Raw genomic sequence first — 71,241 nt, forward strand, 5'->3', positions numbered from 1 at the left:
AATACCATACTAAAAAGGTTTCATCATCGTTAGTTTGGTTGATGATACTACTAAATTTACCATTTAACTCAACATGTTTAGTTTGTTGTTATTGTGTGTAACACTTTGCCATATTTTTTGTTCCAATTTCTATTATACATTTTATGATGATGTTGTTTTTCAAATAATTTAATTTTCCACATCTTATTTGATTTAGTTTTGTTACTTAGTTTGTTAGTGTGGTTAACTTGTGAAATGCATTATGTGTTTGTTATTTTTAATTTTAATTTTATATAGTTTGTCATATATTTTTTTTATATACTTTAATTTGGTTTGGTCTATAATTTTTTTAAGCTCAACATCCATTTCAAATAAAGCCCATGGTGCATACAATCTTAATGGAACCAAAGAATGTTTAAGCCCACAGTACGTGGATATTGGAATTTTCAATTGGAAGCAGTCTACTTATACACACCTTGCAAATGGTATTAGATATCAAGTAACCACTAACCGTTGAAAAAAATTAAAACCTTGAAAACAGTATTAGATATGAAGTAACCATTGAAAAAAGAAATTGCACTTTCTCATGTGTATGAGCATGTCAATTAATCACAAATGCGATCTCATCTAATTTATATCTAACCCTATTCATCAATTTGATGAAAGTGAAAGAGAAAGGCCTGAATGCCAAATTCATCCTTTAGCCGGGTCACACAGATACTCTTCATGTTCTCTAAGTTCTCTTAGTCGAGTTACTGCTTAGTCAACTGAGAGCCACCCAAGAGATCTGCATTGTAACAGAACCACCCAAGGATCATCTCACAACTCATCAGACGTTGAGTAATATGCTCAAATGAAAAAGAAGCGATAGAGAAAGAAATTTCATTCCGCAAAAAAAGAAAAGGAATTGTTACCATATCAAGTGTACTTCTAAAACTCTAAAGCAAGCTGTTTCAATCGATGTTTTTGAAGCTATATATATAAAGGTCTAGAATTGTACACTATTCTTCGGGCTGATCCTTGGTGATTGTAGAGGAAAAGAAGACCATATATTTTACTTACTGATGATTGAAACTATCCAATAACATATTATCTACTACAATCCCTCAAAGATACTTAACCAATAACCTGCCAACATTAAAATAATAATGAAGGAAGAAGAGAAACCTTAGAGACATGAATAGTTTCTGCTCCTAACCAAACAAATGGAAATAAGTCAATTTGAAATTTAAAAACCTGATGGTGTTATCACTCCTCAATCAAATCCAGTGTGGAGTTGGCGTGTTCTACCTCGTCTTTTGCGCGAGTATCTTGCTAATTAATTAATGTATGAGTTTCCTAATAGGAATTTTGTAAAGACATAACCACACATGCCAATGATGACATTGACGACTTTGACGACTTTGAACTACCAAGGGATCGGATGCCATGGCAATGTGTTTCATTTGTCTATTTGAATCAAAAGTTGAATTGTCGCCTCAGTCTAGAAGCTACGTACATCAAGCAATCCTCCCGTCCACTTTGTTATGATATGTCTTTGCAATCCATTATTCATTTACTCAGTGGGGCACATGGGCACAAATGTAGGCAATGACAAAAGCATAGATTAAAAAAAAGGCATAAGGTGTAAACATGACTTGTCTTTAAAGAACCTCTACTGTAGTATATAGCTTTTATTAGCTATTATCTTCCTTATTCCATGTATCTTCCTTATTCTCGGTTGAGACCGGTTCCTATATAACCGGGTACAGAGATCAATTTATATACCACACACACATCTCGGAGCACACACACAGGTATCGAGGCACACACACACATCTCAGATTCGGATCAATGACGAGATAACACGGTTACAGAGATGATCTCTGTACCCGGTTGTAGAGTTCTCGAGTCCTTATCGGTTTAGTCCTTAATAGCTTCAAAAACACTTTGCATTGAGCTTGAGGTGTGATTGAACTCAAATTATGAGCTTGAGTCTTTCGTGTTGCACAGCCACAAACGTGCTTCAGATCAATATTCATATCAATCGATGTTAGAAGGGACCAGATAATGGATTCTAACTTCTTAAGACTGTTAATTCTAGTTTTTGCAACAGGAATCATTATCTCCATCATCATTCCATGTGGGTTCAGATAACAATAACTCAGCAATCAAGAAACACCAAAGTCTAAAACTCATTTGAAGTAAATTTCTTTCTTTTCATCCTCGGTCACTTTCTTAATACCCTAAATAGGAAATTGAAACCTCTGTCTCTACACACTCTCTTCATCATTACTAAACACATTTGGTATCAATCTTCCCAATAAGCCGCGAGTAACTAAAACAGATGAACATGGCATGTCTTTTGCGAGAGGCGAAACAATGGGTTCGTGTTGAACATGGTTTCATGTCTTTGGTGAATACTAACGAAAAGATCTACTTTAGTATTCCTTGAATTAGTTTAGAGTTTTGTTTGATTCTGTGAGCGCTAAGAAAATAGAGCCAAGAGATTGTGTTTATGAGATTGTGTTTCAGTAGTTTTGGAGAGTGTGGTGAATACGAACGAAAAAATCTACTTTAGTATTCCTTCTTTTTCGGAATTAGCTTTAGAGTTTTGGAAAAATTGGAGACTCTGTGAGCGCTAAGAAAATAGAGCCAAGAGGATAGAGCTATAATATATATCTAAGGATAAAAAATTAGGAAGCACGAGATGAGATGATTATAAATCCAATGACAAGGAGTAAGTTTTTGTTGCGTATTGACTTAAGCCAAGCCGAGAAAAAAAAATGAAAAGAGAGAAGGCAAGAGGAGGAAGAAGAAGATGGGGTATGGTGTGAAAATAATGTCTTTGGCTGGGTTTGGCTTGAGCTAAAAATCTAAAATTCCTAGTCCTCGGAAAGTACACGTGTGAAATACATAAAATTAGTCTCAACACAAATATCGACGTTATACGCATCTCAATGACTTATTAACAGTGGATGGACGTTATTATTTCGTGACAGACTGCCAGTACATATTTTTTAGGGTTTATAACCGAAACACAAAATTATTATTATTATTAAAAAAAAAAAAATGGAAGAAGAATCGCCACCGGCACCTCAATACCATTTGAGTAGCCTAGTGGTTCGTCCATCTGATAGCGGGGGTGGCTGTAGCGATTATGAACCTGGTGAGGTTCGACCAGATCCCCCTCCTTATTCTCGCTCTGACCGTTACAATGATTCCTCAGGTTCGGTTTTTACTCTTTTATATTAAAACATTTATGGGGTTTGTCTATTTAAATAAAAGTAAGGACTTTTTTTACTTATGATATATATTTTATGTTCTGGAATTTGTCCTTGTAGGCTACGGATGGATTTAATTATCAATTTGTTGGAATCAGATGTCCAAAATATAAATGAATATACTTTCAATGTAGCAATGCATTTTTCATCGTTTCAGAGATTTAAATGAGACTTCCCTGTTTTTTTCAATTTTCCTTTGGCTTCTACACCATTTTCGTTAAACTGGCAATTAAGAGAGCCATAACTATCAACATGGATCCTTGTCTACATTTACTTTGTTTACAATAATACAAGCCTACAGCACGTGTTAAGGGCCATTTTGCTTATTTCTCTTGCCATGCCAGTTGACGTCATATTTGTATTATTCTTCTTCTTACCAATCCTTTGGTCGGTGCCAAAGTGTTTTATCCGAGTTGTTGGTTTTTATTGTGTGTGTTCACTCCTCTAGAAACACCCCCTCTCCCTCTCCCTGTTTTGGATGCTACTAAGATATCTCCAAAGTCTTGGTTAATCTAATTGAAAATTTCGCAATTGTCTATAAAAATTGTTGATTGCTTTGTTTGGGAATCAGTTTCCCTAACAACGGGATCTTTTCGTCATAATATGTGCTTATATGTAGTTCTTTTGATGAGTTTCTGCTGGTTATCTTAGATGATGCTGTTTGTTTGATGACTTTTGGCCTATGCTGTTGCATGCTGAGTATACAGGCTACCTCCTTGAACTAAGAAGATGCCAGATTGAGAATGTACTTTCTTGTTGTCTGTTACAGATTTTAAAGTTGCTTGGGGCACAAATCTGGCTATTCAGGAAAGATGGTGGTAATGTGAAAATTGCCGTTTAACGAAATGGTTTTGATTTTGGAGCTTAACAGGAAAGGGGTATACTGGAATCGTTAGTAAGGGTTTTGGTTCACAATTTATGAGCGTTTAGTGGCAGCAATACCTTGAAAGAAGTATGTAAATCTTTGGCTGACACAAGAATTACTGGTGGGTTTGGAATGCCGGGTACAGTTGGACTGTGGGGTTGGATTGGTAATCATGCTCAGCTCCATGTACCACCCCATGTGTATTTAGTTCTTTCAAAGAGATATGTCTAGGTTTTGGAACAGCTCTATCGTTAAATGGATAGCATGGAAAAAGAAATTTCTTCAATGGCATTTAACTTGATGGGCTAGATTAGTTTACAGAATTATCTGAAAGTTTTAGGGTGTCATAGAGTTTCTTTACGTTCTTGAAGATATGGGATGTTTCATTGGTGGGTGAAGCTGATAGGGATGGTTTGAAGTTGATCTCGGCCAGCAACTCTTCAAGCTATTAATTTCAAGTTTTGCACCCCTATGTATGCGAATGTTGAATTTCTTGGCTTGAAGTTTTAGATGGTGAAATTGAGAACCGCGGTGGCAACCACTTATGTGGAGCTTGTTATCGGTTGGATTGCAGGGTTGTTTGCTATCACTCTATCAGTTTCTAATTTGATTTGTTAGTTTTTTGGCTATAATTTTTTTGTTCCGCTTGATGGTGGAAAAAGTAATAAACTCATCACGGGGGAGCCAATAAATGGGTTGTTGCAGAAGTATTCTAATTATATCACGGATTCCAGTTTAAGAAGACAGAGTGAGTCATAAATCTGTGAAGTTGTGAGATGCTAAAGTTATCGCCATCTCTTCTGGAACTTTTGTGGTTTACCATCGGTTTTGTATATGGTTCTTTAGAAATGTCATTGGCTGGTCGAGTGTTGGGCATCTTATCCCCTTTACACGAGTCTACATATTGAGAGATTATGCTAGTATCTGGTGCTAGAGATGCTTATATTGTTATTGCCAGCTCTTATGGAATTTTCGTGATATTATAGGTTTCTGGTTATTGTTGTTTTTTTAGCTTTGGGTAGTCATTTTTGGGCAGGAGATGCAAAAGGCGATGTCCATAATGTTGGCTTCATATTTCCATTAAGTTGTATATGTTGACCCTGTTAGTTTGTCTCTTGCATGAAGGAAGTTGTATAAACAAATGTGCGAAAAATGTTTTAAGCATTGGGTCCTCATTGGATTTTAGGTACTAGTATCTCATAGGGGATACCAAAGTAATGGAGTTTAAGATCCAACGACAAAGTTTGAGCGAAGGCTTACTTTATTTGGAAGCTTAGATTTGGACGAAGTGCAAAGATTTGTAGGGCGTAAAATTTGCTTATGTTTTGGGATTAATGGATGCGTCTCTTGCACTAGAAACTTTGTGTATTTTTTGGCATTGACGTCTTTTGTAACTGTGGTAAGTATGGATGGCTGTGCGAGACTGTTTTTCTATATGCAGTTGTGTTTATATGTTATATATTTGAAAGTAAATGGTACGGGCTGTTGTTGTGTGAGCTTGTTACAATCTTCCGCTCTAACTTCTTGTGTATCTTTTACTCATGCCCTGTGTGGAGTGGGAGGCCAATTGACTCAGGTAGATTTCATTGTAACTTTTTGGGCCCTTGGAAATCAACTTATGTAATTGTATTTTTACTTGCCTTTTACTTATTTTGGATTGCGATTTTACTAATTTCAAGACTTTTATGACAACCTTTACAGGTCATATGATGCGCACAGGGTCTGTTTCACCCATGCGCCATAGGAAGCTGGATGATCGATACAGGTCTGACTTTGAAAACTCAAGTGGTCCACGTGTTATGCATGCAGGTTCCATTTCTCCTTTGCATCATGGGAAGGTGGATGACCGTTATAGGCCTGACTTCGACGGTTCAATCGATCAACATGTGATGCATGCAGGTTCTGTTTCTCATTTACGCCGTAGGAAGTTAGACAATCATTGCAGGTCTGATTTTGACATTTCAAGTGGTCCTCATGCCATGTGTGCAGGTTCTGTTTCTCCTTTGCATCAAAGGAAGCTGGATGATCGTTATAGGTCTGACTTTGACACCTCTAGCCGTCCACATGGTGGCCGTGGTTTTGGGGGTGGGAGAGGTTCTGGCAGATTTCGAGATTTTTCACCGCCTTATGGTAGAGGAAGGGGTGGTGGCAGGTCTTATGGAAGAGATTTTAATGTGCGTGGGTTTGGCCGTGGGTCATTCAGGAATGATGGTATGACCAGGAACAGTGCAAATGTAGCTCCAAGAGATGGAGATTGGGTCTGTCCAGCTCTCTCGTAAGTGAACCAACTAGCTATTCTTTGTCTGGAATGTACCTCGTCATTGTTGTTCAGAAGAAGGGTTAGTTACATATCAGTTAATGCTCTATTGTCCCCCCCCCCCGCCCACCTTATAAACCTGAATCTATACAGTATAGTTATTACTCTTGTTTATCACTTTATCTACTATATTTTTAGTTATTATCTATTAGCATAATATTTTGGTTTCTTTATCCCTTTTTATCCTTGTTGTAGTGATATGAACTTAGCCTGGGTTTGTATGTCTTTATTTATCTGATTTCTCATTCACATTATGTTTCAGATGTGGCAACTTGAATTTTGCGCGACGAGAGTACTGCAACAAATGCAACAGGCCTCGTCTTGGAGCTGGCGGCAGTCCTCGAAGGAACTATCTGGGCCCACCACGCTTCTCTGGCCATCCATTGGATCGCTCTCCTGTTAGGGGGGGATTAAATGGGTATAGGTCTCCACCTCGTGGTGGGTGGGGCAGAGGTGGTCCTAGAGAATTCAGGGATGGCCCACCACATATCAGGCATGGAGGAAGGTTTCCTGATCCCCACATTCGAAGGGATAGACAAGAGTACCCTGAAGAAGATTTCAGAGAAATGGAGAGGTTTGATAGGCCTGTGCCACCTGATTGGGGGGAGAGAGAGCGTGGGAGAGACGGTTTCTTCAATGGAAGACGGGCATATGATGCGAGGAACGAAAGGCAACCTCTGTCTCCCCCACCTCAAGCTCTACCATCTCGTGACCGCTGGGCACATCAAGTGAGGGAGAGGAGTAGATCACCTATGATGGGTGGACCACTTAAAGATCAGCGCCAGGATTCTTATGTGGATAGAGGGAGAGGCCCTCGCTGGGGTTTGCCAAGAGACCGCTTTGATGGCCACCCATACTAGCTTCATGAATGGATGGTCTAAGTTGGGAGGAGGGACATTTTTAGAATCTGATAAGGTAGTTTCGTTTTATTTAGCTATAGTGCTTCATACTGAGTTCCCCTGCATGAGAATTGCAGTTTAGATTATGAGTTTTCATTTCAGATCCTGCGGATGTATGTTGTAGAATTGTAAACCTGTAGACTGTAGAGTGATGAGATGTCAAACATTACTGTTCTCTCCGAGAATCTGTCATTCTTCTATATTGGCTGACGTTTAATGTTTCAAACATTACTGTTCTCTCCGAGAATCTGTCATTTTCTCGCTATTTCACCTGCTGTAACGAGGTGTTTTCCATAGTCTGTTTCATGGAGACATGGAGTCGTTGTGTAGATATTTCGTTTATCTGTAATTTTAGAAGAATGTGTAAGTTTTGTTTAAAATGGATACGGTTTCGATGAAGTATCGAGCATTTTTTGAGACCTCGGCCCGTACAGAAAACAATCCCAATCCAAGCCACCTTTATTTTAGCGCCAAATTTATATTCTATTTATCTCAAATACGAAAAAGACAAAATCCCAATCACCCTTTCTACTCTCTCTCTCTTTAATATCTATCGTAAATCAAACGGCCCACAACTCAGCATCCATACCCCTATGAATTTCATCCGTTAATTCATTTCCTTCCACATCTACTCTCATCTAACCGTCCATTTTATCCCAAGCCTCCTTTCTTCCCCACGTCTCACTTTTTTCGTTTCTTGATCTGAAAAGGTTTTGAATTTTCTTTAAAAGGAGAGAAAGAGATGGAGCAAAGTAAAGGGGATGATTTCCCGCCAAAAAATGAGACGGTGGCGTTAGATTTTCCTCAGAGGAAGTTGGTGAGGCAGTTGTTTGGTGGTGGAACAACAAATGGGGTGGTGGAAAACCTGAAACAGAAACCAACTCCACTATTACAACAGCAGCATAATCAAGAATTGCTTTTGGGTTCTCGTTCATTGCCAGTTCTGTGAGTTGTTGTTTATAAGATTTATGTATAGTTAATTGAGTAATCAGCTCAATCAGCTTATTTGATGTGGTAAAAAAGTCTTTTTTTCTCTCTGTATTGTTAATTTTTTTTTACATTGGGTTACTAAAAAAATAGTAAGGGTATAAGCTATGAAGAGTAAATTTCTGTATGTAGGCTATTAAGTTTAAAACGTTTTCTGAAAATCACGATCTAAGACTTAAACGGTTTCTTAGGCTGCAATATACAGATTCTTTTCATCTTCCTTTTATGCGTCAAGTTGGAAGATTATCATATAGAATAGAGAATATTAATTTTCTTAGGTTTCGGAAATATGGTAAGTGTTTAGTATGCATCATCTATGGATGGAAAGTTGAACAAAAAAGTATGATTTACTCTAATTATCTTGATATGGGTTATATGCATCAAGTACTTAGCTTGCCGTCCACATAAGCATAAGTGTTTCTTTTCTTCATTAATAACATGACATTTATTATTTCTTTTCAGTAGACCAGACTCCCCAAGATCACGTCCACGACCAAATGTTGATGCAAAAGATGGTACCCCGAAGAAACCAAAACAATGCAATTGCAAAAACTCGAAATGCTTGAAGCTGTAAGTATATAAGTATCCTGGTGATTACTGTTCCGAATAGAAGATCTTGAGAGAAAATTGTATGTTCAGTATGTCAGGTTGTTAGTAATTGTAGAACTAGCAATCACTCCAGTTGTTATTTGTCATGTCATGGAAATTGTAATTTTCAGTTTGGCCCACTTTCTCTATAGTTAGCTACTTTTCTACATTAATGTTTTATATGCTGCCATGAATATATTAAACATATACACTCTACGATTGTATCATATAATACTTCCAAGGGATGTATTTCTCTGTTTTGTAACTTTCTGAGGTATGAAGGAATTCTTCCTACATTAGTGAATCTTCCCAGTGTTTCCAAAAATCATAATTTGCCCACAATGTTTGTTACATATTGACACCTTAAAACCGATATTATTTGCGGGGTTTGGAGTGGGTGTACTGACTATGTTGTTTGTCTATTAGACAAATATTGGGTTTCAGAGAGAAATCATGCAGTTTTATTACCAAATACGTCTTTTTGTCATGATATGGTCGTTCTGTTCAGAGTCCTGTAACTTAGAACAATGCATCTGTGGGAAGGAAGACCATGTATACTGCCTCTCTGGGAAGTGCACACAAGCGAAAAACACTTCATCAGAAACTTCTATTGACATGCCTAATTGCCCCTTAAATCGATATGGGAAAAATATGCAGCAGTCGGGAACAAAAAAATCCCAATCAAAATAATCTTTGAGAGTCAGAGGCTGGAGCATCCACTTATTTCTCTCAAACTACAAAATATACTCTTCTCCTCTAATTTTTACAAAACATCTTTTCCATATGAGAGTTTCTGAGTGATACACGTAATTGTAAAATTATAATGAACCTACTGTAGTCTGTATTGTAAGAAACTTTATTATTACTTTAGCAACTGATAGGTCAGAAGCTGAAGCCATTCTGAAAAAAGGCTTGCTGTGAATATAACCACTAGCTCCACAGCAATGCCAAATGCTATGTTCAATGGTTTGTGAAGTTGTAGGATATTTCATACCACCCCGTTGCTACGTACCTTTTCCTTCTGTGGGGTGTGCACCATGTCAATCTATAGGACTGACGAGTTATGTAACTTTGGTTCCTTACTTCCTTTATATGTTTATTTACATTGCAATCTTGAGCTGATGTTGAAGTTTGTAGTTTTTTTTTATGTCGTCACTCATCTTTTTTATATTGGCAATGCACGGTCAGATACTGTGAGTGCTTTGCTGCTGGGGTTTACTGTGACAGATGCAACTGTATAAATTGTCATAACAATGTCGGGAATGAGGCAGCTAGGCATGAAGCTATAGAAGCTACTTTGGATCGCAACCCAAATGCGTTTCGTCCAAAGATTGCAAGCAGCCCCCGTGGAGCTCAGGAAGTAAAGGTATGTTGTTTAGTTCCTCTGTCTTATGAGTTAGTGAGCGTTTGGTAATTGGTTGTTTCCTTGGCACCTCATCATAGTCCAGCATTACTGGTTTACTTTGATTGTTTGAACTTTGAATATCCATAAAGCTGCAATGCTTTATTCTGCCTACATGGATCAGGCAGTCGGGGTTTGTGATTTGGCTAGAGTTGTGCTCTTATTGGTTGTAAGTGTACGAGAGCATGGACGGAAGTCAGTAGTATAAATGAATCTGTTTTTTTACTGTTATCTAAAAATAGGGGAACCTCACAAAATTATAGCTTTTGTTTTCCATAACTATAGCAATCTATCTATGCATGTGGTTATTTTAGTGTTTCTTTTTTCCTTTTATTATCTGTTATTTTGCACAAAAAATGATTTCCCCAAGAAGGGTTTTACCTATTTATGTGATTTACTAGGCGTATTAGGTGTCCTTATTGAGACATGTTATTTTGTTTTGGTTTTTTTACTTTATTTTATTAGATGGCCATGTTGGCCCAATAGTAAAAACCCAGCTAGAGTTTTAGGTAAAGGATGAAGGCTAGTATAAATAGAATAGGAGTCTCCTTTACAGGTCAGTTGGGTTGTGTTTTTTGAAAAATTATTATTCTTATGAAGTTATCGGTTTTATTAAGAAATTGTTATTATTGAGATTTATTATTCGATTGAAGCTTCCGCCAATTGATTTACATCATTATGCCCTTCATATTTTGAAGGGGTTTTAGGTTTTACGTTATAGCCAATTAGGCTTTGGCCCCCCTTTTGTTGAAAACTAGGGTTTGGCACTTTTGCAGGAAACCAAAACCAAACCTCTGCTGGTAATTTCTCAATTGTGAAATTGCTCTTCAACAACAACAACAACAACAAAATCAAAAGGAACTTCGACATGTCTTCTTCTATATTAAGGAGGCTATTATCCTATTTATAATAACCTTGCCTCCTTAAACCCAAAAATACTCTAGCTGGGATTTATTATATGGGCGGACATGGTTGATTAAAATAAAAATAAAGAAATAAAGAAATGGCCCACTAGATACGTCTATTACATCATCAACACATTCAAGACACCTTCCTGCCCAAAGCATATTGTGGATCTTACTGTAGAGTTGATGTACTAGCCATTGCTGATTGTTGTGGAGAGATTTAAAGCTTGGCATGCAAGAGTACTATAACTTTATGACTTAGTTTAGAAGTGTCAAGGTGGAGTGATCCTCGATACTTTTGTGGGTATATATTCAAGAGTGCATGCTTAAAGTACTTCTTAGTAAGTGTGAAATCTGCTGCTTGATTGTTTCCAACAAAGTCCTCAATGTTGTTTAGACTAGTTTTTACTTCCTTGATTCTAGTGAACTTCGTCTTTGGTAATTCACCTTTACTGTTCTCCAAATTTCTGATTTTTAAAATTTTGTTTATAACCTAGGTTACATTGACATGGGTAGGTGTGTCCGTATCGGACATGGATACGATTTATTGGACATGGCAAAGTATCAAAATTCGAGGTAAATTACATACAATATGTGTCCGTTGTGTGTCCAACACGGACATGTGGATTCGTATCTGACACGGAATTTTTTCAAAATATGGCATGTCTATGTAACCTAGTTTATAACCACTCCAAGAATTATATTCAAACCAAATTAACTTCAGCAACAATTTTATCTAAAGAATACAAAGTTAGGTCTGAACTGCTATGAGGATAAGGTAAATTACATGAACAGAAGATTTGGCTATGGTTCTAAGTATGAAATTTGTAGAGTCCAGTGGCCATTGGTACTTTTGCATCTAATTATGATGGGAAGTGGAAACTTTAATTTTTTCCCTCTAAGTTTTAATATTATATTGAGGAAGTAATAATAGGAGGAATCTTCATCTTCTGTGTCATATTTTTAAGAGATATTCAAATATAGAATGGGTAACGTTTATAAACAGCTGGGTCAGAGAGGCCTATTGGTGAATGCAAAACGATGTAGATGTCATTACATAATTAAAGGAAGAATATGCAATAAATCTCTACACATTTTCAACTAATTAATATTGATATCCTTCATTGAAGTCCATTCCTCATTTTGGTGTCTCCCTTACTTACATCCATATCCCCGAAAAATGTAGGATGAAGCACGGGAGCTTCTACTGGTGGCAAGACACAACAAGGGATGTCATTGCAAGAAATCAGGATGCCTCAAGAAGTACTGTGAATGTTTCCAAGCTAACATTCTATGCTCTGACAATTGTAGATGCATCGATTGCAAGAACTTCGAAGCAAGTGAAGAGAGACGGGCTCTCCAAAATGGAGACCATAGCAACAGTCTATACATGCAGCAGGTAGCAGCCAATGCTGCAATTACTGGGGCTATTGGATCCTCAGGCTATGGTTCCCCACCAGCATTTAAGAGGAGAAAAAATGAACTCTTATTTGGGGCTGTATCCAAAGATACCTCCATTAACAAGATTGCTCAATTCCAACAGGTACTTCCTTATTAAACGAAGCAACTTCTTTTACAGTCAACTTGTCTGCAAGAGAAACGGCCATCATTTCACTGTTTTTTTTTCCTCCTTGCTGGAAGTGGTTCATGTTTTTTGAATCTGATCCTCAAATTTCTGGTGAGTGCAGCCAACCTTTATTAAGTAGGTAAGGGGTTAAAGGGGCACTATTCAAATAGTTGTTTCTCACTCATGTTTTAATCGGTTCAAGTTTAGAGTGATTGGGTTTCGTCATCAAGTGTCGATGGTCGGATGGGATTATGTAGGTTTCTTTGTCTCTGTTGCTGCAGCCAATCGGATCTTCATATTCAATGCATCTAGCGTAACTATTTTATATAGATATGTAAGAGGAGAATGTCAATCATTAATTAGCTGTGAAGCAGCTGCCATGGATGCATGCTATTGGTATCTGGAATCTGAATGGATCCAGAGGTTTTTTTTTTTAAATCTTTTTTGCCCACCCACATGTGATCTGACTTTTGATTTTATCTTTTGTACGGTTTCAGGAAAACCATCTAAGACCCTCTTTGCCTTCTTCTTTGCCATCCATACCAGTTGTCCGGGTTGTGAGCCCTGCATTATTAGGTTCTTCAATGTTCACATACAGGTAATAGGCATGTCTACTCCTGTATATATTTCTTTCCGTATATGAACATGCTTCTTTGTTTGCTTATTATGGGCTTGTCGAATTACCTAACCCTACTGGTCATGGTGAAGGTCTTTATTAGCAGACATTCTTCAGCCGCGAGATGTGAAAGAGCTGTGCTCTTTTTTGGTTGTACTTGCAGGACAAGCATCCAGGACCGTTTCAGGTATATGTTGATTCGAAACAGAACAAAATCATAAAGAGTTAAAGCAATAGGTCTTATCATGAATGAGATACTCGAAATGTATTTGTCACTGAAACCAATTTGGCAACTTTTGCACCACATCTAGTATCTAAAATAAAACACTGAGCTGAAGCTCTCATCATGGTTTATCTTTCTTATATGGCATCTATAAACTCTTTATTGTCAACTTTGCACTTTTCAAGATACCATCTCTTTTAATCCGACTCTCCTAAAGATGTAGTTCTTTAAGTACTAAAGATCTCGATTTAGCCTTATTATCTTACAATCTAGGCAGAACTGTTAAAGGCCCTAAAAAGTCTTACATTTCAATTTATTCAGGTGTATCGTCACATTGCTTGCTGGTTCTCTGTACTGTTCATGTTTGACAAACTCTTATCTCTGGTTCATCAGAATTACGATGGGATATACTGTTCACATTTGACATATTTGTATATATGATTTTAGTCGGATATCGTCAAATTTGATAGTGCATACTAGAATCAACTATTAGATTTGTAATTCCTTTGCTAAGTGCTACGTTGTCATACAATAGTAGTTTTTATCCTCATCGTAATTGTCATTATCAATAGTAGTTGGTGACATTTTGCTTTTACACGTGTCTTATGAATTCCAGTTTTGGTTCATCAGGAGGGAAGTGAGTTGTAACAGTAGAATTTGAATTGGAAATCCTTAATTTGGAAAGAAAGCAACTATGTCAATGCTAAAAGCATGTTTGAAGAGATCACAGAAAAGTAAATGTTATAAAGATGAAAAATAAATGGAATAAAGATGGGCGTGCATTATAATTATGAATTCAAATAAATAATTTAGAGTAAGTTTTATGTCAGTGTTAAAATCGTGTGTTGAAGAGATCGCAAAAATTGATTACAAAATACAGCAAAATTTTGGATACCGAAATATTTGCATCCACAGTCAAGCAGGTCTTGTTTGACATGCTGATAGCTATTGTGTGATTTATTACTTCTTCACCTATCAAGAATAAAAAAAGAATTGTACTTTTAAACTACCAATCATTTAGATTCACGTTGCACTATATGCTGTGTACATGTTCAGTTCTTTCTCTCTCCCCTGCTCAACACATTTCTACCATTTTTTGACTTTAAAGTGAAGTCTGCTTCTTCTAATATTTCCAGACAAGAATGAGACAGTAGAAACACAAAAGGAGCAAGACCAGACTGAAGGTTCTTTTCCTTCGTCATCTCAGGACAGGGAGAAAGAACCTGATCTTTCAAAATCTCTGGTTGAGGATCGTTCAAGTGGAAGCCAGGTTGATAAAATGGTTACTGATGATTCTGGATCAGATGGTTCCGACGTACCAAAAGGAATACCAATGTCTCCAGGAACACTTGCCCTGATGTGTGATGAGCACGATTCGATGTTCATGGCAGCTGCATCTCCAAAAGGTACCCTTGGCCATGGCAGTAAAACACCACCCCACTTGCCGTATGGGCAGGGCAAGGCAGATATCTATGCCGAGCAAGAAAGGCTTATCTTGACAGGTTTCCGAGATTATTTACGAAGGCTTGTTACTTGTGGAACTATAAAAGGTAAGTTCTATACATTGTCGTGCAGCTTTTGAGTTCCTTTATTTTTGACGACTTGCTAGACTTTTGGAGTGGTAAGAAAGTAGAAGTCAATCCAGTTTTTGAAACGATATAGATTGAAATTTATAGTCGACAACTGATATAGATTAAAATTTATAGTCGACACCAGGTGTGTAAAGCTAGCTAATTAGCACATAAATTCCTGGGCCCGCTCCACACATTGGGTAGTTGGTTTTGAGTTGGATGATCCAACGCTTTAACATTCAGGCTTTGTATCCTTTATTCATTGACTGTAGGAGTGAATCGGTTTCTAGTGAGAGGTCATAATTTCATATCCACAGGCACCAATAGCTGAGATTGAGGATTTGCTTCTTCCATTTTCTTTTAACATGTTAGCGTATTAATAAATGATGATATAAAAAATTATTGTTGGATAATCCATTCTTTTGTTCAGAACTGGATCTCTTAATAATATAAGAAGTTTTATTTCCTTAGCTGAGAAATTGCAGGCAGTTGATCTTTCTGGCATGTGTCCTGCATGACCAACATATGCACCACTTGCCCGTGACCATCACCACCCACAATCACAATAGACAATGGGTTCCACTAACCAGTTTAATCAGCCCATCGTACAGACCAACCACTGGTATTACCTTTGTAGTTAACCCTTCCCTATTTCTTCGTCCATTAACTTAATTTTGTTTTGTGATTAGAGAAATTGGAATCATAAAAGTGATACTCTGAACCAGGCTACCAACAAACTTCTACACTTTCCCTGTGGTCAGGATGAGGCATTTGTTTAATGATTATTGTGCTTTAAATTTTTGACAAAATGAATCAGTTAGGTCAAAACCGAAAAGAGATGCAAAGGACGCTTGGGTGTCATGTTACAAGTTTCATGCAAGCGGTCCCCTGGAAGTTTGGCTTACCCTCAACCTGCCTAGTTGCTAAGGGCACTAATGTTGACATCATTCCTGTATTCCAGAACTTATTTTCTGTTTGACTTAATGCGTTTGAACCGATCCATCTTTCAGACATTATGAATAACAAAGTATTGGTCTACGCTAGAGGTTACCTAATGTCCGATTGTAGTAGCTTTCATGGCTGTTATAATTGGATGTTCCTAATGTTACTTCTGTCATCAAAAAGGTAAAAGGAAAGCAATTATTCTCTTTGAAATTGCAGGAAAGCAGTATTCTGCATTGGGTTCAAGAACAGAATCAGGTACCCAGACGGTATCTCCTACTAATGGTAATCCTGTACCTATTGTTCAAGACAAGACTGAGGCTAGAACAGAATCAGGGACGCAACAGTTACCTGTTAGTAATGGCACTGTACGACTTGTTCAAGATAACGCTGAGGGTAGAACAGCATCAGGGACGCAACATGTACCTGTTAGTAATGGCACTGTAAAACTTGTTCAAGATAAGGTCGATGCATCTCAGATAGTGAGTTCAGTCACTGTTACGTCTGAAAACAGTTTCCCTCCAAAGGTTGAATTTCCTGCAGGAAATGGCTTGTTAAAGCCAATTATCAAAAGTTAGATGCAAACAGAGATGATTTGTAGCTATTTTGAGGTGTACCACCGCAGCTGTGCAATGGGATCCCGCAGTATTACTCCATTTCCATAATGCCCGGCCAAGTGATGTGGTTGGCTGCCAGTGTTGCAGTTGCAAAGATATTTTTTCCCTGTTCCATTTAAAATGATTAAGATCAGTCACAATTGTATCCAATTTTCACAGTAACCAGTATACTTGTTATAGATTTTTCAGTCACTTGTAGCCGTTGTATGTAGGGTTCAGAACATCAAAATTACTGATGATATATAGCCTTTGTAGTGGTATAACAGACTGATCTTCTATGTTAAAGTTTTGTGAACCGATATTCTGAAGATAGTGTATATATTGGTGTACCAATCTTTTGGTGAACAGAGATTTGAACCAACTTCCTATCTCCATTCTTGGTTGTAAATTCCAGTATGGATTTCTCGTTACACACGGGTAGTTCGTGTTGACTGCTAAATTGCTATAGTCCAACAGAAGTGCTACACTAACGCTCATATTGAAGATTGACTTCCCAACTGAATGCTGTGTTTTTGTATTGAGATTGTTGCACTAGTCCTTATATATATATTATAGCTATACCCTCTTGGCTCTATTTTTTGTGGTTTGTCTCCAATATTTTCACAACACTCAAAATCTAATTACATAAATTTAAGAGAAATCTTACTAGCTTAGACAAAAGTTAGTAGTCTCAAACTAAAGCAGTAAAGCTAAACTCAACATCTTCATTCTACTAGTAAAACTCTTATACTCCATTCTCTAAATATATTAAACTATTTATGGCCGATTCCTATTACCAAGTTCTCTTAAACCTCACCAGGATGAGTCAATATACTTCCATAATTATGATTCTTATTACATAGTTCTACCTCTTCAATTGAGGAAGCGTTTCTAGAGCGTCCACGTGTCATAACTAATTAAGAAAAAATAGGAGAAAAAATGAGTTAAGAGACTCACAGAATTAAAACACTGCGAAAAAAGATCCAAAGAAAACCACAAAGCCTCTTTCTCCCACCGAAACTCTTTCTTCTCCTCACTCATTCAAGTCAGTTCATATCTTTATCCTTAGATATATATTATAGTTATACCCTCACTAATCTATTTTTTGGAGCACTCGCAGAGACTCCAGTTTTTTCTAAACTTAATTACTAATAACGAAAAAAGTAAGATATAAATATTAAAACAATCTCATCTAGAGTTTCACAGAGTCTTTAATTTTTTCTAAACACTATAGCTAATTACGAAAAAAACAGTCACATATAGAGTTTCACAGAGTCTCCAAATTTTCCTAAACAATATAGTTAATTGCCTAATTACGAAAAAAATATGAGACAAAAAACTAAATTGCTAAAAATAATAGTTTCCACCGAAAACGATTCTCTTAATAAAACCCTTTCGATTTGATGTGTCATCCACTGTGAGATTTAGATATTTATTCATACTTAAGGATTTCAAAATTCACAATTCCGACCACAATAATTACGACATATTCAAATTAAATTTATGAGTTTATAATTTTTTCAAACACTATAATGTAATTTCAAATTTTATAACACACACACACACACATATTCGGCGGAATAACGAGATTCAGTTAAAGTGGATGTTGGGCTTAAATAAATTATATACCAAACCAAAACAAATTACATGTGAAAAATTAAATTATACAAAAAATAACATTACAAAATATATAATAGAAAATGAATAAAATAAAATAAAATAACGGCAAACTAATAATGACAAATATTTTAAAATATATATAATACTGCATGAAACTAACGTCAAAGAAAAATTAACAGGGAACCGAAAATTGGATGCAAATGCATCGTACTAACCTCAAATAATATTTAATGGGAAATCGGAAACGGATTCAAATGCAAGCATTAAACTAATCTTAATAAGTAATTAATAGAAAATCATAATATGAATACAATTGTATTAAACTAACCTCAAAGAATAATTAACGAGAAATCAAAACTTGGATGCAAATACATCAAACTAACATAAAAAAAAATAATTGTCGGGAAATCGGAAACTGTATGCAAATGCATTGAACTAACATTCAAAGATTAAATTAACGGAAAATCAGAAACTGAATGCAATTGCATTAAACTAACCTCAAAGAAAAATTAATTATAAATTGGAAACATGATGCAAATGCGTGGAACTAATCTTAAAGAATAATTAACGGGAAATCGGAAAGCGGATGCAACTGCATTGAACTAATCTCAAAAAATAAACTAGATGCAAATATATTGAACTAACATCAAGAAATAATTAATGGGAAATCGGAAACTAGATGCAAATTCATTGAACTAACCTCAAACAATAATTAACGGAAAATCGGAACCTAGATACAAATGCAACCTTATCAAATAATAAATGGAAAATCAGAAACTGGATTCAACTACATTGAACTGACCTCAAAGAACAATTAACATGAAATTAGAAATTGAATTGGATGCAAATGTATTGAACTAACTGCAAAGATTAATTAACGATAAATCATAAACTGGGTGCAACTGCATTGAACTAACTTCAAAAAATAAACAACGGGAATCGGAAAATGCAACTGCATTGAACTAACCTCAAAATATAGTTGGATTATATATTGTGGGAATGTTTTAATAAATATAGTTTTGCATTTAAAATGATGTTTATCTCATCTCTTTTCGTATGGTTGGGAACTCCTTGCTATTCAAGTAGCTTCAATATGAACTTTGTCTTATTAGGCAATCTCACAAAACGTTCGTAGATAATCTTTGAAGATTCTAGATATAGTAAGTCATGCATAATTTAAAGAATAATTAACGGGAAATCGGGAACTGGATAATCTTCAATGATCCCACATAGTAAATCAAACATAATTTATTTTTATGCTATATTTGCAAAGACACTACAGATGGATCGGTATAAGTTGGTATTACACACCACATTGGATAATTAAAAAGAAATCGGGAACTGGATTCAAATACATAACTAAGCTCAAAACGTAATGAACGGGAAATCAGAAATTTTATACAAATGCAATAAACTAAACTCAAAAAGTAATTAACTAGAAACCGAAAACTGGATGCAACTACATTAAAACTAGCTAACATAAGATAATAACTAATAGAAAATTAGAAATTTGATGCAAATCCTTGAAAAATATTTAATGATAAATTGAAAACGGTATGTAAATGCATCAAACAAACCTCAAATAATAATTAACGGAAAATCGGAAACTATATGCAAATGCATTGAACTAACCTCATAAAATAATGAACAGAAAATAAAAAACCAAATACAACTGCATTGGACTAACGTCATAGAATAATTTGTGGAAAATTGGAAACTAAATGCAAATGCATGGAAATAACCTCAATGAATAGTTAACGGGAAATTAGAAACCATATGTAATTGCATTGAACTAACCTCAAAGCATAAATAATCATAAACTAGATGCAGATGTATTTAACTAACATTAAAGAGTTATTAACGGAAAATCGGAAACTAGATGCAAATACAATAAACTAATCTCAAAGACTAATTAATAAAACATCGAAAAATGGATGAAACTGTACTGAACTAACCTAAATAAATAATTAACGGGAAATTATAAATTTGATGTAATTGCATTAAACTAACATAAAAAAATAATTAACGGAAAATTAGAAACTTGAATGAGTGATTAATATAATTTTCATATCTCATAGAGTTGATAATATTTTTTAGAATAATTTAATATAACATGTGTACGGATATGGTGTTTAAAAAAATGGGTTATATTGATATACCCCCCACCAGTAGTTGCAATTAGGATTGCCCCCCCTAATAATTGAAATTAGGATTTCCCCCCCAAATTGACAGGCAGAACAGTGGCCGTCAGTTGACTAGTTATGAATTGTGAATTGTCCTAAATACCCTTTTTCTGTAGAAATTACGAAATTTGCCATTGATACTGTTTAAAGCCTACAACTCAAAGCCCAAATTCCAAATTAGACACTAATGTAATATTGTAATTGAGCTCAGATTAGCTCAAAAAATAAAAAATCAAATATCACTTTGAGTCCAAAAATGGGATCCAACTGAAGAAGAGGACGGATCCTCGTTTCTTGTTTCCTGATCACAAATATCATATTCAACACACCTAACCCACTTCTCCATCTTCAAAAACTCATTTCCATTTCTCTCTCTCTTGGAACCAACAACAGCTACTGGTTTTGCCACATCAATGGCAGCTGTCAAGACGATGATGGAATCTTCTTGTTCTAATTCTTCTCAATTTAGAATAATTTGCAAACCCAAAAGAACATTCCTTGTTCGTAGAGGAGGTGTCACCAGGTGTGAAGCTGTGTCGGATAATAACAATAATAGAGTTTCTAGTCTCTCTGCTCTTGAACAGCTCAAAGCTTCAGGCGCTGATCGTTTGTGTCTCCATTTTTACATTGGTATCGTTCAATTCTATAACTACGTCTACTTGTTTTATATATCATCAACTAAATTGCCTGATCAAATGTGAAAACTTTTCATCACTGCATTTACCTATATATATTGGTACTAATTTATTTTTATTTCTTCGTATCTGTCAGGGTGTCTTAGGCCTGAGTATTCACACTTGGTATCCCAGAAGCTGAATGGCCTCGTTTCATTGGAGAGCTTTGTGGCTTGAACCATATAGAAGAAGCCGGTGTTCTCAGTACCTGTAACAGAATGGAGATATATGTGGTGGCTCTATCTTGGCATCGTGGTGTTAGAGAATTGACTGAATGGATGGCAAAGGTGCTTCCCTATTTCTTCATTTAATTCTGTGTGTTAATTGGTATTTGGAATTCTCTGAGAAGTGCAAAGCACATAGACCGATTTATGAGCATTAAATACTATTTCAAAACTTAAATCATCTCTGTTGTTAAACCCCATTTTGCTTTTCTTTGCAGACAAGTGGAATTCCTGCTTCAGAGCTTCGCCATCATCTATTTATGTTGCGTGACGGCGATGCCACACAACACTTATTTGAAGTTTCAGCCGGGCTTGACTCTCTCGTACTAGGAGAAGGACAAATCCTTGCTCAGGTTAAACAAGTCGTCATGTCTGGAGAAGGAGTCAACGGATTTGGAAGGAACATCAGTGGTTTGTTTAAGCATGCAATCACTGTTGGTAAGCGGGTTCGAACAGAGACCAACATTGCATCTGGGGCAGTTTCTGTCAGCAGTGTTGGTTGTTGGAGCTGGCAAGATGGGGAAACTTGTGATCAAACACTTGGTTGCAAAGGGGTGGACTAAAATTGTTGTTGTCAACAGATCTGAGGAGAGAGTCGAAGCCATCCCGGAGGAAATGAGAGACATTGAGATAATCTACAAGCCTCTCACCGAGATGCTTGCATGCGCCGGTGAATCTGATGTTGTTTTCACAAGCACAGCATCAGAGAGCTCTCGTGGAGGGAATAAGAATTACAATTACAATATTACAATATTACATTAGTGTCTAATTCGGAATTTGGGCTTTGAGTTGTGGGCTTTAAACAGTATTAATGGCAAAATTTGTAATTTCTACAAAAAAAGGGTATTTAGGACAATTCACAATTCATGACTAGTCAACTGACGGCCACTGTTGGTTGACTCCTTCTGACTGTTAAATTGGGGGGGAAATCCTAATTTCAATTATTAGAGCATTTGCAATGCAGGTGATAGAGGGGGGGAAGTGAAAACTATCACCTACTTGGGTCCAAAAGTGTTGTGCAATGCAGGGTGATAAACTCGGTGATAATTTTCCCCAGTTCAAAACAAGGTGAAACCTTCCACCGAGTTTTTCACTGACTTGTTAACTTCGGACGGGATGTTGGATTCCGTCTAGATTACAAAAACTCACCGCAGACGAATCCAACATTCCGTCCGAGTCCTAACGGGCTAGTTTACCAACGGTCAAAAAGTCGAACGGTCAAAATAAAAACTTTGGTATATATACAACATTTGTTTCATTTCAACTCACACTTCCAACAATCATATATCATATTTCTTCTTCTTTAAAATCAGTTCTTAAAAACCAAATATCAAATGGCATCAACTCAAGCATCTCAAGCAAGTGGTAGCACTCAAGCAAAAGCGAGAGCTCACTTTAGCATGTCCGATGATCAAGCTCTATGTCTTGCTTGGATAAAAATTAGTGAAGACTCCATTGTTGGTGTTTTCCAAAATGCAAAAGGATTTTGGAATCGTGTAACAAACGAAGTTCAATCAAGCACGGGGTCGGATAGGTCTCCCGATTCAATTAGCGGTAGGTGGAAATATATTTCAAAAATGATGAACAAATTTGTTGCAATTGTGAATGTGGTGGAGGCTCGACATGCAAGTGGTACAACAATACAAAGCCGGGTAATTACAACGTTGTCAATTTGGAATTTATTGATTATCTTAGTCTTAGTCTAATTATTTCCATCTTAGTCTAATTATCTTAGTGTATTTATTATTTCCATTTTAGTCTTAGTCTAATTATTATCTTAGTCTAATTATTATTTTAGTTTAATTATCTTAGTCCTAGTGATTATTTTAGTCTAATTACCACCATTTTATTTTTTAGTTGTCCGAGGCAAGGATGACGTACCAACTACAAGAAAAATCGACTTTTTCACTTGATCATTGTTATGTTATACTCAAGGATAATCCAAAGTGGAGAACGCGTTTTTGAGGCAAGGTCAAGCCGCCCACAAAGGGAAAAGGTCGCAAAAATGATGGTGAAGATTCAACTTCTAATTCACCAAGTGTTGGTGGAGTTGAATTGGAGGGTTCTCAAGAAATAGAGCGTCCTCTTGGATCGAAGAAAGCCAAGTCTAAAAGGAACCAAGAAAAATCAGTTGGTATGTTGGAGGGTTACTTTACACGTTTAGATGATACATTTTCACAGGATGCAAATGAAACACAAAAATGCTTAGAACTTAGGAAAAGGGAACTTGCATATGGTCAAAGAACTGTGATGGCAAGAGAAGAAAAAAATCGGATTCAAGTAGAAAAAAACCATGTTCAATTGGAAAAAAATCGGCTTCAAAAAATACAATATGAAGCTAAGATTTTAGCAACCGATACAAGTGTCCTCCATCCTGATACCGCTTTTATAATCGAGCAACAACAAGCTGAAATACGTGCTGAATGGGCAAGGGCTAGAGGTGGTTCTAGCTCTAACTAAGCTTATGTAATATCTAGTATTTTATTTTAATTAAAGTACTATATATTTTAATTAATGCACTATGTATTTTAATTTCACTGTCTTTTTAATTAATGCACTATGTATTTTTAATTAATGAACTATGTATTTTTATCTAACTTTTTTTTTTTAATTAATGCACTATGTATGTTCTGTCCAATATAATTATTTTCATAGAAATACAATTACCAATAAAATTAAAATACATTGTAATATAGTTCATTAAAACACAACTCATTAAACACATAATAACTTATAGGAATTACATAGGAAATACATTAGGAAATACATAGGAAATACATTGGAACTTAATAGTTCACGTTAGGAAATACATAGGAAATACACTTTCATTTCCATTTTAATTTTTCGCCTCCTTCTCCCTCATCTGGATCCGACCAATTTGGATCATAAATTGGTACCGGATCAGCTGTTTCTTCAATGCCAGTACAATTAAAAACATGTTCAACTAAGTCCTTTTGAAGATTAGTATGTGTAACTTCATTTCGATCTTATTTCTTGCTTCAATCATCGATAGACAAAATGAAAACCATCATCTTCCCCGAAAAGAGCGGTATTGTTTCTTTCCTCCGACCTTTCCAATTCCAAACTCCACTTTCACGCTCATTCTCAACAATCATATTATGCATTATAATGCATGCCTTCATTATATCTCCAAGAACAACAACACTATGACAACGTCGCGAAGCCTTAACAATATGCCATCGTGCAAAAAACTCCAAACGTTCTTTCAACATCCTTTCTTGCGGCTTCTTGGCGTTGAGTAAATATCTTTTCATGCTTATTTCTTGGATAACGAATGGCTTGAACAAATGTGCCCCATTTTGGGTAAATACCATCAGCAAGATAATATCCCATATCATAACCATTACCATTCACATTAAATGCAATGGCGGGGAGCCTCACCTTGCTCTAATGATTCAAAAAAACATGAGAACGATGAAGCACGCGTTAATGTCATTATCTCGCGAACCCGGTAGGCCAAAGAAGCAATGCCGGATCCAACAATGTTTGTCTGCAGCGAACGGCTTCAAGTATCAAAGTTGGTTCCTTCTTGTACCCTACATGTGTTCCACCCATCCACTTGGACAATTCTTCCACACCCGGTGCATACAAATCGATTGATCCAAACATTCTGAAAAACCCTTGCCGCATTTTCAGCTAATATCCTAGCGATTAATGCGCTTCGGTTGGTCGTCTCAAGTACTCTTCCTCAAACGCCCGTGATAATTGCCTTGCACCAACACTTCATAGATACATTTGTTGTGGAATCTCCAATTTGTAAATACTCATCCGTTGAATAAGAAGAACAACCGGTTTGCTAATTGTGCAAACCGCGGCTAGTCCCTTTTGTAACCCGAAATTGCTTGCCGACCCAATCCATCCACCTTGTCTTTAAAGTAATCGTCGAATGATGCAACAAAGATGCAACATATACATAAAAAGCTCTCTTGTCATCCTGTACCTTCGTCCTAAACTTATGAGGAGGCCACCTACAAGGTGTTGTGAAGTAATCCCTCATTATCTTTTGTTTCTTGAAAATCACCACCATCTCTAAACGTGTATTCTCTCGCCGCTTCACGGATCCACCGCGTTTTGTGCGTATCCACATCTTCAATTTCAATGGTCGCTTGAGTCAATAATGCCCCAAAGAAATGATAATAACCGCAACCTCCTCCTCCTCCTTAGCCTCATCATATCATTATGCTCATCTCTTACTATTTCCATGTAGTCATTTTCAGCAGAAGTACCAGAAGACGACCCGGTGAAACCAGAAGACGAACTATTACTACTAGATCCTCCCCATAACCTTTGGTTATATGCAATTCTTTCTTCTATAGACATTTTTCCTATTTTTAGCTTGGTTGTGGGGAAGCAGATGGCTGTGTTGTTTGTTTGATCTAAAAGAAAGAAGAGTAAAACGAAATATTAAAGGTAAGGTCACATATGATAAGGTCACATGTGAAACTTCGATTTTGGTCCACTTACCAATTGACAACACATTTTATTAGATTTTTGTTCACTCTCCAAGTGACAACACATTGTATCCAAATGTCTATCCAAATGTATCCTCAATAATTCCAAATGGGCCACCATCCCCATCCATAATTCCATTGTTTGGAATAGTAAAAGGTGCAGGGAGAAGGACTTAAAAACCAGACGGGATGTTACATTCCGTCTCGGTCTAAAAAATCGAGGGGATGTTACATTCCGTCTCGGTATCCCCACACACTATTCCTGTCAGAACCTGTCAAAACCAAACCACCTGCAAAAATGAGTGATATTCCAAACTCAAAATTTTCTGTTTCAACAAAGACAGGAAATGAGTGAAATGAATGTGAAACGAGCGAAACGAATGTTCCATTTTTGGAAACATACGAACTTATAAATTTTTAATTTTTTTTGCCATAACCTCATTTGTTTTATTGACATATTCATATCCAAAACCTGCTAATATACTTTGAAAATAATAAATAAGACAAACAACAATCATGAACAACACCCAAGTCTAACACGTAAACTTCGGTAAAAAACTAACTTATAATTTCTAAAAAAATTGGACATAACCTCCTTTGTTTAATGACATATTCATATCCAAAACTCATCAAAGAAAAACCTGCTAATAAAAAATTCATTACAAACAACAATCCCAAACGCCATAAGACAAGTAATGGCGCACGCGGTTATTACAAACTACAAAAAATATCTCCACCGAGACCTCCTCCCCCCACGAAGGCTCGGTCGAAGAGCTCTCCCCCTACGTCGTTGTAAGCCTCTGGTTGAACTTGAGCTTGAGGTACTCCACTTTCAAAGATTCTCCAACTCTTGCACACGTCGCCTCGGTTTGCAAAGTTCGATTCACGTTCTTCTTGTAAGTACTCAAAACTGCGACGAGAGGACTCCATGAAGGACTCCACGATGGCATAACCGAGAGTCAGTAGTTAAGGAGCTCGACCTTACTTCATCCTATTTAACAAAACAAATGCATGTTAGGGTTATAGTGAATACTAATAATAACAAATCATGAATAAATTTAAATCATACTAACCTCGGCTAACTGCTTTCGAATCAGATCGACAAATCTGCTATCAACTGCGGCATCTACATCGGGTGGAATAGGTATTCTCATATCTTGCCCCCGAAAGTAATCATGCTCCAATGCCAAAGGTCATCATCATCAAATATCTGTGGAGTTCTTTCATGGCATCGAATATCATGAAACACCACGGGCGGGATCGTGGCAACTCCACTCCTCTTGGGAAATGAATGTCGGGCCTCAATGCTCCGTAAGTAACCCTTCAAAATTGGTGCCCCGGTATAACACACCTAGCAAGAGACCTCGACCAACCCTCTTCCAATATAAGTCATAGTCAAGCAGAAACGAAAAGCCGATCGTCCGCCACTCATTTGGGTTTGCTCTATAGTGTGAAAGAACGGCAGGAAGAATATCGAGGTCATCATATCTATAGGTGGTGGGTAAGGTATAACAATCTCTCCGGATACTTGCCGCCAACATATGTCCCCAAGGTACCATGCGGTGGATCGACCATATAAGTATCATTATTCGCGAGAAAAAGAAACCTTGCTCTATGACACATATATGATAGTTTACGGTTTTCGGTGTTCTCTAGAACATCCGGAATATCCGCGTAAAGGGTCCGAAAGATGAAGGACTCGGCCCGGGTTGCCACTCAATTCGACTAGCTCCTAAAAGCTCAATCTGGCGGAAGTGTTATGAATATTATACGATAGGTCCCCATACCCCTTTGCTTTCGATGAAGCCCCCATGCTTGAATACGTGGAATCGGTCATGAGTCTCATCCTCTTCCAACCTCTTCAACACAGGGATGCATCACACGAAAATGTTCGTACCACCAATACCGTCATCAATAGATAAAATACAATATCAATATATATATAAACATGTCAACATTAATAATTAGATAAATAAATGAAATGAAACAATAACTTAATAAATAAGACTTACGGTATAATCCAAACAAAGCCGCTGACAAATTGCCTTTAGCGGCTTTCGTCTCAACCATGAGGTCTAGCCCGGTAAAGGTATGCCAAGATGGATTGACCCGGTCCATAATCCCACATCCTCTCTACGCCCGAGGAGATACGCCATCCACCCGATCGTAAATAACTATCGGATATCCAAATAATACCGCACCAACAAAGTAGAAGAGGAAGGCACGCATACATACTCGTGGATCGACTCCTCACCAATATGATAGTCTTTTCGGCTTCTCCTCGAGTCTATTCAAATATCTCAAGTAAACCAACTCATATTTATAGCTCCTCCCTTAAACCGCTTTCGATAATCTCAAAAACTCGTCTTGCTCATCATCTTCAACTAAATCAAAACCTTCAAAGAAACTCATCGCCGTAGTAAAACCTCTAAAGTTTCATCAAAGGAACGACATCTCCATAACCAATTGGGATATCCGTGAGCATTGTGAAATCAAGAGGGGTAATCCCAAGCTCACCCCATGGGAAATGGAATGTGTGGGTAGTTTGCCACCACCGCTCAACTATCCCAAACAACAACGCCTAATCATTTTGTCCCAAATTAGAATTCAAAAAACTCCCAAATGGTGTGGCAGATATAATATCGGTAACCGTGACAAAATTAGGATCCGTTTTTTATTTCATACAACGCCACCACGACACAACATTTGAAAGTGCACAACGCACTTTCCATAAGTGTACTTCCTACATTCAACAAACACGCAATACGATATAATTAAAACTATTTTTTTTAAAACAATGCGACAAATTCAAACTAATTACACAACAACAAACTTGATATAAACTAACATAAATAATAATAATTAACATAAAAAAAATCAAAACTTATTTTGAGACTTCGCCACTCGATTTGCTACGTGTGTCGGACCGATGTTGACGCTTAATGGTGGGTGTTCATCGATTTCATTAACGCTGTGGAAAATTGAACCCAAGTTCAATTTAGTCCTCCTCCCCACATTACGGCGTTCTCGACGACGATCCTTTTTGCCCATTTTTTTGGAAATTTTAATATTTCCAAACCATCGAATGCTGCTTTCATGTGGTGAGGTTGGTGGGGATGGGTTAGGGGTGGAGAAGTCATTATGAATGGAAATTTGTGTCAAAAGGTTGTTAATGGAGGCTACAAAATCGAATTTTTGGGAAAGGAAGGAAAAAATGGAGCCCGTTTCGCGTCTGTTCATATTGAGCAATCGACGGGATGTTACATCCTACATCCCGCCTATAAAAAATATCGACGCGGGATGTTACATTCCATCTCGAATCAAAACCTCCGCACGGAATCTAACATCCCGTCCGAAATATTTTTTATCACCTTTGCATTGCACAACTTTACCTTATTTTTCACCGGGTTGGTGAAAAGGGGAGGTGAAAAGTGATGAGGTAGCGGTAATAGAGGGGGGAAAAACTATAACCTGCATTACAAATGCTCTTATGGGGGTAATCCTAATTGCAACTAGTGGTGGGGGGTATATCAATATAACCCTAAAAAAATTTACCGGGATTTCTCATATATCTTGACTTGTGTGTATTATTTATTTCCAAATTGTTATTGACCTATAAAACAGTTTGTTTGTATCTATCAGAGCCTCCGGGAACATGAACATGAACGGAATCGAGATCGAAGAAGACGGCCTATCATCAGCCTCACTCTTCAGCAAAACCAACCCATACTCGTACACATACGATGACGTCATCTTCTTACCTCACTACATCGACTTCCCAACTGACTCAGTCAATTTAACAACAAAGTTAACCAAAAACATAAACTTATCAATCCCGTGTGTTTCTTCACCAATGGACACTGTTACTGAATCTTACATGGCTGTTTCCATGGCTGCACTCGGTGGTATTGCTATTATACATAATAATAATAACGGGGTTGATCAAGCGGGACTAGTCCGTTCCGTTAAGTCTCGGAGAATTCCTTTTGTTTCTGATCCTATTGTTATGTCTTTTAATGATTGTATTCACTCTGTCGATGACTTCGGTGATTCGCCTTGTGTTTTTGTTACTGACTCGAACAAGTTGTTGGGAGTTGTTTCCAAGCTGGACTGGGAGAGGCTGAGTGATAATAAGAGTGTTAAGGTGGGGGAGTATATGAGTAAGTCGGTGCTGAAAGGTTTGTCCAGTTATTCGTTTGAACAAGCGGCTACGTTTTTAGCTGCGAATAAGCTTGATTATTTGCCTTTGGTGAATGAGGTGGATGGGGAAGTTATGGATTTGTTTACTAGTGATGATGTCGAGAGGATTAGGGGGTTTCCCAAACTAGGGGCTCCTTCGGTTGGTAAGGATGGCAAGTTTTTGGTGGGAGCCGCGATTGGGACTAGAGAGCAGGAAAAGGAGAGGTTGGAACATTTGGTGAAGGCGGGGGTTAATGTGGTGGTGTTAGATAGTTCACAGGGGAATTCTATTTATCAGTTGGATATGATTAAGTATGTGAAGAGGACATATCCTGATTTGGATGTTATTGGTGGGAATATCGTCACGGCTTATCAGGCTCAGAATCTGATTGAGGCTGGTGCAGATGGGTTGAGAGTTGGGATGGGTTCTGGTTCTATTTGTACCACTCAGGAGGTCTGTGCTGTTGGGCGAGGGCAGGTAATATCGCGTCACCATCTGATTATGTTCAATGTTTGCACTTTAATGCTAGTATACTGTGATATGAACTATGTTGAGAAACTGTTAAGAGTTTCTTATGTAGCTTTAAGCGTCTTAATACTGGATTGGTGGAGGTTATTTTTACATGTTCTCTTCAAATGAAGTAGAATGCACCCTTTGTGTCAGACACATACAAGCTGTGTTTCGCTATATCTAGTATGCGTTGTTCAACATTTAACATGCCCAGTCAGACACATACAAGTTGTATCTCTTTCAACTCAATATGTTTTAGGAAAACTTGTTCACAAGTTGCACTCAAAATGTGTACTCAAAATGCTAAAAGCATATTCCAGAGCAAATGGTGTGAGAGTGAGATTTCATGCTTTGCCCATTAGGTAGCTTTAAATTGGTTGTTTTTGTAACCAACATATGAATTCAAATGCATTTTGGTAATTATTATATGACTTTATCCAGCAACATTTGTCTCTAAGTGGTCGGTGTTATGATCTCATTATTGTCCTTGCCTTAATCCCATATTAATGGGGTCGGTAAAGTCCTCTTTGTTGTTTGTTCCAGATCTTTTCTATTACAAGCTATCTCACTCCCACCTATTGTGTTTTGTCTACTAAATTTCTAACATATGTATCCAAGTGCAAGGACAAAAATCCTCCTCACTTGAATATCAACTTTTCAATTTTTTTATCAATGGAATATCATGGGATACTGTTGTGGATATGAAGTAGACATATTTTTCTTCCACCAGACCACGCTCAATATTTTAATACTGAATGTTTTAAACTCTTTAGGCAACCGCGGTATACAAGGTTTCATCCATTGCTTCAAAACAAGGTGTCCCTGTGATTGCTGATGGAGGTATTGCAAACTCGGGTCACATTGTTAAGGCTTTGGTACTAGGTGCATCTACCGTAATGATGGGAAGTTTCTTAGCTGGTAGCAATGAGGCACCTGGAGTTTATGAAAGCCAGGTACATGATCATTTTGACGATCTAATTCTATATGCTAAGGATATGTATTAGTGCGATGCATCATATCAATTTTACTGGTGTACAAAAAAAGTGGTCATGTAGCTTTTAAAATAAAGGATTTGTTACAGATTAGCGATCTACAAAGGCGGTCTAGCTAAGGTATTGATGAAGATGCTTACTGATTCTTCAGAGATAGTCTTTTTCCACTGAGTTATCTGTTTCTTTGTTGTTTTTCATGGAGGTGTTATCGGATGTGTCAATTGTGAAAATATGAGTATATAAATTTACTTAAGTGTAGGTCGGTGCATGACTGTTGTGACAGTACCACCCTTAGTAAGGCGTGCAAAGGAAACTTAGTCTAATCACGGTTTGGCAGGTTTAAATTAAATCGAAAGAAAACCACGTTTTTTTAGGTTCAAGCGTCATTTACGATGTGCAACTTACATGCAGTGTACAACACTTGCCTTCTCTGATATGATTTCCACATTGTGGTGTACACTGCTTGTCTACTCTGCAAATGATTCCCTCCTTTTTTGTGTGTAAAACTACTCAGACTGTAATCTGACAAGATACTGACATATAACAGGTTTATGTGTATTAGCTTTCATTCAGTCATCTACTTCTGTGATTGAACATGTTAGGCCTATGTGTTTGTGTTCACCAATGCCTTCTCGCTGATAAGTAGGACGAGTTTTACTTTTGACATCGTCTTTACTAATATTCAATTCGGTAAGGAACTTTGTTATACTAAACTAGAGAGGCGGTCCACCTTTCACACTATTAAAATGTAAATCATTTTATTGGTAATCTGTTCAAATCATCATGATATTTCTTGACATGCCATTCTTCAACCAGGGTGGTCATCGAGTAAAGAAGTACAGAGGCATGGGGTCTCTAGAGGCTATGACAAAAGGTAGTGATGCACGGTACTTGGGAGATACATCAAAGCTTAAGGTTGCTCAGGGAGTTGTTGGGGCTGTGGCAGATAAAGGTTCTGTGTTGAAATTTATTCCATACACAATGCAAGCTGTCAAACAAGGATTCCAGGATCTTGGTGCACCCTCCGTTGAATCAGCTCACAAGCTTTTACAGTCAAGTGTACTACGGCTGGAGGTATGTTCCATTAACTGTTTATTATTTGTTTACCTTTTTTTTTGTGGTATCAATATTGGTTTTATACTTTTATTTTACATTTTACAATCTCATTGACATGGTTGATGTACCGAGCAAAATAACCTTAAATCTACTTGTATGCACAGGTTCAGTACCTTTCCTTTTAATTGAGAATTGTACTTCTTCCTTGCTTGCAAAGAAAATAGTAGTTCTTAGTTGCTTGCAAAAGAATTACCGAGTGATTGTTGGTTGATTATAACTGCACAGTTAATAATTATAAAAAATTATCAAGTATTACAAGTAAGAGAAAGTGATTGATGGTTGATAAAGACATAAAGTCTTGAGGCCAAAATATTTTGTTGCAGAGGGTGTGTTAGACACGGTAGTCAAGGAGTCCAAAATCAAGTACCTCAATAGAACTAGGAAATTAGTACTAAAAAGTGAAGTAAGACTGTATTATGGTAGTTATGAACTTTTGATTGTGTTTAAGTCTAACTTGGTAAAAAGTGCATAACAACCCTAATATGAGATCTACCTATGTAGAAATTATTGGAAAATGGGATGATACCAAGTTGCCAACATAGTGTTAAAGACTTTGAGAGGGAGTTTTAGGGTGTGGTGCATGGTGCTGTATGTTGGCTTCACAATTCACTTTCTTTTACACGAGTTTTCACTTTTCAGTGTTATTGCTTTTTTCAACCTGTACTTTCCAAATTGGTTCATTAACTTCTGCCTAATCTTGGCATGAACTGGTATTTGAATGTGTAGTTATGTCTCCAGAGGAAGTACTTTCCAACTATTTTTCTTTTATGCTACTTAGATCTGTAGTTCGACTTTTTTTTCCTCCCTTAATGATTGAAACTCTGCATTCAAAATCTCCCTCTCTCATGAATGTTGACTAGTTGACTCTAATATGTTTTCATTGTACTTAACAGGTTCGTACAGGCGCAGCACAGGCTGAAGGTGGTGTGCATGATTTGCTTTCCTATGCCAAGAAACCCTTCTGAGGTTTGATTCCCATCCCGAGACTTCTCAAACAATACTCATGACTAGTTAAATAGTTATCATGTTTTGAGCTATTTAGTTAAGTTTGATACTTAATGCACCACAAAGATTAAGTCCATATATTGGATGAAGTTCTTTAATGGTTGGTACTGGTAGCACTCCAGGCATAAACTTAAAATTGATCTTGGTCCGTTCTTTCTGAGATTCTTAGTGTAGAACTTGAAGACCGCATGCTTTCTTGTCTATTTATCTGCGGTACTATGTTCCATAGAGACTAGTTCAAGGAACTCTTCTGTAATTTGTTTTGATAGTTGGACACTTAGACCTAGAATTTACTCTCTCAATTCTATATTATTATGTATTTGATTGTGCTGTTGGTTGCCTGGAGCAGTGGTGCTGTGATTAGCCTGTTTAATGGTTTAGTTTTCCAAATAACTACCATTTCTGGTGTGCTCGACACAGTGCCATTGTGTGAGTGTCAGGGTGCATAATTATAATGACAAAATTTCTTATGCTAGATTTAAATCGAGAACCCATTACACAGGTAGTTACATGCCGAAGACATCAGACGGATAGCGTCTGAGGTATCCTGTTGATTATGGCTATGCAATGACTATTCACCCAAGTAAAAGTTATCTTTGTAACAGTCATGTGCGCAAACCAAAATTTTGTGCATGTTTTTCAAACTTGAGATATTGATGTGAACTATGATTGGTGGAAGCTTCAATCAATGAACAATTCACTCCATAATATAATTTCATTAAAAATCACTCATGAAAACAATCTTTCATAAACCAAAAACCTAAAAACTAATAGAGGCAACTACTAAGGTAGTGAAACTATTGATAAAAATATCTTTGATTTAGTAGATTCATATCTTCCATGGGAGTCCCCAAGCGGGAGGACTTGGATAGACCCTTCCTGTGCTAGTAGTTGAATAAGGAGGGGAGACCAAGTCCTCTCTTCCTGCTGCAAGGAAGGCATGGGCTAAGGTAAGGGAAGCCCTTTCAAAATATAAAAGAGGAACTTTCTTTTTATTTTCCATGACGGACAAAAGCTGAGATGATAAGAATCTGCTTCAAAATGAAGCACGAACTCTAAAGTGCCTGTCGGGTTTTGCTTTTTTGTTATCTGTGATGGCGGTTGATGCCCTAGGTTTGGCCGAGGATGGCGATTACTTATCGCCCGCTCCCATTCCTTAGCTTGTTGGAAGGGCGCTTTCCCGGAGCTTATTCCAGGCGCGAATGCAGCAGATGGGGATCCTAAGACCAGGGCCTGGATCTGCTTAGCCAGCATTTGTGAACCTAGGTCTGGAAGTATAATAGGATCTGTAATGAAAAAAGCTTGCCTCGACCATCTGAGGATGCCAATTTTTTCTTTGTTGGCAGCTCATTAGCTCCCGAGTCTCTCTCTAAGGGTTCTCCGGTTGACCTTAACTCTTCTGGTCAGCACAACAGGCTTCGGCCGATGGCAAGAAAGGATTCAGGATCTGATCTGGACTTGGATCGAACCTAGATTGATATTTTTTTGGGGGGGAGGGCACTAGAGGCAGCGAATCAAAGGCGGGTTCCTCCGTTGAGGAGAGTGACGGATACCCCTTCCTTCCGAAGAATAGCGGGTAGGTCCCACTTCTTATTATTAAATTATGAAGAAGTCGCTTCATTCTTTCTTTCTTTTCATTCATTGATGTATCGCTTCCCACCTTAGGACAGATCTTAGGAGTAGACCAAGGGTCAAAGGAAAGATTTTGCTTATGTTATGGTATGAGAGATCTAAGTCTTTAAAATGTTGAAACAAGTCAGCCCTTACGTACTACTGCTTATTGTAGTTCGACCAATCCTTTGGGATTTCAACTATCAATCGCTGGTTCCATAACAAAAAAGGGCAAGTCTTCTTATATATGAGACCTTGCTTGAGTTATTTAATGATCGTCACGCTTTCACTTTAATTATTATTAAAGCCACAGAAATAAGGCTTTGGATACTGAGTAAACCTCATCTTCCTAAAATTTATCTTTTCTTTCCTAGCCCCACAGCTAACCATCAATACAAAAGACCTTTTGCAGTGACGGAAAAGCTTAGAAAAAGACTGAGCACGACCACGGAAAGCATGGTAGTAAAGGCAACTGTCTTCGTATCCGCTTTTAGGCATAAACTAAAAGATCGAAGATCTCGGGCTTGGTGAACCTTTCCATAATCTTCTCATCCAACTGGTTGAGAATCCAATCAATAAAAGTAGGCCTCACCTTCTTCCCTTTCTGGTGGAAATGCAACAAATAATGGAATCAAGGAAGGGTGTTCACACGGCAACCCGAGGTTTGTCTCGCTCAGGAGATCTACGAAGAGTAGACATGTAGCCGCGGGTCCACAGCCTCGCCCAGATTCAACGACAACTGACTGGAGCCTACATAAAGTGGTTTCCACACCGACCTCGACATGCTTAAGCGAACCTACCCGTTGAAGAGGGGCCCTTCTCCTAACAATCTCGGAAAGCCTTGAGAAAGGACTGATTGGCCCGATTACGAAATATAGTTTGTTATACCCTTTTCTTGTCTGTTATCCTTGATTCTTTTGGGGGGGAGATCAGCCAGGCCAAGGGAACCTGTGAATCCCTGAACTACCAATTTGAATACAAGACTAACTTGAGGTTCACGCCTATCACTTGTAGGGCGGGCCACCAGCCACTTATTCTTTTTTTCTGGAATTGCACCTCAATATCGATCTACCTCTTGGGAAGTGCTGCATTAAGGCGATTCCCCATGCGCAAGGCCCATGCTTAGTTTTCAATTTCAGCAGGAACAATGTCATTGTGACACCTCTTTGAGCACAGGTCACTATCTTTGATTCAATTCTGAGAGTGGGAGCCACTTTTTGATATCATATCAATCTACCAACGATTTGCTCAACCTCGGCTTGAGTATGATCCATTCGTTACCACCCCAGCCCTAAGGCTTCGATTCTAAAAAAGACTTGCGAAAGCGAGGTAAAAACGGATTTCAATACAAAAGGAGAACCTTTTGGTTGCGATGATTTATTTTGTTTTTTGTTCAAAGCGAAGCGAGCGGTGTTATTGTCCCCTTCCTTCTCCTAGCGCTTAGACATCGTATGCAGATCATCGGGATCGGTAATATCATATAATAAATTATTTGATCCGTGAACGCAACCCTTGGCTTACCCAATATTGGCCAGGGAATGGACCAATTCCTTCAAAAAGGCATATTGATTGAGAATCTATGCAGGAGATCGGGTCGCGAACCTTCTCTTCTATCAGGTCCAGAGGGGAACTTAGTTAGGTCCCTCAGGATGCCTATCCGGTAACAGGAAGTCGGGATTCGAGCCATGTATGTGGCATACAACTGGTTCTATCGATACGAATAAAAATATCTTTGATTTGTTTGGTCTTCGGAATCAAGCGGAAAATAATGGAGTGGGGAGCTCTGACGTGCCATTTATTAGAACTCATGAGATCTGGTCAACAAAGGCCAAAGTCTGAAGTCTCCGCTAGAGCTAAGGCTGTAGTTCAAAATCTTAATCTTATTAAGCTTAAAAGAAGAAAGGGGCATCTGTCCTGGTAAGCTGATATTCCGATGGCAAGGCTAGCGGTGTAGCGCACATCGTTTCTCAAAGCGAGTGAGACAACTTAGCACCCATCCCTAAAAAGAAGAAAATGACTTCTATGCTGGTAGTAAATATACCTATGATATTAATGATATCATTATCATGGGAATAGGCCTTAATTAAAAGCCTTTCCCTTACATAGGAAGGATGACGGAATACAAAGTAAGGGCTAGGTCGAAGCGAGGGCAAGATCTAAGATTCGTACTATAAGTCTTCCAAAAGTATTTGAAATAAAAAAGATGTCGAAGTGCAGTTCTCCTCCGGCGGATTTCCCTAGCGAGTATAAACTTTTTAAGCTCTTACTTCTCTCCCCTAAGTAACCGCTTCAACAATTCCGAGAGGCAGTCTCGGAAGTAGATTCGTATAGTACCTTATATCTATTTTTCTTGGTCAAGTAGTTCAGGTCTATTGGGAGAGATCCCAGACTCGGCTCAAACCTTCTTATTGGATTGGATCTAGACCCCCGCCCTTTATGTTCGAATTAGTCAATCTCTTTTCCCCACTGCTTACTTTTTAATTTTTCAAAGCGAGCTACCCATTGTTCCCACGCCTATTAGTTTATGGTCATTTATGGCCTAGAACACGGTTTCTTCCTTCAATGCTAACATCTACGTACCCACTAAGGCAACTAGCTTTCCCGAGGTCTTCTATTCAAGAGAAAGCCCAAGAAAGGAAGGGTGAAGTTATTGGCTAGATATGGAACTGGACTAGTAAGCATAAAACGATGGGACGTCAGTGAAGCGAACATTGGCTAGTCTTTACTTGGCGCAGCACAGAGCATGTTTGCAATTATCCTTCTAAGCCTTTTTCTCCCACCTTCCTGATACATAAATTGACCTGTCGCCAAACACCTTGAATTCAAAAGCTAATGATTCCTATACCTATAGCGGGAGACAAGACCTGCGGCTAATGAAATGATTGATACACGACACACATGGCTTATTCATTTGAAGCTAGCGGCTATCGATGATCATACTCGTTTTCTTGATGTTTGTCTTTAACCTGGCTATCGTCTACCACGGCCCAGGTCCAGACCAAGGGTCCCCGGGTGCTATGGCGATCTGCCACGTGGTTGTTGCTGAGAAAGACGAAGGGGAGAGCAAGAGGGGGGCTAGCCGTAAGACTGATCGGACCGGTTCTCTACCACAGCTACAAGTTCGCCAACCTGCCTTCAGACTGGCGAGTTAACTTGCTTAACACATAAGGTTCAGCCCTCTCATAGATACGTTCTGGCCGGACATTCTCTCTCCATCTAGCAGAAATCCCCTTCCCGACAGCGAAGCGGACTAACTATAGATCCGTTCAGTTCGCGACTCAACTCATTTTTTTATTCACCTAACTGTCAAGATTTTTATATTTTGCTCAGTCCATTTTCTTTAGTTGCCTTTTCGGTTGTAATTCAGATTGCTTTTTCCGTATTGAGTGGGCATACGTTCACTCTCGAGCCATTGTCCATCAGAACGAAGGGTACACGATAGTTATTGCAGTGCACCGTCATACTAAGAGCCTTGGTCTGAGACGGTCCTTCTCTCAGTCGACGGGCAACTATGAAACAAACCCTTTCTTTTATCATATATGAGATGAGTTGAATGCCTTCTTAGGCAAGGCTCATCTTCGGAGGAACCTTCTTTCGCCGTAACTGGTTTCTTCGAGTCTATCTTTAGAAAAGAGAAGCGAGCTTCTTGCGAGGCCCGTAATGTAATTAGCACCGAGTTTCCAGCTATGATGGGACTCTGAAAGATGGAAACAGGGGAGTTGGCTGAGAAAGATGGACAGTCACGATTGCGTAATATCAATTTATCGGCCTCGTCATCGAAAGCGGCTTCCAATTGCTCGGAAATTCTCAGTTATATGGGGGGCTTGGATGGTGAGCAAAAATAATTGATCAAGAAGTTGGTCAACTTTCGCATGAAAGAAGGTAAAAGAACGAGAGTTCGTGCTATTGTTTATCAAACTTTTCATCGCCCAGCTCGAACTGAACGCGATGTAATCAAACTTATGGTTGACTCCGTAGAGCATATAAAGCCCATATGCGAAGTGGAAAAAGTAGGAGTCGCAGGTACTATTTATGATGTCCCTGGGATTGTAGCCAGGGATCGTCAACAAACCTTAGCTATTCGTTGGATCCTTGGAGCAGCTTTCAAACGACGTATAAGCTACAAGATAAGCTTAGAGAAATGTTCATTTGCTGAGATACTGGATGCTTACCGAAAGAGGGGAATTGCACGTAAGAAAAGGGAGAATCTTCATGGACTGGCTTCCACCAATCGAAGTTTTGCGCATTTCAGATGGTGGTAAAGTGAGACCACATAAAGAGCTCTTCCTCATTCAGTCAGATTCTTCAGTGAGATATGGTTTTATCCTTTTCCTTTGTGAATCTTCAGGCTGATAACCATATGGAAAGTAAATCCTTCTTTTTCCGGTATGCCGCTCCGCAAGCAAGGAGTGCCACGCACGAGCGGAGCGAAAACAAAGCAAGGGTAATTCCTTATTTTTTTGTAAGCATGCGAAATCCTTTGATTGCGGATTGAATATACATCCATGTCTTTCTTGTTCCACTAGCTAGGTCCCAATTTTCACATGTCCGTTTCGTTATTACAACTTTCTTTCTTTATGTCAAAGACCAGAAGCTACGCGCAAATTCTCATTGGATCTCGGTTGTTCTTAACAGCGATGGCTATTCATTTAAGTCTTCAGGTAGCACCACCAGATCTTCAACAAGGTGGAAATTCTCGTTATTCCGTATGTACATGTTCCTGCGCTCGGATGAGTATACTAGTTTATATCGCAACGCTATAAACAGTTCCTTGTTCCTATTAACAAAACATCCCCTTTTCTTAGCTCTTCGGAACCGGTATAGAAATGGGTGCTTTTTCTCGTTGTTTACCTTAGTGACTGGGGGTTTCTGGGAAGACCTATGTGGGGCACCTTTCGGGTGTGGGATGCTCGTTTAACCTCCGTATTCATCTCGTTCCCTATTTACCTGGGTGCACTGCGTTTTCAAAAGCTTCCTGTCGAACCGGTTCCTATTTCAATCCGTGCTGGACCGATCGATATACCAATAATAAAGTCTCCAGTCAACTGGTGGAATACATCGCATCAACCTGGGAGCATTAGCTGATCTGGTACATCAATACATGTTCCTATGCCCGTTCCAATCTTGTCTAACTTTGCTAACTCCCCCTTCTCAATCCGTATCTTGTTCGTTCTGGAAACACGTCCTCCTATTCCATCTGTTCCCGAATCTGCTTTAACGGAAGAAATAGAAGCTCGAGAAGGAATACCAAAACTCATTCGCTAAGATTGACGATTCTCTCTGTGTTGCATCCATGGCTGAATGGTTAAAGCGCCCAACTCATAATTGGCAAATTCATAGGTTCGATTCTTTGAATTAGCCATAGAAAACTTTGATATCATTTTGGGGCCCGGGAAACTTTGATACACCTCGTCATCGAAAGCGCTGATACGGATTCCAGTATAATAAGTATACGTTGTTGCCAAAGAGGTTCCACCAGATATTGGTTCAATTCCACCAGTTCTTGGGCTAGCACGAGGGTAAGTTGAAGTGAAATCTGATGAAACAGAATCATCGCGAGACTCCTGAACAACTACGAGAAAGCAGCGTATCGCCGAAGTTGCTCTGTCTGTAGAGAGTCTTGACAGGCAATGAAAGCATCAAGTGCAACGTCCCCGTAGGCAAGGTATAAGGGTCAGATTTAGTAGATTCATATCTTCCATGGGAGTCCCCAAGTGGGAGGACTTGGATAGACCCTTCCTGTGCTAGTAGTTGAATAAGGAGGGGAGACCAAGTCCTCTCTTCCTGCCGCAAGGAAGGCATGGGCTAAGGTAAGGGCAGCCCTTTCAAAATATGAGCTAGGTAGTTCTTAGAGCGGAGGTAGGACTTAATTAAGGCTGAAGTCCGCAGCTCTGAGTATCGCCCGCAGTTAGTTTTTGTCCTTGAGCAAGGACAAGGGACCAGGCAGGCACTACTATTGATAAAGAAGGCTGCGTAGCGTAGTGGCGTGAACGTATGCCCTTTCTATTAGCTGGATGTGCACGTATCCTAATGGGAATAGAAGATAAAAATATCTTTGATTTTTGATTTGTTACAATAGAGGCACCTATTCTATTTATACTAAATCTTAACCTCCTCAAACCTAACCTAAGCCGAATGGGCCTGAACCTGGATTTGGACTTGGACCAACATAACCTGAAACATAAAAAATAATGAAATTACCAAACACCCTAATACGCATATTACATCATTCTCCCCAGCTTTGAAAATCTCATCCTCGAGATTATAAATCAACAACTCTATTAAAAGCTTGCACAATGAATGAGTAGCCCCTGAGACATCTCCCTGACTTGCAAGTTGACTGTGTATCCTGTCTCGATATCTTCTATTGTAGCAACTTTCTTGACTGAAAATCAATAGCACAAAGTATCTTATCTGATGTGCTTGCAGATTATACAAAACCGCAAAATGAAACCTCCTATATCTCCAACATATTTATCTTGGCATCATAGAACAAGCACCAACCAACCACATAAAATGTAATTGTGCAATTGAGATTGTCTAGTCGCTGGCTCGATATGGTGGTCATAACTAGCAGGAAAACCAGCCCGAATAGGATCCACATAAGGAGACAAAGTTGATATATATGCATTTTCGTGCTCATCATCATCTTGTTAGATCTCAAAACAACTTAAAACGCCATCCCTCCCAAGGCTCTATAGTAGTGTCCACAAAGATATTAAAAAAAAACAAAAAACAAAAAATATCCATACCTCAGATATTTGTGGGGATGATGATATCTTTTTATGCAAAAATATCTAAAAAATCACCAGGGAGATACGGTTTAGTAATACCTTGTTGAGGTTGTGGTTCCCAACATGAACACCAATGCTCTGAACCATAAGAATCATAAGAATTTCCACACTCCTCGCATCTTAGACAATCACTGGAAGGGACAGAAGAAACTACACCAGCATCCCTATCAACATCAGGTAATTTTTCATAGCAACTAGGGCTATAAAAGTGACTTATTTTGGAGAGGGGAAACACCATCCCTGTAGCTGTCGGAATTGAAATTGGACATCGATTCATGGGAGAGAAACTAGGAACTTGCATACCTTCTTCTTTTAAACCACCATTAATGTTCTTAGCAACGACATATTCTTTATGTTAGTTAAACAACATAGGTGGAACTAGGGGTGCCAATGGGCAGTGTTATCAGACTCGGCCTGGCTTAGCAGTTTGACCTGGTAAACCGTCGAACCGGCCTCTTAACCGGGCTGGGTCTATTATTAGATTGTTTATGCTTTTGACCCAGTACTAAACCAGTTAAACCGGGCGGTTTTTGTCAAACCCAGCTAAATCGGACGGTCCAACCAGTGATGAGCCACTAACCCAGTTTAAAGCTAGTTAGAAATTCAAAAGCCAATTTCAGCAACTAGTGGGAGCTGAATCCTGTTCTCACTTTTGGGCACCTAATAGATTTGCCGCTTCGCCCGTTGAGTCTTACTAATGTACACATTGAATAATTTATTAAAATATACACATAATACTTCATGCGGTTCAACCCATTAACCCAATCCAATACACTGGTTGGACTGCCAACCCGGTGATCCAGTCCTTTTGCCAGGTTGAGGTCCGGGCCGGATCTGATAACATTGCCAATGGGTACCCGATTACTTGGAATCGAAACCGAATGTTTAATGTTAGACCCATTTAAAACGGGTCTTTAAGAACCGAACCAATAAATAACTGAAATCGTAGATACGAATAGTTAAAAACCCATGGATAACCGAACCAAAACCAGAACCGATTATTATGATTTTGATATATAAAATTCAATGTTATATTACATTTATACAAATTAAACTCATACATTATAATATAGTATTTCTTTTTATGTGCAAAAGCCTACTATGTTTGGCTAGGGAGACATAAATTTCGCAGACAGCATCCAAACAGCAACATTTCTGCCATTGGATCAAAACAAATCCAGATCAAGATTAAAAAAATGAAATTTCATTTCTATTCTGCGATAAAAAACCCTTACCTTCTCACTCTTTCTCTCTCTCCAGAAACTGAAAATTTCCATTTTAATTATCAAAAATCAAAATCAAACCGAACCCTAAACAAACGCCTCTCCTCCAACCAACTATTCAGTTTCATGTACCCAAATTTGAAATCAAAAGATCCCAAAACCCCTTATTTTCGATTTTCAACACCCAAATTTGAAGAACCCATCTTAAAATTCGATTTGAAGAACCCAAAACCCCCATTATTGATTCTCACAAGGTATGTACTTTTGAAAATTTTGAAATATTTGTTCATTTTTTTTTTAATTGATACATGCGGTTCTTGCTAATTACTTGTTGTTTTAGTTTGTGTTTGGTTGCTAGCTGTTTGGGTTTTTACTAAATGATCGATGTGAATAATTGGGTTTTTAAGAGTTATGCTTGTAAAATGGTTAGGACTTTGGTTCAGTTGATGAGAACTCTTGACAGAATGCTTGAAGAGGTAAAAAACTAATAATCCATTTCTGCTATCTAAAGTTACACGGTTGGTTTTGATGTATTTGTGAACATTTTATGAGTTGTTGATAAAATGTTGGAATTGATTTGTGTTTCAACGTACTATTTTGATGAAGTTTCACTACTATGGTGATATTACGGTATGATCGATGTTTCATCTGACTTGTTATGAAACTTAAATGTAGTCATACAGTATGCTTTAGCTTGATATGTATGTCATCGTCGTTACGATCCTAGATTTGTTATTGGTTCGTTTGGTAGTTATTTTTGTTATTAATTACTCCTAGGTTGCATTTTGGTATTTTTTTTATCCTCTACTTGATAGCTTGATATATGAAAGTGATTTTGGTATTTTTCTGTGCGTCTCTGTTTGTCTGGATCATCAAGGATGCAGACCCTACGAGTCGTAATGTTAGAGAAATGAGTCATAATGTTCCAAGATTTGATTCAAATTAAAAGCTAGTAGCTCAGTAGTTTGTGTGCTATTGTAATCTAATTAGTACTATCTCAGTAGTTTTAACATAATGTTGTATTTTTCTCATCATTATTTCGTTATGTGTTATTGATCAGTTCTGTGGACCTTCCGAAAGTAGCTTGTTTTTTCATTGATGGAGATTATATAGTCATTACTTACACAAGCTGATATGACAGTAATCCTGAAATTTAAACATTGTGCGACTCTGTAAGAATTTTTTTTGCTGCTAGTCTTCCCCTTATTTGGTCTGAGCGCCCTCCTATTTTGTTGTTTGCGTGTGACTTTCAGGTTTGCTGGAATCAGTTGTTACAAGCAGTGGAAAATCACAAGGCCTGCAGCAGTTCAACAGTTCTGACAGCTTTGTGCAGCAGCAGTTCTGATAATAAACAACCCACGAAACAAGGATGGAAAAAAAATCCTAACATTCCGAAATGAGAAGGGAAAATATATATTTGAGAATTCAAACCTGGGTGAAGTAAACCAAACAAACAAGCCAAAGAAACAAAGCCCCGAATATCATTTTTTTTCATTCCTTTTTGAGCTGAGACAAGAAACTGAAAGAAGAGCTCTCTGGGGCTTGTTTTGCTTGTGTGTTTGCATTTCTGACATTTATAAAATGAGATGGGTATATCGACATTCTGACAAATTCCAAAACTGGGATTGGAAGTGGGCCTCGAGGTCAAGCAATTTTTGTGATGCTAATGTCAGCTGATAGCAAACAATTAATACTCAAGTATATCGAAAGCTCACTTCATTTGAAATGCATTTCTGGGTTGGAACTAGTACTAGTAACTGCTTAGATGGGCTATTCAGAATTTCAAATTTTAGAAACAAGTTGAATTAGTACATACCAAAAATATAAAGATTTTAAAATAGTAAACAAAAAATTAATCGGAACACTAGTGAGAGAAGAAACAAGTACGTGCAATTGCTCTTTCCATTATTTTCAAAGGACAACTTGATAGGTCGTCAAAATCTATTACAACTGGATAGGTCATTAAAGTTACAAGGGATCGCACCCTTACATTGTTTGTCTGAACTGCTGTAAGTTCAGCAGGTTCAGCAGTTCAGCTCCCTTAACTGTAGACTCCCTTAGGCTCTGTTTGGCAGTAACAACTTATGCTGTACTAGGTGGTACTTAGCCAAATTTAGAGTATCCAATTCTCGTGGTTCATGTCCCAGAGATGATCAATAACACAAGTTGTTTGGTTCTTGCCTACTCTTCTTAAAAGTTATTGCACCCCAAGTCACACAAAATAATCATGAAAAACTTCAAATAGAAAACCCAATACAAAGTGAATCTTAAAACAGATTGTTAATCAAACTCCCAAATTAATATACCAAAACAACCACATATATATTTCTATTTTCTTGAAAGAAATTTACAAAGAAATATTACATAAACTTCTTTAGTAGCAACAATTTGGAAATCGCAAAAATCAAGTGGGTTTCATTTTGTATCTTCAAAATTGGAGAAATCAAGAGATGATGTGAGTAGAGAGATGTTCAAATTTGATAAAATGGAGATTTTTGTAATGAAAAAACGGTGGGTTTTGCTTTGAGATATTGCACTTTTCATTTTTGTTTAAGTAAGAGAAGCAAGGTGTGGAGAGAAGATGGTGGTGGTGGTGGTGGGGGGGGAAAATTGTTGAAGTGGTGAAGAAAGAAGAGAGTAGGGCTGTTTTCTTTTTTTTTTTTTTTTTTTTTTCGGTCCTTTTCTTATTTATTATGATGTAGATTGAAATCCAACCTTTTCCAATGGATACCGTTATTCATACTTTTGTGGTTGGGCCAACCAACTAGTAGCTTAAGGTCTCTAAGGCTTGGGCTCAAAAAAATAGGAACCAAACATAAAAATCGGGATAGTGCACCCTAACCCATGAATGGGTTGGGCAATACAGGCTACCAAACAGGGCCTTATTGTTTGTCAGAACTGCTAATATGCCAAACCATAAACCTTTAAAGCCAAACCATAAGCCTTTAGTGAGTATTTTTTGGGATGGCTGTCTGTGAAATTTATGTCTCCCTAGCCAAACTTTTGGACAGCCAACTCTGGGTCGTTAGATCGTTAGATCATCCAAACTGATATCAGGAACCAACCTTAAGGTTTAAACACGATATTTCGATATTTCAAAAGATCACCATTTTAGTCTCCAAAAACAAAACACTTACTGATTCAAACAAATCCCCAACTATTCAAACAAATTGGCTTCAAAATCAAACCCCTAATTATTCAGCCGAAAAATTCATACAAATCAAACCCCCATTCAAATTTTGGACCAATTTCAAACCCTCATTTATACTCCTTGATAATGAGGTTATCTAGAGTCTTGACATAGAAAGGCCTACTTACACTAATCTTAACAGCAGGCTTGTTTCACAGGTATGCTTGTTTAATAGTAGAATGAACTTATTTTTGCTTGAATTTAGCTGATTGTGTCTGTTATGAATGTGGTTTATATAATGAACATATGGATACTATTACCTGATTCTGAAATTATGTTGGAAGTATTAAGGTGATGTGACTGTTGATTGGGATTATTGTAGGTAGAAACTGGAAGGATTATAAGTTTGTATTGTATAGTGCCTCTCATGATTATGGCTTAAACGAACAAATTTTGCATTTAAATAAGGAGATCTTGTATGTCATTTCTTCTCTAACTGTTTCACTCTGTTTTGATGGATCCCTCAATGTGGATGTCACAGAGTTCCAAACTAACTTGGTTCCATATCCACGTATCCATTTCATGCTTTCTTCTTATGCTCCAGTTATATCTGCTGAAAAGGCCTACCATGAACAACTATCTGTCTCTGAAATTACCAATAGTGCATTTGAGCCCTCATCCATGATGGCGAAGTGTGACCCTCGTCATGGGAAGTACATGGCTTGCTCTTTGATGCACAGAGGTGATGTGGTACCTAAGGATGTTAATGCTGGAGTGGATTCTAAGATTTGGATATTATGGTGTATTAGCTGGTGGTGGTCTAACAGATTTTATTCTGACAGATTGTTTTAGTTCTAACAGATTTGGATATTTTTTACTGTCTTCTACTGTTGGTAGATTCTTTTGTTAATCTTTTTGATTAGTACTCTAATCACCTATGAATCTACCATTGATTGTAGATTATTAAAGCAATTGTTTGTTTCAAATTTCAAATTTCAAATTTCAGAATCAGGTAATAGTATCCATATGTTCATTATATAAACTACATTCATAACAGACACAATCAACTAAATTCAAGCAAAAATAAGTTCATTCTACTATTAAACAAGTATAACTGTGAAACAAGCCTGCTGTTAAGATTAGTGTAAGTAGGCCTTTCTATGTCAAGACTCTAGATAATCTCATTATCAAGGAGTATAAATGAGGGTTTGAAATTGGTCCAAAATTTGAACGGGGGTTCGATTTGTATGAATTTTTTGGTTGAATAATTAGGGGTTTGATTTTGAAGCCAATTTGTTTGAATAGTTGGGGATTTGTTTGAATCAGTAAGTGTTTTGTTTTTGGAGACGAAAATGGTGATCTTTCGAAATATTGAAATATCGTGCTTAAGCCTTAAGGTTGGTTCCTGATATCAGTTTGGATGATCTAACAATCTAACGGTCCAAAATTGGCTGTTCGATGGATGTCTGAAAGTTGGCTGTTCACCAAGCCAAACCGTATATATATAGTGCCACTCTTATAGTGACACCCTTATCTCACACTTCTTCTGGTCCCTTGGATCTCTTCTCTAGATCATCAGATCTAATTCACTCAAATATCCGATATTTCAAGATTTTAAAGTATTTCGGAAACCAAAAAACGAAAAAATGCGAAATGTTTGATCATCTCTCACGGTCGTCCTCTTCTCCACTCCAGAAATTTTCGAATCTAGAAAAATTGTTTACCAAACAATTAATCAATTTTCTTATCAACAAGAACATTATTCAGTTTCAGAGAACATTATTCAGTCTCAGAAAAGTTTCTCAATTTTCGATCTAAGCTTCTTATAACTAGATCTCAGTTATGAACACACAAGAAATTTTCGATCTAAGCTTTTTATAACTAGATCTCTTCGATGAAGCATACGGTTTGGCATACAAGAGAAACTCACCAGGCTCAAAGTCCAATCTCAAGATGTAAGCAATAAAAACCTCAAATCTATTTTATAATATTTATTCATCCTTTTTATTTTTTTATAATGTTTTCTGGTTTTGGATAACATCTGTAAGTTTGCTAAGAAGAGTTTACCACCATCTCAAATCGGTGTGCTTCTTCGATTATCACAAGATCGTCGCTTCGGTCAAAAGTGTTACTTCGTGCTAAAAAGATCTTGCATATTCTCAAGTCCCACGGTACTAATCCATTTTGTTTTCTATTTATTTATTCACTTGTTTTTTGTATTTTAGTTTTAAAAATGGTTGCTTTATATTGTGGGGTTGTAGGGCTTGCACCTAAAATTCCTGAAGATCTGTACCATTTGATTAAGAAGCCAGTTGCTATCCATAAGCATTTGGAGAGGAACAGGAAGGATAAGGACAGCAAGTTTAGGCTGATTTTGGTTGAGAGCAGGATTCATAAGCTCACTCGTTACTACAAGAGGACCAAGAAGCTTCCCTCAGTCTGGAAATAGTGAGTGGACTCGCACACATTGTTTAGTTATATACAGTTGTTGTATGCACTTATTAGTATTGATGTCAGTATTCATATTTTATATGAACTGAATGTTTTGAGAAATAATTGGTGAAGTTTGGGTTTATGGTTGCAAAATTAGAGATCCGGCGGCTTGATGCATGTCTCGTTTTTCACGCTTAAAGAGTAGACAATAAAAATCAATATAAACCTATACATTCCGGGTTCAATGCATTTTAGGTTTAAGCTTCCTACTGAAAAATCACTTGGTTCTATGTCAATGCCTCCTCGGGTTATTAGAATATGGTATGTAGTGTCTTAAGTTCTAACTTCTAAGAAATGATTGTATTTTAATGTGAAACTTGGTGTTCCTCCCTTTTATGCGGCTAACTTATTTGCTTATCGCTCATTGCCTATTGTTTTAATTAAGTCTGTGTTATGCTCAAAGGCAATGATATATTTATGTTTAATAATTGTAGATTTAGGTCTTAATCCATAAGTTACCAAAATGGTGCTTGCATGCGTTTTTGTATTTTTCATAATTGTTCAATGTATAATGAATTATAATAAGTTGGTTCTTGAATGTTAGAAGTCTTGCTTCATTCGTTGTTGTTGGTTCTTGAATGCTAAAACTTAAAAGTCTTGCTTCATTTGTTGTTGTTGGTTCTTTATAGACCATGACTTGTAGGTAGGGACATTTTCCTGATTTTATGGGAAGGTGGTTCTCAGATTATAAGATCCCGTTCCCATGTATTTTCTCAGATTATAACACCCCATCAAACCTCTTTTTGGCTTTTCTGATTTTATTGAAATGGTATCTAGTGCTATGATACCGAGCTCTTCTTTTATGATGCTATCTTTCACGCATGTGTTGCGTTTCTTACTTATATAAAATCTGTTTTAGATGCTTGTCTAGCTAAGATTCGATGCTTTTCTTTTTCTTTCTTTGTGCAGTGAATCCACCACCGCTTGCCAGACTTTGGTAGCTTAGGTTGAATTCCCTTCTTGGTTTGGTGAAGTTCATGTTAAAGGTGTCCGGGAGCTAGTTAGTGTCTTTAGTACCTTAGTTTAATGGGGAATGTTTTTACTTGTTAAAAAACCGAAGATTGTTCTATTTAATTTTGTGAGGAAAATGGAAACTATTTTATGTTAAAGAGTATTGTGCTTCCGTTGATTTTGATTCTCTCAATGGGCATTAAATTTGGTTGATATTTAATCTTGTGATGTGCATCTTTATTCAGTTTTTCATTTGTTTTCTTTACAAGGGTTATTTGTTTTTTGTTTTGTGAGTGTAGTTGCTTGTAAACTTTTGGTTGTGCGGACCATATATATGTATGTCAACGAGTCGATTAAAAAGTGCTTGTAGGCGAGAAAGAGTATTTTCCAGGTTAAGTGATATTTTCTTAGACCTGGTCTCGGACCTCCCATTTATATAACCATGGGGTCCTTTCATACAAAAAAAGTGTCGCCAACTTGTAATCTTACATTCTTACACCAAAATCTGCTACAAAGATTATGTCTCCCAAAGCATTGAGACTATTAGGCGGCGCAGACTATTTTTACATCTCCCATCTTGATCCGATTTGGAGGTCTTGAGTGCAGCTAATCTAATACGATTCCACCCAAAGCCATGTCCATCCTCATTGTATTGGAGATCTTTGTTGAAAACTTGGAGACTTGCCACTCTTAACTATGGTACTAGCATCATTTGAACTTGGATAAAAAATGGCGTGTCTGTTTTTTGCCCTTGACCGGTGTGGCCATACCGTTTGGACTTAGTCCCAAATGACATGGCCACACCGTTTGGGGACCTAGTCCAACGGTCAAGACAACAGAAAAAAATAGTAGTGTCTCTCAAGTTATTCTTGTCAACCCTCATAAGCCGTTATAGTTCTCATAATATAACATCAAGACAACAAAAAATATAACATCAAGACAACATAAATGGCCATGCCGTTTGGACTTTGAACTTGTAAAAAATGGGCGTGTCTGTTTGGACTTTGTCCCAAACGGCATGCCCACCGTTGTCCTTAGTCCCAAACGGCATGGCCACACCGTTTGGTACTAAGGCCAACGGTGTGGCCATGCCGTTGGACTTTGAACTTTAAAAATGGCGTGTTGTTTGGACTTAGTCCCAAGCGGCATGGCCACACCGTTGGCCTTAGTACCAAGCGGCATGGCCACACCGTTTGGTATTAGTACCAAACGGTGTGGCCATGCCGCTTGGTACTAAGGCCAAACGGTGTGGCCACCGCTTGGTACTAAGGCAACAAGGCATACACCGCCGTTTGGTACTAAGGCCAACGGTGTGGCCATGCCGCTTGGGACTAAGTCCAAACAGATTACGCCATTTTTTTTGCAAGTTCAAAGTCCAACGGATGGCCACCGCGTTGGCCTTAAGTACAAAACGGTGTATGCCGCTTGGGACTAAGGACAAACGGTGTGGGCATGCCGTTTGGGACAAAGTCCAAACAGACACGCCATTTTTTTTGCAAGTTCAAAGTCCAAACGGCATGGCCATTTATGTTGTCTTGATGTTATATTTTTTCTGTTGTCTTGATGTTATATTATGAGAACTATAACGGCTTATGAGGGTTGACAGTAACTTGAGAGACACTACTATTGTATTGTTGAATTGCATCATTTGTCATCAATATGACAGGTTGATTGTTGATTTCATATGCATTGGCTAACTGTTACATCAGGATACTAACTTTCTCTGATAAGTAGCTCTCTGACAAGTTTAAGGTCATTCCATTGATTCTGATTGAACACACCATCAGCATGCATCGTAATATTAGTTTTCCATCGGTAATAAGTTTGACAACTCTAATGAATTATTGTTACTAAGTTTTGAAGTTTGGGCATCCTCTTCCTTTATTTGTATCTGCAGACTCATAAAATCCCTACTAATTCCACAAAATCAAATCACTAGTGAATTGTCAATATTATAGACATTGTTTCGAAAAAATCAGAAGTTATTGAGAAACTTATACCACCCAAATTCTTTACAAGTAAATTCTCAAACACAGATGTCCTTCTATCAATACTATTGCGGATTTCATTTACAATTGAAAAGGAATTCATTTCTCAAGGCCAAATGAGTTTTGCAACTTGTACAAGGCCGATTGCTACTAGCCAATCTCCGGAAGTGGTCCAAGCACCAAGAACTCAAATCACAAGGCCTGCAAAGCAATTCAACAAGCCACACCGATTTCATCACCCGAAAGACACAGTGTCAAATAAGGCTTGCATAGCTTCACAAGGCTGCAGCTAGCTTCAAATAGTTTAGCATTGAGACGCTTTGTTTGTCTTCATGGCTACTTGAAGTCACTTTGCCCTGTTCCAATATAAGACCTAAAAATCCCAACTACGAAGTTGTATGCAATCGCAATGTCCCGCTCCTAAACACCGATATCACACCCTCCATGCCCCGCCAAATTTCAGTTTTAATCTAGACATTAGATATCATTCACCTTGGTTGTGTAAGTGTACTCTGAAATTCAATCAACCAACTGCAGTTTAGCCGATTTTCCAACTTTAAGTATGTTATAAAATATAGAAATGTACTCAAATAAGACTCACCTGGCGCAATGTATCCGTAGAAGAGCACGCTACGCAGACATTGTATCCGACTCCCCATGCTTAACCAACATCTTTGCCAATCCAAAGTCTGCAATCGTAGCATTAAAGTTGGCATCCAACAAGATATTGCTCGATTTCACATCACAATGAATGATGGACTGAGAGCATCCATGATGCATGTAGCAAAGACCTTGAGCAACTCCAACTGCGATATGCAACCTTGTAGGCCAATCCAAGAGAACATGGTTAACTGAATCTGAAAATATTGATTCTCTCTTTCTTTTGTGTAACCATCGGTCTAAGCTGCTATTCACCATGTATTCATAAACAAGAAGTACTGAGCTCTCACAAGAAATACAGCAAAACAGTTTTACTATGTTTGAGTGAAGAATTGTTCCCAATATCTTTCAAGAACTTTGATAGCAGGAGCATATGATCCTGTTGCCTCAGAATTCTCCATTGAACATGGATTCCTTCAAGAAAATTTATCCAAACCAAGATAAGTGGAAGAATGTGAAGAAGCAAACCCTCAAAGAGTTGCAATCGTCGCGACACCTATGTAAAACACCATATACCACCCATCTGGCCATTAGAAGATTGGCCTGTGTGTTCAAATCAAGTTCCTTCTTTTGCCTTTCAAACCATGGTGCTATTAGAGCCCATTGTCCACGTTATCAAGGGATTCAAATCACGTGCAACCTTAATTGGGAATGATGTCGCAAGTAAAACAAGTTGAAACCCAAAAACAAAAACAAAAAAAATCAAATAACCTGTTGTACCCAAAAACCAATCCTGTTGTACCTCCTCTTTCCTTGTTAAATGCCGATAGAATGCCTGCATCTGGTATGAAAGACGACTCAACCGCACACTCAGCCCCACTTTACCAGAAATCAAATAACCTGCATAACCATTATTTGTAAATCTTTTTTTTTTTTTTTGAGAAGATGATATGTAAAAGACGTTTTTATCCTCATTTTTAGTTTCTGAAATTTCAAAATTTCGAGTTTTTATCAAAATTAGATCTGGTCATCTCATCTTGAGATCTGAGGGACCAGAAAAAGTGTGAGATAAGAGTGTCACTATAAGAGTGGCACTCTAGACAAACCGATATATATATATATATATATATATATATATATATATATATATATATATATATATATATATATATATATATATATTGTTAAATGTATATATATATAAAAGATTGAATGTGTGTTGTTAAATATATATTTTATAATATTACGCTAAACAAGTATATTATGAATGTTAATAATAATGTCAATGTATCCACATACTATGAATTAATTAATACATTGTACTTATATTAATTGATACACGTGTTTATTTAAATAGGATACATGTGTATAGTTCACGTGCTTGCAAATATTATTATACATGTATATAGGATATTAAACACGTGCAACTTTTAACAATTGTGGTACACACTTATAAAAAGATAGCTAGTGTCCATCTTAAAATTTAGTGAGATACATAATTATAGGACGCAATATACGTATAATAGAATGTACGCGTGTTTGTTAATACACGTGATATATGTGTATGCACATAAAATATATCACGGTAACAAATATAAGTTTATGTATATGTACACGAGTTAATACAAAAGGTAACAAATGTATGCATATGTACGTAAAAAAAACATCACATTTAAATTTGGGGTTAGATATTTGATTATTTTATATATTAAAGCTAGAAATTATCACCTGAATTATAAATTTATTAACGTGTATGATTAATATATGTTCATGGGGATGTAAAGATGATTGTTGTCATGTAATACATAAAATATTATCACATATTATCACGTAGGAAAAGAAAAAAAATATGAGTTTTAGTGTTTAAATGATTGAAATTGTTTAATAATCATAATAAATAATAAAGAACCGAAACCATCAAAACCCACGGGTTGGGGTTTTTAATTTTCATACTAAAACTGTTAAGAACCGGAACCGATAGAACTGCAAATAGTATAACTGAAACTGCTAAAACCCGACCCAGAATCAACCTATTAGCACCTCTAAGTGGAACAATACCCATTGAATCTGCAACAGAAATTGGAGGCGGGTGGTGGCGCTTGTGGTGGCAAGGGGTTTCTTGTGTTGATTACCATGGCTACCATAAATGCCTCGAAGCGTGCTTGAGACTCAGTAAAATGTGTTTTTGACTATTGTTCAGATGTCATCATCGCTGCCAAGTTGTTGTTGAGCTTGATAATAGAATTCTGGAACTTGGAGGCTAAAGATTCCCAGTTTACTTTTCGAGGTATTGTGATGAACAATATTTTGACTTGAATAAAAATCGAATCTTGAAAAGGAGGGGGAAAAAAAACAGTAACCTGATGAACAGTGCAGTGAATATTATTGATGAACAGTATTCGATGAATAGTATTGAGAATTTTTTTTGCCAAAATCGATGGTTCTGAATACCACTTTGATGTGAATAATCAATGAACAATTCACTCAGTAATATAATTTCATTAAAAATCACTTGTGAAGACAATTTTTCATAAACCAAATAACTTAAAATAAAAAACCTAAAAACTAATAGAGGCATCTATTCTATTTATACTAAACTCTAACCTTTTCAAACCTACCTAACCTAAGTCGAATAGGTTTGAACTTGGACTTGGACCAAGACCAACATGGCCTGATACATACAAAACAATGAAATTCATTACCAAACTACCGTGCCTATTACAGCAGATATGCTATAACTTTTAAAATTTTAAATTTTCAACAGCTTGAAGGGTCACAATCTCCCCCAGTAAAGTACATTGGTATAAAAGTGAATATTAAAATGAATATCGACGGATCCTCTAAATGAATCCTGGCGGATCTGGTCAGAACTTTTCTTAAGTTGGTTCTCTGAAGATCTTAATAGAAGACTGCTTTTCTCTGTTATATGAAATATGGAAACACAGAAACTCCATCAAATTTGAAGGAAAGTTTCTCTCTATGAAGGATATCTGGAACAATACTCATAGATCATGGAGTACTAATCTGGATGCATTTCAGAATGAGCCTCAGATTACTTCTCAGAATGGCATAGTGCATGTTTCTCAACAAAGCATTATAAATTTTGACATTTGGCCACAATTTTTCCTTGATGCTGGTCTCAACAGGCATCATCTTAGAGGTGCAGCTGGAGTATTGTGTAGAGATCAAGCTGGCAACATTACTGCAGCAACATACTCAAAGTTAAAGCTCTTAATGCCCAACAAGCAGAATTTCTTGCTGCTGAAGTAACCTATAAATTGGCCCTTCATGTCTCTCCTGATGCTGCAGTAATTTATGGAGACAATAAAATCTTTTAAATGTTATGTCTGATCATGTGGAGTAGTCAGAGGACGTGGAGTAGTCCTGTCAGCCTATCATTAGAAATATTAAGCATCTTTAAAATTCTATTAATTTCCCTATATCTAGTTTTTGGATCAGCGGAATGTGTAATGTGGAGGCTCACTTGATAGCCAAATGGGCATTGAGATTTACAGGCATAGAGCCTCCACCTGTTTTATTTTAAAAAATCATGTAACCCTCTTTACTTTGGTAGTTAATGTTAGGAATATACAATTTCATTGTACTTACTCTTTATCAATTACCAAACTATACAAATCTTTTGTCTTGTACGTGTTTTGTACTTCTTAGTTAATTAAATCCGAGCCTAGTGTAGATACACTATGTCCTTAGAGCATTTGCAATGCAGGTGATAGAGAGGGGGTAGTGATAATTATCACCTACTTGGGTCCAAAACTGCTGTGCAATGCAGGGTGATAATGAAGGTGATAATTTTCCCCGTTCAAAACGAGGTGAAACCAACCACCGAAGTTTATCATCGACTTGTTAACCGGACGGGATGTTGGATTCCGTCTGGATTACAAAACTCACCAGACGGAATCCAACATCCCGTCCGGAGTCCTAACGGCTACCAACGGTCAAAAAGTCAGAACGGTCAAAAAACGGTCAAAATAAAAAACTTTGGTATATATACAACATTTGTTTCATTTCAACTCACACTTCCAACAATCATATATCATATTTCTTCTTCTTTAAAATCAGTTCTTAAAAAAACCAAATATCAAATGGCATCAACTCAAGCATCTCAAGCAAGTGGTAGCACTCAAGCAAAAGCGAGAGCTCACTTTAGCATGTCCGATGATCAAGCTCTATGTCTTGCTTGGATAAAAATTAGTGAAGACTCTATTGTTGGTGCTTTCCAAAATGCAAAAGGATTTTGGAATCGTGTAACAAACGAAGTTCAATCAAGCACGGGGTCGGATAGGTCTCCGATTCAATTAGCGGAAGGTGGAAATATATTTCAAAAATGATGAACAAATTTGTTGCAATTGTGAATGCGGTGGAGGCTCGACATGCAAGTGGTACAACAATACAAAGCCGGGTAATTACAACGTTGTCAATTTGGAATTTATTGATTATCTTAGTCTTAGTCTAATTATTTCCGTCTTCGTCTAATTATCTTAGTGTATTTATTATTTCCATTTTAGTCTTAGTCTAATTATTATCTTAGTCTAATTATTATTGCAGTTTAATTATCTTAGTCATAGTGATTATTTTAGTCTAATTACCACCATTTTTTTTTTTTTAGTTGTCCGAGGCAAGGATGACGTACCAACTACAAGAAAAAAATCGGCTTTTTCACTTGATCATTGTTACGTTATACTCAAGGATAATCCAAAGTGGAGTAACGCTTTTGAGGCAAGGTCAAGCCGCCCCACAAAGGGAAAAGGTCGCAAAAAATGATGGTGAAGATTCAACTTCTAATTCACCAAGTGTTGGTGGAGTTGAATTGGAGGGTTCTCAAGAAATAGAGCGTCCAAAAGAAATGGAGCGCCCTCTTGGATCGAAGAAAGCCAAGTCCAAAAGGAACCAAGAAAAATCATTTGGTATGTTGGAGGGTTACTTTACACGTTTAGAGGATACATTTGCACAGGATGCAAATGAAACACAAAAATGCTTAGAACTTAGGGAAAGGGAACTTGCATATGGTCAAAGAACCGTGATGGCAAGAGAAGAAAAAAAAAATCGGATTCAAGCAGAAAAAAAAATCAGGTTCAATTGGAAAAAAAATCGGCTTCAAAAGATGCAATATGAAGCTAAGATTTTAGCGACCGATACAAGTGTCCTCCATCCCGATACCGCTTTTATAATCGAAAGCAACAACAAGCTGAAATATCGTCTTTGAATGGGGAAGGGCTAGAGGTGGTTCTAGCTCTAACTAAGCTTATGTATTTTAATTATCTAGTATTTTATTTTAATTAAAGCACTATGTATTTTAATTAATGCACTATGTATTTTAATTTCACTGTCTTTTTAATTAATGCACTATGTATTTTAATTTCATTGTATTTTTAATTAATGAACTATGTATTTTTATCTAACTGTTTTTTTTATTAATGCACTATGTATGTTCTGTCCAATATAATTATTTTCATAGAAATACAATTACCAATCAAATTAAAATACATTGTAATATAGTTCATTAAAATACAACTGATTAAATACGTTGGAACTACATAGGAAATACATTAGGAAATACATTAGGAAATACATAGGAAATACGTTGGAACTTAATAGTTCACGTTAGGAAATACATAGGAAATACATAGGAAATACGTTGGAACTTAATAGTTCACGTTAGGAAATACATAGGAAATACATTTTCATTTCCATTTTAATTTTCGCCTCCTTCTCCCTCATCCGATCCGACCAATTTGGATCATAAATTGGTACCGGATCTGCTGTTTCTTCAATGCCAGTCCAATTAAAAACATGTTCAACTAAGTCCTTTTGAAGATTAGTATGTGTAACTTCATTTCTGATCTTATTTCTTGCTTCAATCATCTGATAGACAAAATGAAAACCATCATCTTCCTGAAAGAGCGCAGGTATTGTTTCTTTCCTCTGACCTTTCCAATTCCAAACTCCACTTTCACGCTCATTCTCAACAATCATATTATGCATTATAATGCATGCCTTCATTATATCTCCAAGAACAACAACACTATGACAACGCCAAGAAAGCCTTAACAATATGCCATCGTGCCTCGCAAAACTCCAAACGCCCTTTCAACATCCTTTCTTGCGGCTTCTTGACGTTGAGTAAAGATCTTTTCATGCTTATTTCTTGGATAACGAATGGCTTGAACAAATGTGCCCCATTTTGGGTAAATACCATCGCAAGATAATATCCCATATCATAGTCATTACCATTCACATTAAATGCAACAGCAGGAGCCTCACCTTGCTCTAATGATTCAAAAACATGAGAACGATGAAGCACGTTAATGTCATTATCGCGAACTGGTAGGCGAAGAAGCAATGCCGATCCAACAATGTTTGTCCGCAACGGCTTCAAGTATCAAAGTTGGTTCCTTCTTGTACCCTACATGTGTTCCAGCCATCCACTTGGGCAATTCTTCCACACCCAAATGCATACCATCGATTGATCCAAGCATTCCCGGAAAACCCCTTGCTGCATTTTCAGCTAATATCCTAGCGATTAAGCGCTTCACTTGGTCGCCTCAAGTACTCTTCCTCAAACGCCGATAATTGCCTTGCACCAACGCTTCATAGATACATTTGCTGTGGAATCTCCAATTTGTAAATACTCATCCGTTGAATCGAAGAACAACCAGGTTGCTAATTGTGCAACTGCAGCTAGTCCCTTTTGTAACCCGTAAATTGCTTGCCGAATCAATCCATCCACCTTGTCTTTAAAGTAATCGTCGAATGATGCAACAAAGATGCAACATATACATAAAAAGCTCTTTGTCATCCCGTACCTTCGCCTAAACTTATGAGGAGGCCACCTACAAGGTGTTGTGAAGTAATCCCTCATTATCTTTTGTTTACTTGAAATCACCACCATCTCTAAACGTAATCTCTCTCGCCTGCATTTATCCACCGCGTTTGTCGTATCCACATCTTCAATTTCAATGGCTGCTTGAGTCATTAATGCCCCAAAGAAATGATATAATAACTGCAACCTCCTCCTCCTCCTTCGCCTCATCATATCATTATGATCATCTCTTACTTTTTCCATGTAGTCATCTTCGCCAGAAGTACCGTAAGATCTACCCAAGAAACCGTAAGATCTAACTATTACTACTAGATCCTCCCCATAACCTTTGGTTATATGTAATTCTTTTCTCTAGACATTTTTCCTATTTTTAGCTTGGTTGTGGGGAAGAAGATGGCTATGTTGTTTGTTTGATATAAAAGATAGAAGAGTAAAACGAAATATGAAAGGTAAGGTCACATATGATAAGGTCACATGTGATACTTTGATTTTGGTCCACTTACCAATTGACAACACATTTTATTAGATTTTTGTTCACTCTCCAAGTGACAACACATTGTATCCAAATGTCTATCCATGTACCCTCAATAATTCCAAATGGGCCACCATCCCCATCCATAATTGCATTGTTTGGAATAGTAAAATGTGCAAATGAGGAGGGCTTAAAACCGACGGGATGTTACATTCCGCTCTCGTCTAAAACCGGACGGATGTTACATTCCGCCTCGGTATCCCCATACACTATTCCCCGGCCGTAACCTCGCCGTAAACCAAACCACCGCAAAATGAGTGATATTCCAAACTAAAAATTTGTCGTTTCAACAATGACAGAAAATGAGTGAAACAAATGTGAAACGAAATAAACGAATGTTCCATTTTTGGAAACATACTGAACTTATAAGTTTTAATTTTTTTGCCATAACCTCATTTGTTTTATTGACATATTCATATAAAACCCTGCTAATATACTTTGAAAAATAATAATAAAGAAGACAAACAACAATCATGAACAACACCCAAGTCTAACACGTAAACTTCGGTAAAAAAAACTACTTATAATTTCTTAAAAAATTGGACATAACCTCCTTTGTTTAATGACATATTCATATCCAAAACTCATCAAAGAAAAACCTGCTAATCAAAAATTCATTACAAACAACAATCCCAAACGCCATAAGACAAGTAATGGCGCATGTTATTACAAACTACAAAAAATATCTCATCGAGACCTCCTCCCCCCTACGAGAAGGCCGGTCGAAGAGCTCTCCCCCTACGTCGTTGTCGCCTCCTCTCGGTTGAGCTTGAGCTTGAGGTACTCCACTTCCAAAGATTCTCCAACTCTTGCACACGCTCTCGAAGCTGCAAAGTTCGATTCACGCTCTTCTTGTAAAGTACTCAAAACTGCGACGAGAGGACTCCATGAAGGACTCACGATGGCATAAGTGAGAGAGAGTCAGTAGTTAAGGAGCTCGACCTTACTTCATCCCGTTTAACAAAACAAATGCAAGTTAGGGGTTATAGTGAATACTAATAATAATAAATCATAAATAAATTCAAATCATACTAACCTCGCTAACCGCTTTCGAATCAGATCGACAAATCTGCTACCACTGCGGCATCTACCGGTGGAATAGGTATTCTCATATCTTGCCCCCGAAGTAATCATGCTCCAATGCCAAAGGTCATCATCATCAAATATCGTGGAGTTCTTTGCGGCATCCGAATATCATGAAACACCCCGGGCTGTGGATCGCGGGCAACTCCACTCCTCCCGGAAATGAATGTCGGGCCTCAATGCTCGAAGTAACCCCAAAAATTGGTGCCCCGTATAACGCACCTAGCAAGAGACCTCGACCAACCCTCTTCCAATATAAGTCATAGTCGCCCGTAAAACTGAAAGCGATGATCGTCGCCACTCATTTGGGTTTGCTCTATAGTGTGAAAGAACAAAGAAGAATATCGAGGTCGTCATATCCATAGGTGGTGGGTAAGGTATAACAATCTCTCCGGATACTTGCCGCCAACATCCGTCCCCAAGGTACCATGCGTTGGATCGACCCTATAAGTATCATTCGCGAGAAAAGAAACCTTTGCTCTATGACACATATATGATAGTCTACGGTACTCACCGTTCTCTGGAACATCCGGAATATCCGCATAAAGGTCCGAAGATGAAGGACTTCGCCCGGGGTTGCCACTCAATTCGACTAGCTCCTAAAAGCTCAATCTGGCCGGCGAAAGTGTTATGAATATTATGTGATAGGTCCCCATACCCCTCTCGCCTCGATGAAGCCCCCATGCTTGAATCGTGGAATCGGTCATGAGTCTCATCCTCTTCCAACCTCTTCAACACAGGATGCATCACACGAAAATGCTCGTACCACCAATACTGTCATCAATAGATAAAATACAATATCAATATATATATAAACATGTCAACATTAATAATTAGATAAATAAATGAAATGAAACAATAACTTAATAAATAAGACTTACCGGTATAATCCAAACAAAGCCGCACAAATTGCCTTTAGCGGCTTTCGTCTCAACTGCGAGGTCTAGCCAGCGGTAAAGGTATGCTAAGATGGATTGACCCCAGTCATAATCCCACATCCTCTCTACGTCTGAGACAGCGGCCATCCACCCGATACGTAAATAACTATCAGCATATCCAAATAATACCGCACCAACAAAGTAGAAGAGGAAGGCACGTACATACTCGTGGATCGACTCCTCACCAATATGATAGTCTTTCGGCTTCTCCTTGAGTCTATTCAAATATCTCGCCGTAAAACCAACTCATATTTATAGCTCCTCTCTTAAAACTGCCGCCACCGATAATCTCAAAACTCGTCTTGCTCATCATCTTCAACCAAATCAAAACCTTCAAAGAAACTCATCATCGCAGAGTAAAAACCTCTAAAGTTTCATCAAAAGGAACGGCATCTCCATAACCAATTGGGATACCCGTGAGCATTGTGAAATCAAGAGGGTAATCCCAAGCTCACCCCATGGGAAATGAAATGTGTGGGTAGTTGGCCACCACCGCTCAACTATCCCAAACAACAACGCCTGATCATTTTGTCCCAAATTACAATTAAAAAAACTCCCAAATGGTGTGGCGGATATAATATCGGTAACTGTGACAAAATTAGGATCCGTTTTTGATTTCATACAACGCCACCACGACACAACATTTGAAAGTGCACAACGACTTTTAAGTGATTTACATTCAACAAACACCAATACGATAAAATTCAAACTAAAATAAACTAATATAAACTAATACAAATTCAAACTAAAAATAATCCAAATTCAAACTAAAATAAACTAATATAAACAATACAAATTCAAACTAAAATAATAATGACAAAATTCAAACTAAAATAAACTAATATAAACTAATACAAATTCAAACTAAAATAATACGACAAATTCAAACTAAAATAAACTAATATAAACTAATACAAATTCAAACTAAAATAATACGACAAATTCAAACTAAAATAAACAAATAAACTAAAAAATTCAAACTAAAATAATAATGACAAATTCAAACTAAAATAAACTAATATAAACTAATACAAATTCAAACTAAAATAATACGACAAATTCAAACTAAAATAAACTAATATAAACTAATACAAATTCAAACTAAAATAATCGACAAATTCAAACTAAAATAAACTAATACAAATTCAAACTAAAATAATAATAAAAAAATAAACAAATAAACTAATACAAATTCAAACTAAAATAATACGACAAATTCAAACAACAACAAACTTGATATAAACTAACATAAATAATAATAATTAACTTAAAAAAAAAATCAAAAACTTACTTGAGATTCCGCCACTCGATTTGCTACGTGTCGGACCGATGTTGACGCTAATGGTGGGTGGTCCTCGATTTCACAACGCGGTGGAAAATTAAACCCAAGTTCAATTTCGTCCTCCTCGCCCACATTACGCGTTCTCGACGACGATCCTTTTTGCCCCTTTTTTTTGGAAATTTTGACATTTCCAAACCATCGGGAATGCTCTTGATGTGGTGAGGTTGGTGGGGATGGGTTGGGGGATGGAGAAGTCATTATGAATGGAAATTTGTGTTCAAAGGTTGTGAATGGAGGCTACAAAATCGGAATTTTGGCTGGAAATGAAGTGAAAATGGAGCCTGTTCGCGTCTATTGGTATTGAGCCATCAGACGGGATGTTACATCCCGTCTCGTTATAAAATATCAGACGGGATGTTACATTCCGTCTCGTATAAAAAAACTCCAGACGGAATCTAACATCCCGTCCGAGATGTTTTTTATCACCTTTGCATTGCACAGCTTCACCTTGTTTATCACCGGGTTGGTGATAGAGGGGGTGAAAAGTGAGGAGGTGGCGGTGATAGAGGGGGTGAAAGTTATGACTTGCATTGCAAATGCTCTTAAGACATATTTTCCCCTCACGGTGCTTGAAGATTGATAGGAAACTGTCTCCTAAGATAGAACAGATTTCCTTCTATAAAAAGCTAGCACTTCAATTCTATAGAATCAGCGAACAGAACATAGTATTTGACTAAGAATAGGGGGAGAAGAGAAATATCAGAACTCTGTGTGATCTGGTGTGTCTTTCTCTCCAAATTCATCCATTGTTTATAAGTGAGTGGTGCCTCTTCGAAATAACACAATGACTCTTGGGAAAAAGTAAACAACTCTTTGAAAAGTCACATGTTTCGAAAAGACACACCATTTCGGCATAAAATACTGTTTCGAACCAGTGCCTATTTCGAAAAGTCACACCTTTTCGGCATGATGCACTGTTTCGAACCAGTGCACATTTCGAAAGGTCGCACCTTTTCAGCATAATGCACTATTTCGAACAAGTGCATCATTTTGAAAAGGTTTTTCTCACTTTACATACTGTTTCAAGATAAACCTATTTCATCTCAAATGGGGTAACTTGGGAGACAAATTACTCATTTAAATCTCAGTAGACTTCATTTTTCTAATAATCCCCCACATGAATAAAAATTTGGCTTCTTCTATCATAAACATCGGATTTCTGTTCTTTTAAAAATGAAAAGATACCGTATCAGGTCAAGTAGCATGGGAGGCCTTGAATTTGCCTTAGTGAAAGACGATCGGATTTAATTGGATGATCAGCAGACTTCAATTAATGTCCTTTAACTATCAGTCGTTTGTATAAACCTAGACAATCATCTTCACGAAGTACCTTCTCGAATACTGTTGGTTCTCACGTTTGTGTTCATTTTGGGGTTGAATACTTATTGGTTTCAGAAAGTGCTTTTGAGACATTTGCCTTAAAATTCTCATAGAAGCAGCCCCACTTCACACTCACATAGGTGATTTCTATAAAGAGTATACTGTAATATTCCACTTGGATAACATAACTTTCCAAGATATAGTAAATCATTAAAAACTTGACTTATCCTGGGTCTCATGGCAGATATACACTGTTTTATATAGGAATGGGTTAGAGTATAATATTACTCTCCAGTGCTAACTGAGTCACAAACATAATTCAGTTGGCCCATTGAACCTAGATCTTGGGATCTCCAGTTAACTAGGTTGGTTTTTCAATTATGATGACTCTTGGTTGATTATCTCAAAGGCTTTAAGCCCATTCCCCTTGATAATTTTTCAACTTGCTCTCTTGTTAAACCTTTTGTAAGCGGATCCGCAATGTTATCTTTTGACCTTACATAGTCGATTGAGATAACTCTATTTGAGAGCAATTGTCTAACGGTGTTATGTCTACGACATATGTGTCGAGACTTCCCATTATATATGCTACTCTGTGCTCTACCAATAGCAGATTGGCTGTCACAGTGTATACACACTGCTGACACAGGTTTAGCCCAGTTTGGAATATCCTCTAAGAAATTTTGAAGCCACTCTGCTTTTTCTCCAACCTTGTCCAATGCAATGAATTCTGATTCCATAGTGGACCTCGCTATGCACGTTTGTTTTGAGGATTTCCAAGAAACAACTGCACCTCCAAGTGTAAAGACATATCCACTTGTGGACTTTGAGTATTTAGTGTCAGATATCCAATTAGCATCGCAGTACCCTTCTAGAATGGTTGGATATCTTGTATAGTGCAGGCCAAAATTCTGAGCATACTTTAAGTATCGCAAAACTCGCAGTATGGCAGTCCAATGATCTCTGCTAGGATTACTCGTATATCGACTTAGCTTGCTCACAGAGTATGTTATGTCAGGCCTTGTATAATTCATGACATATATTAAACTACCAAGTATACGAGAGTACTCTAGTTGAGATATGCTATCTCTAGTATTTTTGGCTAAATGAAAATTTACGTCAACTGGTGACCTTTTTGGTGTGATGTTATATTTCTTGAACTTTTCAAGCATTGTCTCAATGTAATGAGATTGTGATAGAACAAGTCCATCCTCTGTCCTAGAAATCTTAATTCCAAGGATAACATCAGCGACACCTAAATCTTTCATGTCAAACTTACTAGACAACATTTGTTTGGTGGATTTTATGACATCCATATTACTATCCAAAATTAGCATATCGTCTACATAAAGACAAACAATGACACATTCCTTTTGAGTGTTTTGACATAGACACACTTGTCACACTCATTTATTTTGAAACCGTTTGACAACATTGCATTGTCAAATTTCTCATGCCATTGCTTAGGTGCTTGCTTTAATCCATATAAGGATTTAACAAGCTTGCAAACTTTCCTTTCTTGTCCAGGGAGCAATAAACCCTTCTAGGTTGTTCCATGTATATTTCTTCATCTAACTCATCATTCAAGAATGCCGCCTTTACATCCATTTGATATATCTCAAATCCATGTATTGATGCTATTGATATTAGCATCCTTATGGAAGTTATTCTTGTAACCGAGAATAAGTGTCAAAATAATCCAATTCTTCATTTTGTCTAAAAAGCCTTTGACCACAAGTCTAGCTTTATACTTGTTGATTGATCCATCAGTCTTAAATTCCCTTTGTGAATATCCACTTATATCCCAAAGTCTTGGAACCTGGTTGTAAATCCACCAATTCCCATATATGATTTTGCATTATGGATTCAATCTCGCTATTTATTGCTTCTTTCCAATAAGTAGTTTATGGAGATGACATTGCCTCCTTGAACATTTGAAGATTATTTTCCAACAAGTATGTTAGAAAATCAGGTCCAAAAGACGTTGACATTCTTGACCTTTTGCTACGTCTAGGTTCCTCCTCAATTTTGCTTTGTGTAGGATGGTTACTAGTTGTAGCATCTAAAGTTCTCTTTGTTGAACTTGGCTCTATACACATGTTATACGAAAACATATTTTCAAAGAATGAAGCATTCCTTGACTCAATAATCGTATTAACATGTATATCTTGAATCTCTGATTTATGAACGAGAAAACGATATGCACTACTATTGTTTGCATATCCAATGAATACACAATCAATAGTCTTGGGTCCTATCTTCACCTTCTTAGGTTTAGGGACTTCCACTTTAGCAAGACACCCCCACACTTTTAAGAATTCATAGGAAGTCTGATGACCTTTCCACAATTCGTATGGTGTTTTAAGCGTCTTCTTGTTAGGAATCTTGTTGAGAATGTAATTGGCGGAAAGCAAAGCTTCCCCCCACAAATTCTGGGGTAAACCAGAACTTAACAACATAGCATTCATCATCTCTTTTAGAGTTCGGTTTTTGCGTTCCGCAATACCATTTGATTGAGGTGAATAAGGAGCCGTAGTTTGATGAATGATTCCATGTTCATAACAGAAACCTTCAAAAGGTGATTCATATTCACCTCTTCTATCACTCATAGCCTTAATCTTTTTGCTTAGTTGATTTTCAACTTCATTTTTATAGTGTTTAAACACTTCAATTGTCTCATCTTTACTTCTCAACAAGTAAACATAACTATATCTAGTGCTATCGTCAATAAAAGTAATGAAATACTTTTTACCACCTCTAGTTTGCACGTACTTAAGATCACATATATCTGTATGTATTAAGTCTAGAGGTTCAGTACTTCTTTCAATGGAATGAAAGAATGATCTGGTCAACTTGGATTCTACACAAGTTTCACATTTATGGTGTGGGTCTATTTTTATCTTTAGTATATAGTCCAAATTAATTAATCTACGCAAAGTATCATAATTAACATGTCCTAATCTACCATGCCATACATGTGAAGACTCAATCAAGTAAACAGAAGATTCAACTTTATTTGCGCTCTTTGGCGCAATAGTAAAACAAAACATCCTAAAGAGCCCATCCTGAAGATAGCCCTTTCCCACGAATACACCATTCTTAGTTAGTACAAATTTATCAGAAACAAAGACTAACTTAAAGCCATTCTTGCTCAGCAGCGACCCAGAAACCAAGTTCTTGCGAATGTCAGGCACATAGAGCACCTCATTCAGAGTTAGTTCCTTCCCAAAAGTCAACCTCATCACCACCTTTCCTTTGCCTTCAACCTTAGATGTAGAAGAGTTTCCCATAAAGAGTTGTTCTTCCTTTTCCACAGCATGATAAGTGGTGAACATCGACTTGTTGGAGCATATGTGGTGAGTAGTACCAGTATCCACCCACCATTCCCTTTCATTTCCAATCATGAGACATTCAGAAACCACAGCAGATAGGTTCATGTCATTAACATTATCAGAAAGCGTGTCCATTATCACATTTGCTTCAATCTTTTGCTTCTTGTACTTCTTTGGCTTGCGACATTCACTTGCCTTATGTCCAGCCTTCCCACAGTTGTAGCACTTGCCCTTGAACTTAGTAGGCGTACTACTCTCTTCACCTTGAGCTTTGTCTTGGCACTTCCTCTTTCCCTTAGCACTTGATCCTTCCACAACATTGACATTTGCCACCATGGGATCCTTGCTCTTCTTCTCAGATAGGCGGTTATCTTCCTTTATCCTTAGACAGACAATCAGTTCTTCAAGATTCATATCTTTGGTTTATGCTTAAGATAGTTCTTAAAATCCTTCCAAGATGGTGGTAATTTCTTAATCATAGCAGCCACTTGGAAAGATTCTCCTAGGGTCATTCCTTCAGCAATGATATCATGGAGGATTACTTAAAGTTCTTGGACTTGGCTTATGACGATCTTACTATCCATCATTTTGAAATCAAGAAATCTGCCAACTATGAATTTCTTCATGCCAGCATCTTCACTCTTGTATTTCTTGTCCAACGAATCCCAAAGTTCCTTAGCAGTCTTGAACACACTATACACATTATATAATGAGTCAGCCAACCCGCTAAGGACATAATTTCTACACAAGAAATCAGCATGAAACTAAGCATCCTTGGCCAAAACCTTCTCCTTGTCAGTTTCATCAGGGCTTACATCAGGAGCCTTATCCCACAGAAACCTTGCCAAGTTAAGGGTGGTCAGATAGAAGAGCATCTTCTGTTGCCAGTGCTTGAAATCAGTTCCATTAAACTTTTCAGGCTTCTCCCCATGAGGAACATAATGGGAAACAACAGTAGGAACAGTAACAGCAGGATTAATTGGTGGTGTTGCCATATTCTGAAATACAACTACACTTTGTTATTCCCTTAAACCAAAAAAGAAAAGAAAACATAAACAAATTCTGTTCGGTAAAAAAGAAGAAGAAAATAAAATCTGTCTTAAGTTGTTAGGAATATACAACTTAATTGTACTTACTCTTTACCAATTACCAAACTATACAAACCTTTTATCTTGTACATGTCTTGTACTTCTTAGTTAAATCCGAGCCTAGTGTAGATACACTATGTCCTTAAGACAGATTTTTCCCCTCACGGTGCTTGAAGGTTGATAGGAAACTGTCTCCCAAGATAGAACGGATTTCCTTCTATAGAAAGCTAGCACTTCAATTCTATAGAATCAGCGAACACAACATAGTATTTGACTAAGAACAGGGAGAGAAGAGAAAGATCAGAACTCTGTGTGATTTGGTTTGTCTTTCTCTTTAAATTCATTCACTATTTATAGATGAGTGGTGCCTCTTCGAAACAACACAGTGAGTTTTGGGAAAAAGTAAGCAACTCTTTGAAAAGTCACATGTTAAGACACACCATTTCGGCATAAAGCACTGTTTCGAACCAGTGCCTATTTCGAAAGGTCACACCTTTTCGGCATGATGCACTGTTTCGAACCAGTGCACATTTCAAAAGGTCGCACCTTTTCGGCATAATGCACTATTTCGAACAAGTGCATTCTTTTGAAAATGTTTTTCTCACTTTACGTACTGTTTCAAGATAAACCCATTTCATCTCAAATGGGGTCAGTAGACTTCATTTTTCTAACAGTTAATACAGCTGCTCTGGGATTTATCAAAAAAAAAAACAATGGGAATCCTGGTCCAGCAATTTTTTTCGATGCAATACTAATATATATTATAACCTTAAATGTAGATAGGAACACAGTTCATACTTATCATACAACTTGGAAGAGCTGAGTTCCCTAGCTGTTGGTTAATCCATTTAGCTAGTGAATTTGCATCCCCATTAAAAGCCCTACTTATCCACCTAAAAGAGCAGGAACTGAAACTCAAAATTGAGGAGTTTATAGAGGTTCTTAAAGCTTCCCAATCCCATCTGCAAGGTTGGCCTTCTAAAGCTTTTATCACATCCATGTTATCTTCTTTAAAAACAAAAGGTTGGAAACTGAGTTGCTTTGCCAAAAGGACTGCAACTTCTATTGTTTCCAATTCTGCTTCTTCAGCATCCTCCACTTTAAACCGTGTGACTGCAGTTCCCACAATGCACCCCTCACTGTCGCAAGCTATAGCCCCAGCCTAGCCAGTCTGCATGTAGAAAGAGGCATCAAATCTAATTACTATATCTTTATTTGGAATTAATGGAAATAAACTTTCAATTGTATCATTGACTGTATTGAAAAGAGGGATAGGAGTGAGATTTTTTTCTCTGTATGCCAAATAGCACTTGTCTGCCAGTGGTCTGCTTTGTCTGAGAAGGCTTTCCCTATTAACCTTTCTGTTTTCAAACTTGAGTTCATTTCGGGTTTTCCAAATGTGTTCTAGCAAGAACGCTATGTGTTCCAGCAAGACATTTTTCTCTATCTGTACTGAGGCACCAGGACAAGTAGAGGTCCAGCCTTTCTCTCAGAGTAGGTTGTTGGTGCTGATGTATTCTTATGCCTACTTGGGAACTAAACCATACAGATCTGGTCTAGTCATAAGTAAAGAAAAGGTGCTCTACAGATTCAATCTCCTTGTAGCAATAAGGGCAAGAGAAGTTCCCCTTAATCCTCCTCTCTGCTAGAATATCTTCCATGGGCAAGATATTCATGTACATCTTCCAAATAAACAATTGGATGTAAGCTAGGAGAGGTGCTTTCTAGATATACTTTATAGTGAGGGGGATTGAAGCTTGAGCTCTGCCCTACTTCATCCTTGGATTTCAAAAACTTGTATGTAGATTTAACTGTTAAGATTTTAAACTTATCCATGCCCCCACTTCATTTGATCAGCAGATGCAAACACAGGTCTAACTTTGACCTCCAGAATTTTCTTACATATAAAAGGATAGAAATATTGGCTGAGCTTTGCCACATCCCAACCACTCTTATCTTGCATGAAAAGGTCAGAGACCATAAGGTTCTGCAGTGAGGATCCTGTCACCCCCAGTTCTTCCAAAGTTACTGGCTTATTAAGGCACTTAAGTCAATGATCTTTTAGCACTGAAGTGGTATTCCCTTTCTCTATTCTCCAGATCAAACCTCCACTTATATATAGCATTGAAAGTTTTATGAATACCTTTCCAAACGTAAGAGGTTTGATCAGGAGGTTTTTCCACATCTCCAATCCAGTGCTTGCCATAGATACTGAACATAGTTCTAGTCCAGCAGTGGATGTGTTTTTACTTCTTAGGTCGAATCCTATGGCTTACAAA

At 37.5% G+C, this 71,241-nt stretch overlaps 5 protein-coding genes, 1 long non-coding RNA gene and 1 pseudogene across 11 annotated transcripts; all 7 read left to right on the plus strand.

Annotated features, from left to right (window-relative positions):
- The first annotated feature begins 1,036 nt into the window (after nucleotides 1-1,036).
- Nucleotides 1,037-7,564, plus strand: LOC147511336 (RNA-binding protein-like protein). Of its 2 annotated transcripts, XM_086603054.1 has the most exons (5): nucleotides 1,037-2,360; nucleotides 2,468-3,187; nucleotides 5,809-6,006; nucleotides 6,097-6,382; nucleotides 6,687-7,564. In XM_086603054.1, exons 2-5 carry the CDS (start codon nucleotides 3,031-3,033, stop codon nucleotides 7,282-7,284), a joined length of 1,239 nt encoding a protein of 412 aa, XP_086459180.1. In that variant the 5' UTR covers nucleotides 1,037-2,360; nucleotides 2,468-3,030; the 3' UTR covers nucleotides 7,285-7,564. The 2 variants fall into 2 exon arrangements, with proteins under 2 accessions (XP_086459180.1, XP_086459181.1); XM_086603055.1 differs by lacking the exons at nucleotides 1,037-2,360; nucleotides 2,468-3,187 and adding an exon at nucleotides 3,378-5,683.
- A 105-nt stretch (nucleotides 7,565-7,669) lies between these two features.
- LOC147511337 (protein tesmin/TSO1-like CXC 5) lies at nucleotides 7,670-17,102 on the plus strand. Of its 3 annotated transcripts, none has more exons than XM_086603051.1 (8): nucleotides 7,670-8,268; nucleotides 8,773-8,880; nucleotides 10,087-10,264; nucleotides 12,392-12,748; nucleotides 13,270-13,370; nucleotides 13,481-13,575; nucleotides 14,748-15,161; nucleotides 16,344-17,102. In XM_086603051.1, exons 1-8 carry the CDS (start codon nucleotides 8,066-8,068, stop codon nucleotides 16,700-16,702), a joined length of 1,815 nt encoding a protein of 604 aa, XP_086459177.1. In that variant the 5' UTR covers nucleotides 7,670-8,065; the 3' UTR covers nucleotides 16,703-17,102. The 3 variants fall into 3 exon arrangements, with proteins under 3 accessions (XP_086459177.1, XP_086459179.1, XP_086459178.1); XM_086603053.1 differs by lacking the exon at nucleotides 16,344-17,102 and adding an exon at nucleotides 15,668-16,306; XM_086603052.1 differs by having other exon boundaries at nucleotides 7,755-8,268; nucleotides 8,776-8,880.
- Nucleotides 17,103-20,709: 3,607 nt separating this feature from the next.
- On the plus strand, nucleotides 20,710-22,226 carry LOC147511338 (glutamyl-tRNA reductase 1, chloroplastic-like). The gene is made up of 3 exons (XM_086599377.1): nucleotides 20,710-21,153; nucleotides 21,295-21,484; nucleotides 21,640-22,226. The coding sequence occupies exons 2-3, from the start codon at nucleotides 21,416-21,418 to the stop codon at nucleotides 21,982-21,984; spliced, it is 414 nt and encodes a 137-aa protein (XP_086455503.1). The 5' UTR covers nucleotides 20,710-21,153; nucleotides 21,295-21,415; the 3' UTR covers nucleotides 21,985-22,226.
- A 6,984-nt stretch (nucleotides 22,227-29,210) lies between these two features.
- On the plus strand, nucleotides 29,211-45,050 carry LOC147511339 (Aldolase-type TIM barrel family protein). 2 transcript variants are annotated; one of them, XR_015219330.1, is made up of 6 exons: nucleotides 29,489-30,550; nucleotides 31,357-31,536; nucleotides 32,392-32,649; nucleotides 33,585-33,657; nucleotides 43,731-43,800; nucleotides 44,578-44,935. XR_015219330.1 is itself a non-coding variant. In XM_086603056.1 (5 exons), the coding sequence occupies exons 1-4, from the start codon at nucleotides 29,549-29,551 to the stop codon at nucleotides 33,654-33,656; spliced, it is 1,512 nt and encodes a 503-aa protein (XP_086459182.1). In that variant the 5' UTR covers nucleotides 29,211-29,548; the 3' UTR covers nucleotide 33,657; nucleotides 44,578-45,050. The 2 variants fall into 2 exon arrangements, 1 of the variants encoding a protein (XP_086459182.1); XM_086603056.1 differs by lacking the exon at nucleotides 43,731-43,800 and having other exon boundaries at nucleotides 29,211-30,550; nucleotides 44,578-45,050.
- On the plus strand, nucleotides 39,012-44,935 carry LOC147511340 (Ribosomal protein S7p/S5e family protein). The gene is given in 3 exon segments (XM_086603057.1): nucleotides 39,012-43,578; nucleotides 43,665-43,800; nucleotides 44,578-44,935. A coding segment is annotated over 1 exon segment (558 nt). The 3' UTR covers nucleotides 39,570-43,578; nucleotides 43,665-43,800; nucleotides 44,578-44,935.
- LOC147511341 (putative cytochrome c biosynthesis ccmC-like mitochondrial protein) lies at nucleotides 39,852-44,935 on the plus strand (annotated as a pseudogene). The gene is made up of 3 exons (XR_015219331.1): nucleotides 39,852-43,578; nucleotides 43,665-43,800; nucleotides 44,578-44,935. The product of XR_015219331.1 is annotated as a putative cytochrome c biosynthesis ccmC-like mitochondrial protein (transcript).
- A 1,375-nt stretch (nucleotides 45,051-46,425) lies between the features above and the next one.
- LOC147511342 (uncharacterized) lies at nucleotides 46,426-47,426 on the plus strand. Its single transcript, XR_015216976.1, has 2 exons — nucleotides 46,426-46,672; nucleotides 47,059-47,426. It is a non-coding gene; the product is annotated as an uncharacterized LOC147511342 (long non-coding RNA).
- Nucleotides 47,427-71,241: the final 23,815 nt, after the last annotated feature.

This window comes from Coptis chinensis, chromosome 3 (genome assembly GCF_015680905.1).
Source record: "Coptis chinensis isolate HL-2020 chromosome 3, ASM1568090v1, whole genome shotgun sequence".
Lineage (NCBI taxonomy): Eukaryota > Viridiplantae > Streptophyta > Magnoliopsida > Ranunculales > Ranunculaceae > Coptis > Coptis chinensis.

What these genes read in the sequence shown, in the direction of transcription:
- LOC147511336 (XM_086603054.1), top strand. Translation starts at nt 3,031, where the DNA reads ATGGAAGAAGAATCGCCACCGGCACCTCAATACCATTTGAGTAGCCTA. An exon ending in CCGTTACAATGATTCCTCAG is followed by an intron (nt 3,188 to 5,808) that starts GTTCGGTTTTTA and finishes CAACCTTTACAG; the next exon opens with GTCATATGATGCGCACAGGG. An exon ending in TGGGTCTGTCCAGCTCTCTC is followed by an intron (nt 6,383 to 6,686) that starts GTAAGTGAACCA and finishes ATTATGTTTCAG; the next exon opens with ATGTGGCAACTTGAATTTTG.
- LOC147511337 (XM_086603051.1), top strand. Translation starts at nt 8,066, where the DNA reads ATGGAGCAAAGTAAAGGGGATGATTTCCCGCCAAAAAATGAGACGGTG. An exon ending in TCTCGTTCATTGCCAGTTCT is followed by an intron (nt 8,269 to 8,772) that starts GTGAGTTGTTGT and finishes ATTTCTTTTCAG; the next exon opens with TAGACCAGACTCCCCAAGAT. An exon ending in GTGGAGCTCAGGAAGTAAAG is followed by an intron (nt 10,265 to 12,391) that starts GTATGTTGTTTA and finishes CGAAAAATGTAG; the next exon opens with GATGAAGCACGGGAGCTTCT.
- LOC147511338 (XM_086599377.1), top strand. Translation starts at nt 21,416, where the DNA reads ATGGAGATATATGTGGTGGCTCTATCTTGGCATCGTGGTGTTAGAGAA. An exon ending in TGACTGAATGGATGGCAAAG is followed by an intron (nt 21,485 to 21,639) that starts GTGCTTCCCTAT and finishes TTTTCTTTGCAG; the next exon opens with ACAAGTGGAATTCCTGCTTC.
- LOC147511339 (XM_086603056.1), top strand. Translation starts at nt 29,549, where the DNA reads ATGAACATGAACGGAATCGAGATCGAAGAAGACGGCCTATCATCAGCC. An exon ending in GTGCTGTTGGGCGAGGGCAG is followed by an intron (nt 30,551 to 31,356) that starts GTAATATCGCGT and finishes TAAACTCTTTAG; the next exon opens with GCAACCGCGGTATACAAGGT. An exon ending in CTGGAGTTTATGAAAGCCAG is followed by an intron (nt 31,537 to 32,391) that starts GTACATGATCAT and finishes TTCTTCAACCAG; the next exon opens with GGTGGTCATCGAGTAAAGAA.